A 54773-nucleotide genomic window follows, 5' to 3' on the forward strand; every position below is an offset into this window, starting at 1 on the left:
AAGACATCCAGCCAAAAAAAAAAAAAAGGTAGTTCACCAAAGCACAGAGAAATTGAAACTGCTAACATATTTTGATAAGCAATACAACATTCAGCCAAAACAACACCTTTGAAAACATAAAGTTAAAAACTGTCTATTAATTTTCACGACACCTGACATTACTTTGTAGCTATACAAACAGTGTACCTATCAATTAACAATTTGCATCAACTGACAAATTACCCTCTTTGTCACCAACATAGATCCATCTGTTTTTGCACAAATAGAATATTTACAAACTTATGGAGCAAAGGGGTTGAAATAATTCACCTCCCAGTCTCCTTTCATCTCTCTCTTGCCCTGATTTAGAATAAAGAGGTACCGTTTACTGAACTTGGATGACACAGCTACATTTGATTGGAATAGGACATGGACCCGCCCACCTGGCCATACTCAGATGGTTGGCTGAGGTCTCCATGGGCGCTGAAGCCTCCTGGTTGGTCAAAACTTCCTTGATTGTAGGGCTGCTGGTTGAAAGTGCCAGCCTGTTTCTCAGGTGCTCCGCCTGGGTACTTGGCAGCACCCTTGTGCCAACCAGTCTCCTTGAAGACAAACCAGATGTTCCCAGCCCACAGCACAAAGTTTAGAAACCCAAAGACCTGGACAGAAAGATAAGGGGGCGAAAAAGAGCAGCAGAACAATAAATAAATAGGTGGGGGAGGTTCCAAAAATCACTGAGAAATCTTTTTTGTTTTTAATCAAAGCGTCCTCGAAATTCATTCTGTGCAACCTACCACAGAGGTGTTAAGTCCGGACCAGCGTGGTCCAAGTAAAGAGCCACACTTGTTCGTCTGGACTTTGCAGGCAGAGATGAGAAGCTGGACCTCATCTGGATCGGTGGCTACCTTGACGTCGGACAGAGCTTTGGCCCAAGCAGAGGAGCTGACCAGCCACATGAAGGAGAACACTACTGTCACAATAAAGTCCTGATGGTAAGGCAGAGAGGAGACGTCGATGAAATAAATACTATTCATGTTCAGAATTGAGAATAGGACAGATTCAGTCAGTGCTCGTAAGACAGATTTTCTTACTAGCCCTGACTGAAAATGTCCTACAGAACAATGTTTAAAGGTAAAGGTAGCATGTGAAAGATGTTTGCCTAAATTTGTCTCAGATACGATGGAGGGATGATTTTTTCAAGTCACTTATTTGTATAGCCCGACAGGTTTTGATACGCATAGTGGCTATCAGCGATTTTATTCAGAACACTTTATGAGATTTAGTTGGACTCTTTCTACATCCCTACAACTATCGAGTAGGTAGATGCACTGAGAAGAAGAAAAAAAATCCAGTCTCTGTGGCTACCCTAGTAGGTGCTGTAAATGGAGAAAGAAAACGTCCACTGTACCCACTCCTTATCAGCCAATCAGGAGAATTCTTCATCAGTCGGTGTCCCCATTCGTCCCTACTTGCTGTTAATCAATTTAGGTTCAGGAGGCTCATTGACAGAAGTGAGGGGGCGGATTTTTTTGCAGTATGTTTTCAAAACGTAGCTAGCTAGCTAGCTCTTGCTAACATCTGTAGCCTTAACAAAAAAAAAGTTTATTCAAGTGTGCTATTAGTATACTTATTTTAAGCTAAAAACCAGTGAGTGTGCATTCAGTTTACTTTTTAAGTACTTATCAGAGAAGTATTGAAATAGTACACTTACAAGTATACTACTAGTACATTGATATTAGTATACTTGGGAAATATACTTGAACTTTACTTAAGTTTACTTAATAAAATTAAGTACACTTTTTTTTTGTAAGGGAAGAGATACAGAAGTAATGTAATGTAATGTAACCTAACTTCTGGCCAGGATTGCCTATCCACACTTCAAGAATCTAACCCTGCTCAAGTAAAAAAAGGAAAAGTATTTCCCGATACCGTGTAAGTCTTCAAAAGGTCTTTTGTAAGGTAGGAGGCAACTGTACTCACAATGAGGGGTCCCCGGTTGTTCTCACGGTATTTGTTCTGAAAGAAGATGTAGACAACAGTGGCCATGAGGGAGTAGAGGAAGGCAAAGACGGCAATGGTAACAAAAAATTCTGCAGAAGAAGAGTAGTCCCCAATGAGGAAAAGGTGCTCCCTCCTCATCCCCTCACACAGGGGTGCCTCAAAAGAAACCTGGTGCAACCTGACAAAGAGGGAGGTTCAGGTGTTAAAATCCAAAAGGCCTATATATTAATGTGCATGCTTTTCTGTTTTATAACTCATGTCAGGGTGTATGGCTCCACAGATTCAGTGTACCTCTACAGGTCTTCACCCCCCTGAATTTTACATATTAGCTACCATAACACATAATGCCCAAGGTACATTTGGATAGGACATTTTAAAGTCTGACCATGTTGTAAAGATGAGAGTAGCCACAATGCTGTCACTACCATCCACTAAGTTAATTTTGAACATGAATCTTGCCAACTTAGCAGAACTCCCATGTAGGATTCATAGTAAAAATGGTAAATCTAATAAATTCTCTTGTAGTTTGTGGGTAAAGGCTATCCGATAAAGCCGGAAAACATCGAAACATCAAAGGATTAAAGGAGGAAATTGATTTTTCAGAGTGTTGTTGCTGCTGTGACATATAGCAGCGCACAAAAGTGAGTTCACCCTTCACAATTTGGCGACTTTCAAAGTAGCTGCATTAGAAGCAAAAGCCTTGAGTTTATTATAGAGACATTCAGTGAGTTGTGTGCAAGTGCAAATCTATTGCTGCATGAAAATGAAAATAAGGTCTCATCCTTCAAAGATTTCTCAAAAGGGTAACAACAAAGCGAGTACACCCCTGCCACCCTTCACATCCTTTGCGCATGACTTGATCATAGAAATGTTAAAACATATGCTGAAATTATTGCTGTTTGAAGAAACATTTGCCTTAGGGATTCGGTTTCGATAACAGTCTCATGAAGGCAGAAGCCTGGACAAAAGTGCATCAAATACAGGCAGAGGAACACACAATTTTTGACTGCCTAGCTCGTAGTTCATCTCTCGTTGCCCCATCCACCTCAGGTATGTTATGTATGCTAATAGCCTCGAGCCCACACAGAGTTAAGTAAATTGTAGAAACATGGGTTGATGATCAAAAGTAATGCCCTGTCCAGACATGAGAAAATAAAGCAATATTGATTCTGTTCTTCATTTTTTTCATTTTTTTTCTTCTCTTAAGAAAATAACAAACAGAACCAATAACAGTAATGTTAAAGTACTGGATCGATAAGCAGTATTGGTAGTAGTAGTACTGTTCAAGTTTTAACAATACCGATCCCTATAGATGATAGATAAATAGATACTGTTTATAGATGGATAGATGAGTGGATGGATACAATACTGTCAATAGAGGGACAGATGTAAATGTACTGTCATGAGACTGATTGATTAATGGATAAATTGTCCCTAGGTGTGGATGTGTGTGGATGTGTGTGAATGTGTCGGCCCTTTGATGGACTGGCGGCCTGTCCAGGGTGTCTCCCCGCCTGCCACCCAATGACTGCTGGGATAGGCTCCAGCATCCCCGCGACCCTGACAGCAGGATCAGCGGTTTGGATAATGGGATGGATGGATTTGCCTTAGAAATACTGTTGAAGTAATTGGCATGGCACCTCATGGGAAAGAATGCTAAAAATAAAATTGTCTCCATTCACAAAGATGGCAAATGAGACAAAAAGATCATCCTAAAAAATAAGCTTCAAGACAGTGGCCAAGGTATTACATAAATTCTCTAAGAGCACACAACAGAGAATCAGATTCATATATATCCATCCATCCATTAGCTGAACCGCTTATCCTGTGCTCAGGGTCGCAGGGACGCTGGAGCCCATTCCAGCAGTCACTGGGCGGCAGACGGGGAGACACCCTGGACAGGCCGCCAGGCCATCACAGAGCCGACACACACACACACACACACACACACAAACATTCATACCTAGGGACAATTTAGTATGGCCAATTCACCTGACTTACATGTCTTTGGACTGTGGGAGGAAACCAGAGCTCCCAGAGGAAACCCACGCAGACACGGGGAGAACATGCAAACTCCACACAGAGGATGTCCCGGGATGACCCACCAAGCCGGGGCTCGAACCTAGGACCTTCTTGCTGTGAGGCAACTGCGCCACTGTGCCACCGTGCTGCCCCATATAGTATATATACATATATATATCAACACAGATACAGGCAAAAAGATTTTAATACATTGCAGTACAGGCCTGTTTCGTGCGTCTTGCACTCATCAGCTGCTAATGTGTTTTAGCAGCTGATGAGTGCAAGACGCGAAGAAGATGGCCAGAGGGGTCGCTGGAGAACAACAAGTCCCCAAACACTACACCGATCTACACCTACTATCCCTCGGGTAAGGGTGGCCTAATGAATGCCTTACCCCGTGGACGCGACCGGTTACGGCAAGTCTGGGATACGAACCTCCCAGCCACACTACGAGCGGATTGCAAGAACGGCAGTTTATTCCGCTCGGCCACCAGAGCGGCCTCGTGCAACTCTTGATAAATCTATGCTCAGAAGAACCGGGCTGTTATAAGAATCAATGGTGCTCACACAAAATATTGACATTTGCACATATTCTAGTTAGGTTATACTCACTTTTGTTGTGGCCCTTTTGAGAAATCTTCAAGGTATGCTGCAGTGTATTCATGCAACAGTAGTTTTGGACTCACTGAATGCCTCCTCTATAATGAACTCAGAGCTTTTGTTTCTGATGCAGCTGCTTTGGGAGTTGCACTAAAAAGTTGAAGAGTATGTTCCTTTTTTGAGCTACTGTATATGTAGGTTAAGGAAATGTATTGTTGCTCTGTTACAATAATCAATGTTTTTGTATTCAATTTTACACTTCAGAGGGCTGAGGTATTCAAATAAAACTGTGAAGTAGAGATCACATGCACACACATACACACACACATATATGCACGCACACGTGCACCACATCCATGCACAGACGCACACACATGCAAATTATCATCTTCATTTCTTGTTTTCATTCATATACTTCTCAAACAATATAACTGGATTTTATTGGGCACTAATTACCTATGCAAATCCTCTCAGATTCATTAAAATTTGTATTCGGCTGAATGTGTTTAAAAGAAGAATCAGCATTTCCTCCAACTAGTGATTTGTGTTCATGAGACTAGTGGTGTTTTTGCACCCTTCAACTATCTGTCCACATACTTCACCAGTGTGTATAAACACCATGAGTGGTTGATATGCACTCAGAAAGAATTCAGTCCTCAGACTACTGCTATTACGTGTTGGAGTTAGAGCATGCACAACACAAACAAGAGAGGCAATGTTCTTATTTTAGATATCTGGAAGTACAGAAATGGAGAAAAACAGATTTAAAGGAAGACAAATTTCAAACTGAGCAAAGATGCAATAACCGGGATTACCCTGGTAGCTCACCTGGTATAGTGCGTATCATTTTTCAAGGCTGAGTCCTTACCGCAGTGGCCTGGGTTTGAATCCAGCTTCGTCCCTTTGCTGCGCACCATCCCCTCTCTCTCCCTTGCCTTTCCTGTCGCTCTACTGTCGCTGTCAAATAAAGGGGGAAATGCCAAAAAAAGAAAGATGCGATGACTGACTTACCTAAATGGATAGGCGAAGTCAATCCCAATGCTGAGGTTGCTGCTGGCCTTCTCCATACAGTCAACACTAACCCGCAGCTGCCCAGTGTAGCCCCCACATGTTGCAAATGCAAAGATGGCAAAGAGCTGCGTAGATGCAAAAGATGGCTTTTTTTAGTATATATGTGCCTGGAATGAAATGTGTCCAGCTAGGACAAATAATTTTGATTCAGTTAAAGTGTTGGTGACACCAATTGGTATGCTCACATATATATTAATAATAATGATAATAATAAAAAAAGAATAATAATAATCATTACATTTCTATAGTGCTTTTCTAGACACCCAAAGTGCTTCACATCGAAGGGGGTAACTCACTTCAACCACCACCAATGTGCATTTTAGGCCTTGAAAATTCAAATGAAGAATACACACAGAGACATGGAAGCATCTGAAATATTAAATCCCAGAATTCCCTGCATGTAAGCATATGGATAATCCCAGTACTTTTACCCCAGTCAGGGTTTTGGGGTGCTGTTACTTATACCAAGGTCTACCAGACTGCCTGGGAACGCAGACTACCACCACTGTCCCCAGTCGGTCCCTCTGTATCTGTTTTCATTTTCAACACTGAGAAGCCTTAGATACTGATTTCACTGAGAGGGCCCGTGTGAGACAGGGGCGTCAGCTCTAATGAAATGCATTAGCAGAGCCTTCTGAAAAGAATTGGCTATTGCGCTAAGGTAAAGGCCATTGCTAGCTCGGCTGCAGGGCAGATATTGAGCAGGCTTTTCGGCAATGTGTAACAGGAGGTAAATGAGGAGATAGGATCCTAGAACATGTGGAAATTAGATTTTTTTTCCTTCTCTGAACCTGATTTTCAACCATACCATGAGGCAGGTGTCAGTGTTCTATTATGGAGAAAATAGAAGTATGGGTAATATTATTCTCAGTGCTATCTACACCATCCCATCTAGCATGGCATATAAACACAAAATGGAAAGAAATGTCAACTTAGCACGTTTTCCATCACATTATCATGTATACTGCACAGTAAATATCCACAGGCATAAGAAAGATTCATTTAACAGGTTAATATTGAAATCTGCCTGCTCTACATGGACAAATTCTCTGCAACTTTAATGTATTCTAATCAATCTTATTCAGACTTAAACGGCCCACTGTAGGAAATTTAAAAGTGGTGCTGAACTGTTGCATCATTTAGCATGGGCTTGGGACTTTGATCAGTGTCCTGACAATTCCCCCTTTTTCTCCCCAGTTGTATCCACCGGTCACTGCTCCACCCCCACTGCTGATCCGGGGAGGGCTTCAGACTACCACATGCCTCGTCCGATACATGTGGAGTCTCCAGCCGCTTCTTTTCTCCTGACAGTGAGAAGTTTCACCAGGGGGGCGTGGCACGTGGGAGGATCACGCCATTCCCCTCAATTTCCCCTCCCCCTTGAACAGGCGCCCCGACTGATCAGAGGAGGCGCTACTGCAGCGACCAGGACACATACCCAAATCCGACTTCCCACCCGCAGACACGGCCAATTGTGTCTGTAGGATCGCCCGACCAAGCCGGAGGTAACACAGGGATTCGAACTGGGGATCCCCATGTTGGTAGGCAACAGAACAGACCGCTATGTGACCCGGACAATTATTTTTGATAACTGAAAAACAAATCAATTGCTGGAATAATTGCATCCATCCATTATCTCCAATGTAATCTGTTTCTGGATTGCAGGGATCAGAGCCTATCCCAGCTGGTAGCATTGCAGAAGGCAAGGTAGATGCTGTGCCAGTCCATCACACACAAACGCTCACACCTAAGAGTAATTAGGGGGCTCCAGTTCATCTAACATGCATCTTTGGACTGAGGGAGGAACCAGTGTACCTGGACACAAACAAACACAAGGAGAACATGCAAACACCACACAGATAGGCTGGATTTGAACTCGGGACCCTCTTGGTGTGAGGGGACAGTGCAAACCACCATGCCTCTCTGCTTGAAGACATCCACTTAAAAATGCAAGGATTTGAAGTGATTTCAGTGTGCCATAGATACAAAGCTTGTATAAAAGGCATGGGAGATTCCATGAATCCAGCTCTTTAGTGCATTTTAATGCTTTTCAGAACTCATTGGAAAAAAACAAGAAGAATCAGGCTCTACATGAAGATGTTTGATGAATCTAGGAACTTGTATTTTACTTTATGTGCATCAGCGGAAAACCAGAACACTAACTGGCTGACCCTTTCATAGTCATATTGACGTTGTCAGCTCCTCAGCCGTGAAACCAAATAACAATCCAATGGCATTCTGGCCCCATTGTCATTGGGTCAAGTCAGCAATTGGGCTGCAAGAGTAGGATACTCTTTTAACCAAGACACAATAGATACTGGCTTAAACAGATGTCAGTCACCACCCCGACAGCAACGAAAGTCGTAACTAGATAATCTAATGACTTAGCGAAAGACATTTTCTCTTGCAAACAAAGCCCTTCTGTGTTGCCTACTCCAGCACCTTATGATGACCACACCACCATACTGACTCTCAGCAAAATCGCAGGACATCGTGTGGTCCATTTTAAATTGGCCTCAAAATACAACCTATGTCTCTTTCTCATGCAAGATTGGGAACACAGACAAACAGGAGAAACAGAGCACAGACAATTGTCATTTGTTCTTGCACACAAACCTTACAGACAGGGGAGGAAAGTGTGAAGAAATGAGAGCGAGAGACAGAGAGAGAGAGAGAGAGAGAGAGAGAGAGAGAGAGAGAGAGAGAGAGAGAGAGAGAGAGAGAGAGAGAGAGAGAGAGAGAGAGAGAAAGACAAAAGAGATAAAATACAATATATGTATTTTACTAGAGAGCATGGATCAGACACTAACCGTAAAGCCACTGCCTTGGTAATAGGTCAGAGAGCAACACTGACTACACCTAAGTTACATCAGAAATGAAGCTCCTCACAGGAAATATGCCAAATTAAAGGCAGAATATAATCTTAATTCATTCATAGAGTCATTAGTATTCCTTTGACTAACTCCTCGGTTGTGCACTAAAGGTCACACAAAATCAAGCATACATTCTTTCATAAAAAAAGCACACAAGCATGCGTTAAGACACAAAAAACAAAAACAAAAATGCCTCATTATTTCACATGATCATTATGGAAACTATAATTAGTGGCATACCACAACACTCAATTTCAGATTTTAAGATTAGCACAACAATTTAAACATGAGCATACTCGCACTCACCGGAGCAAATATAACCATGCACATTGAAGAAGGAAAGTTCCAGTCTAACTGCTACGAGACGGGGCTTCCAGGAGCACTCCCTGTCATGTCGTATAGGAAGTACAGCTAGAGGAGGCTGTCTGCGGGAGGCTCACAGTGGCATGTGTTGGTGTGAGTGAGTATGTGCTCCTACTTCTCTCTTGTGAGTCCCTCTCCGTCCCTTATCCCCCTGCTCCCTCTATCTCTAGTTCAGATATCACCAGGTTAGGGGCGGGGGGGGGGGGGGGGCTGAAGGAGGGTCATGTGGCCAGCCAAAGAATCAAGTGATAGACAGAGATATAGAAATAGAGGAAAACATAAGACAAACAAAAAGAAAGAAAGAACGAAACGATTTTAATAATAAGAGAGTAATTTCATTCATCGAACATCACAATGTCATAAGGTCGTTGTGTGTGTGTGTGTGTGTGTGTGTGTGTGTGTGTATATATGTATATATGAGAAACAATAACCTAATGAAGTTCCATCTAACCACCTAATCATCCCCCCCATTTAATTGGCTCAATGATTCCTCCCTCTCCACCTCAAGCTGATGTGCGGTGAGCCTTGCATCACCCAGGTGGGTGCTACACATTGGTGGTGGTTGAAGTGAGTTCCCCCCCCCCCCTTCAATGTGAAGCACTTCGGGTGTCTAGAAAAGCGCTATATAAATGTAATGATTATTATAATTACTATTAGCAATTTGCTCAAGTGCTGCCTTGCAATACAGTTTCTGAGGGAGCAGTTTGTAGTCCTTGTGCAAGGACTACAAACTGCTAATCTTTTTGCAAACCTCTTTGTAAATATAGAAAATGAACATTAATTTGCCCATTGATCTTAAACTGATGTGGCGTGCACTTTTTGTACTGAGGATTAAAGAGTGTGGCTGTGATGTTTGCTTACAAAACAGATAGGCGGCTTGATTCATTATGAGCACCAAATGAATATTTACCGTCCAAAGTCAGATGCTAACCAGATGCTCATTGCAGCCAAGGCAGCGGCTCAGAGTATCTGTTATAAAAAGTACCTGTGTTGTTTGTGAGGTTAAAAAAAAGTGTTGATTACCAAATAGTTTAGTCTCACTGACACCTGACGTGTATCCTGTGCGGTTGGGTGGTAATTAAACAGTGCGAATATGCACAAAGTCAAGGTGTAAATTCATCCGAGATATATTTAAGATCCGATCACACAAGCCCCTTCTAGAGGTGATTAATTACATTTAGTTGTGTTACCCACAAAGTGTTTCGAACCCTCACACGTAGATACTACAGGTGCTAAAAAATAAATACATCTGAATGCACAGGTTTAACCAGGAAGTGAGTGATTGGGGGAAAAAGAATGATGGGGAATAAAGAGATATGGTGTTTTGCTTTTTGCTAAGAAAATAACACCAAAGAAAGTGACACATGGGAAAATATGGATTCTGGTACAGGAAAGTCATCTGAATTTGACATGTACCGTAGAAAAATGTTCTTGTCATGTTTAAACATTACGCAACAGTAATATCTATATTTTGTATGCACACAGATATACGTATATAAGTGAAAAAAACAAGATGATTGTCTGCAGTGATACACATGCTGTGCCTATAGTGATCCCTGTGCATGTAATATATTTCTACTTTCTTTTTAATGTTATGTTCTCTTACAGCTTATGAAGGACACTATATGAACAGTGAAGGATGATTTATCAATAATAATACACTTGTCTTCAAAATTAAAAAAAAAGTTTGAAAGACTGTTTGCTATTGTGGTGAGTTAGCGACAGCGTTCCCACCCTCACTGACGCACACTGTTGTTCATTTCATTAGAAGAATGTGCAAGTTTTCCTCCACACTCCAGCGACACCTTGGCTCAGAGACATCATTATGGACCCATGTGCAGGGTATGTGCTGAAAGCTCTCTCTGCTGCATGGCGTGCCTCGTTTGACAAAGACGAGAAGAATAATTGGTTGAGTGCGGTCACCGCTCCTTCTTACTGCACATTCTCTAACTTTTCCCTTAAGCTCATTTTGAACTGCACACCTCTGTATTGACAAACAAACAAGGAGGGAGATTGGTTCTGTCCACCCCAAAATGAAATGAGTGTGGTAATCAAAGTACTTGGGTGGAGGATAGATGGAGGGAGTGAATAACGAGTTTCAGGCGAGGGACCAGGAAAAACTGATGGATTTGGCTGTTATATGATCACCTTTGGCTGCCATTTGTGCGGTATGAATGCTTGACCAAGCGAAGTGAATGAAGGGCTAACGTCCTTTGGGGTGCAGTAGTACTGTGATGGGCAGCTCAGTGACTACTGAAGGCCACTACCCAGAGGAAGATGGTCAGAGGAAGTCTTTTCTTGTGCCTTGTAGTTTTGGTTTTGATGTTCAGAGTTGCCTGTCAGAAGGGACTGCTTGCTTGGTGGTGATCTTGCCTGTGTGCTTCCTGGACCTGGAGTTGTAGAGGTCTTGGAAGGTGGGCAGCTTGCAACTGTAAATATCCCCACTGAATCAAAGATGTGTGGAAAATTGGGCCTGTCTAATATGTTAGCTAACTTGAATGATAGGGAGCAATGAAGAGGGTGAGGAATGATGGCTGTGTAGAATTGGACCATCATTGTCTATAGCAGCTTTGCATGAAGAGGAAGTGCATTCTCAGCCTTGTAGTAATGAAGTTGACAAGGTCCTGTAGGCGTGTCAAAAGACACGTCAAAAGGGAGATGACCTTGGACATCTATAGACATTTTTTAACATTTGCACCTGTGGGAGAATTTCTTCTCAGCACACTGTACAACAGAGTCAATCAATCAAGGTCCAATAGTCAATCAATCAATGTCCAATACTTACAAGTCTGATGTGAGTAGGTTTATTGTTAGTAGTACTCAATGGGTACAACAATACACCAAGCTGGTCCATGGAGCAACTGAACTGACCTCCTGATGCTCATGCCTTTATGTCATGACTTAGACCCACCTATTGTGGGGCTTAACCTTTGACCACACCTTTGATTTTAGAAAATAGGATCACCTTGAAATTCCATCCATCCATTATCTGAACTGCTTATCCTGCTCTCAGGGATGCTGGAGCCTATTACAGCAGTCATTGGGTGGCAGGCGGGGAGACACCCGGGACAGGCCACCCGGCGCCTGGCCATCACAGGGCTGACACACACAGACACGCACACACACGCACACAATTTAGTATGGCCGATTCACCTGACCTACATGTCTTTGGACTGTGGGAGGAAACCGGAGCCCCCGGAGGAAACCCACACAGACACGGGGAGAACACGCAAACTCCACACTGAGGACGACCCACCAAGATTGGATTACCCCGGGGCTCGAACCTAGGACCTTCTTGCTGTGAGGCGACCGCGCTAACCACTGCGCCACCATGCCGCCCTCACCCCAAAATTGTGTTCCATTACTTCCTTGAGTATAACTAGATTCACCCTGAATTTATATCGCATTCTATTGAAGTTTGTGCCCTTTAATGGTATTTAATGTGCACTATGGATTACCGTATACTGTACTTCTTGATACCATTATTTCCATAGGTGTTTTGTCATCAACTAGTGACTGTACTACATCCACCCTTTCTTGAGACACTATTTCCAGTTGCCACATATCTAGGATTAAAAAAAAACTGCTTACAACATATCTAAGATAAAACATGGCTGCATTTGATTGGTAATAATCATACATTCTACACAGGTAAACCTAATGATTTCATACGCTTAAACAAATTATTTCCCACACACCGCAACAGTGTCTCCTGCTGGTGTTGGGGCACCTGAAAAGCTGCAGGGGAATCTGGGGGAAATGCTGCGACCCTCCACACATGTTGCGTTCCCCCTGGAGAATACTGCAGCTGCCAGGTGAAAATAAGTGGTCGACAACTCTGAGTCTTCGCTCCCCCCAACCACTACAGGGGTCGAGCAATGGTGGGACCCAGGAGAACAATTAGACATGGCACATTGGAGATCAAGAAAAAGTGAGGGGGGGAAAGTCTCAGTGCCTCATCTTGGCGTTATTGTCTAGTGTGTCCTCTAGTCGAGGGGTTCCCAAACTTTTCCATGCCAACCCCCCCCCCAATAGCATTAGCTTCTGGCCGGAGCCCCCCTTTTTGCAGGATGTCTTTAAAAACCCATTGACAATACTATGGCAAATGTTAAAAAGAAGAAAAAAAACTCCTGAATATATTTCCTTACTTTTGTTAATGTAATAATAATGAAAATAATAATAATAATTTATACTTCAAATTTCAGTGCTTCAAATTTTAATCCTTCCATTATATTGAATATTTCTGTTTTCCATCATAAGCATTTTTTCTTATAAAATATATTTGATCATAACATGCATAATAATTCAATTTATTTTTCAAACATTTTTTTTTAGCATTTTCCCTCACCTTCCCTCCAATTTGCTGAGGCCCTCTTGGCGTCCCTTGGTGGCCCCAGCGGGGCTGCAGCTCCCACTTTGAAAACCACTGCTCTAGTCTGTTGTTAAGCGTGTGGTCCACTGTGTTTTCAACATGGGTTAGCATTTGAAAAGTCCTCTATGGCAAATGTTATGACAAATAAAGTGAAATAACTCAAAAAACTATTTGGAATTACAAAAAAAAAAGAACTTTATACAAGCACAAACAGTTCATAGTTAGTTTGGTGCTGCTGGCTTCAAAACTAATTGTGGAGACTACATTTGGCAAAAGAGAAAAGAGGACGAGAACGTAAGAAATAAAGCATGACAACAACAGTGCAATAACAATAACGTCACAGTTGTTCCAAGTACGTTTCACTTAAAGATACATGAATTAAAAACTACATGAATTCGATAAACTGGGGACCTCTGCAGAAGACGGTGGACTTTGGCAAACAAAACAATTACGATTTGCAGGAGAAAAAAAAGGAAAAAGAAGAGCTGCTCAGAGTGATCACACTGAGGTAACTTTAAAGGTCATTCTGTGTGTGTGTGTGTGTGTGTGTGTGTGTGTGTGTGTGTGTGTGTGTGTGTGTGTGTGTGTGTGTGTGTGTGTGCGTGCGTGCACACTGGAAACTGGAAACCTAGAGATGCTTTTCTGTTTATTCTCATTTGTGTGTTTGAACAGGATTATTTTGCTTTCTAAATGTCCTATCTGACTGGCGGCCTGTCCAGGGTGGTGTCCCCCCGCCTTCTGCCCAATGACTGCTGGGATAGGCTCCAGCATCCCCGCGACCCGAATTCGGATAAGCGGTCTGGATAATGGATGGATGGGTGACCTATCTGATAGCATGTGTGTCTGCATGGAAAATATGTCAGAGTGGGATCTATTTTGTCCTTTTACCAGGTGATCATGCTGACACTGTCGGCCAGCTGAGGGCTACTGTGTAGGCAGATATGTCCCAGTCGCAGTGTTGGTTATTTGCTGTGGGCTTTTCCACAACGGTGAGATACGTATCACTCGCTGATGACCAGTTCCTCAGCCTCTCCAGACATCCTTGCTAGGTAACGCTGAAATTACATTTCTGCTTTATCTCACCATGCATGAGGGAATTTGTGCGGGGGAGGAGGATGAGAGCCAGCTAAGGTATTGGTTCTGGGATGAGGTGGTGGTGGCGGTGCTGAGAGCGAATGTGAAACCGGTTGGCGAAGGAGGAAACAAATTAGACCTTGCATTTTCTGCTCAGGGAGAAGGCAGCGGCTGGCCAATTTCTGAAGTTGCTTCATATCTTAAAAGTTATGTATGAACATAGACACAAACATGAATACACACATACACTATGCATGCAGATTATATGCACACTCACAAACATGCACATAAAGTGCCACATCACACACATGCATATTCAGCCACCCAAAAGCCTAACAAACATATGTACAAAGGCACATACACACACTGACTTTCGCTATCCTTACTGTTTTCTCTCTCCAAGCTCATTTTTCTATATAGAGCTTCAATAGCCTCCAGAGTTCTCAGAAGGATGATCAGCATAATCAGAACTGACGCCTGGTTAACTTGCACCTCCCCTGCCCCATATTACAGGCAGCTGGACACACGGCTTGCCAACAGCCGGAAAATGGACAGCCCTGTGGTTTCAACAGTTCTCCGCTACTGGAGAGCCTAATTTGATGTAGATGGCCATTATCATTGTTGTTCGGCCTGACCATCATTGCTGATCAGGGGCATATAGTATTTGAACATACTGATAACTGAACATACTGTTGAACTGCAAGCAGATTAAATGTGTGTGTGTTAGGTTTCATTCACATATGTAAATGTGGTTGCATACATACAAATATATACTATATTATATGAGTAAGTGCTGAACTGAGTGGCCTTAATGTTTATGGTAGAAGAAGGAAGATGTTTATACTTCTAGTTAATGCACACAGGTGACACAGCAAAACTAATGCAATAGCATCCCAACACTGAGGGCTTTCAGCCCCAGCATTAACTCCGGCTCAGCCGTGTGTATTAGGGAACATGGTTGGCAATGTTTTTTGGGTGTAGAGCCTTAGGATACTGTCTCCGGCCATTGCAATTTGTACAGCTGCAGGGGTAATTTAGGGGGAAATAGTGTGAGCCTCTGCATATGTCATGTTCCCTCAGAGAAACCTGCAGCTTGCAGGAGAAAATAGGCTGTCATTGACTGCATATGTATCAGGAGACGTATGTTGTCATCCATATCCCCTTCAACCACTGTAGGAGGCACGCAAGGATGGGACATTAGGAGAACAGGGAGTTGGACATGGTAACTGGGGATAAGATAAGATAAAATTAAAAGAAAAAAACCCGAACCTTAGCATTGGGATGTTGACCTAATCCCATCTAGATGGAATTACAGATCGTCTGAGAGCATTCAGCTTGAAGATGTGAGAAAGGTCTTCCTGACTGAACTTCCTCTAGGAGCTTCGTTTACACCGTTTCAATGAGAAACATCATTATGAAGGAGAAATTATTTAGTCTTTTATGGTGATATTCAATTATGCACTACACAGTTCGTTGTGTCTGCTTGTGTGTGTGTGTGTGTGTGTGTGTGTGTGTGTGTGTGTGTGTGTGTGTGTGTGTGTGTGTGTGTGTGTGTGTGTGTGTGTATGTGTGCAGGATAGCGACAGAGCATGCAAAGTGTATGATACCTGCTGGTGTGACATGCGTAAGGGTCATACTCCTCAGAGATAAATCCATATACATATCCTTCTTTCTAACACAACTACAGTAAATCTATCATTAATGATTATCTATTTTATTCTATTTTGTTTCATTTCATTTTCTCACATCTTCAAGCTTAATGCTCTCAGTAGTTCTTTTATTCCATCTAGATAAAATATATAGACCAGACACTCCTAATGACAATACAAGTAGGTGGCTGTGAACACAGCAGAAGAACCTATGTGTATTATTCTATACCCATTTCATATTCTAATGAAAATCATCCAATTCTCTTTTAGCGTGTTTCTTCGCTCTTCCTACAATTATAATGGGCAATAAAAAGCTCTCTCTCCACCCAGCCACATCCATGTCAATCAGCCTCATGTGTTATTTGGCGGTCTATTTAAAGCTGCTGTCATGTTAGCGCCATGGGCATTTTTCACCCAGTCACCATCCCACCTCCACCAGCGTCATTGTCTATCTCCCACTACCCCACTGCCACTGCCGGTATGTCTAAGGGGGTTGGGGGGGGGGTCAGTATTGAATTTATAGGGTTATGCAACCCTGTAAATCAAAGTTGATCAAAGAAAGTTGAATCAGTTCATCTGGATTTAAAGTTAATTAAAGATGATTTTTTTATAGTTAATTTTAAAGTTGATTTTTTTTTTCATGATGGAGTCAATGGCAAAGTTCAAGGCAAAACAAATTCAAAGTCTTCATCAATGTTCATCAAGGCAACCAGTGTCACTTATCAGGTGAACAAGGAGGAAACATTCAGTAGAAAGCAGGTGCTCCGTTCTTTTCTTTTCTGTTTCATAACTATATATCATTATAAATCCGATCAAGCAAGCAACCCTGCTCTGACTGCTTATAGACCTGACTCGTGGTGTCAACCATGTCTTCATAAGCATCTTAAATATCTTCTTTCCCTGATCACACTTTTTTGGGGGGGAGGGGCCTTCCGATTTTTCCCCCTTTTTCTCCCCAATTGCATCTGGCCAATTACCCCACTCTTCCGAGCCGTCCCGGTCGCTGCTCCACCCCCTCTGCCGATCCGGGGAGGGCTGCAGACTACCACATGCCTCCTTCGATACATGTGGAGTCGCCAGCCGCTTCTTTTCACCTGACAGTGAGGAGTTTCACCAGGGGGACGTAGCGCATAAGAGGATCACACTATTCCCCCCAGTTCCCCCCCCCTGAACAGGCACCCCGACTGACCAGAGGAGGTGCTAGTGCAGCGACCAGGATACATACCCACATTCGGCTTCCCAGCCGCAGACACGGCCAATTGTGTCTGTAGGGACGTCCGACCAAGCAGGAGGTAACACGGGGATTTGAACCGGCGAGCCCGATGTTGGTAGGCAATGAATAGACCGCCGCGCCACCCGGATGCCTCTGATCACATCACACCATATTAATGGCCAACTGATATAATTTTAACAAACAACTCAGTGCAGAGCTAATAATAAAAAAGAAAGAACTAACTGGGAAATAGAAATTAGATGACAAACTATTTTTAAAGTTTTTTTTTCAAAGTTGTAGCTCATGAGATAAGACATTATTATTACATTTTATGAGTTTAAATACTTGGGGTCAGCTGTCCAAAGTAAAAGGGAGTGCAGTAGAGAGGTGAAGAAGCGAGTGCAGGCAGGGTGGAGTGGGTGGAGAAGAGTATCAGGAGTGATTTGCGACAGAAGGGTACCAGCAAGAGTGAAAGGGAAGGTTTACAAGATGGTTGTGAGACCAGCTATGTTGTGTGATTCAGAGACAGTGGCACTGACAAAAAGACAAGAGGCGGAGCTGGAGGTGGCAGAGTTGAAGATGCTAAGATTTTCATGGGGAGTGACGAAGAAGGACAGGATTAGGAACAATTATATTAGAGGAACAGCAGAAGTTGGGTGGTTTGGAGACAAAGGAAGAGAGACAAGATTGAGATGGTTTGGACATGTGTGGAGGAGAGATGCTGGGTATATTGGGAGAAGGATGCTGAATATGAAGCTGCCAGGGTAGAGGAAAAGAGGAAGGCCAAAGAGGAGGTTTATGGATGTGGTGAGAAAGGACATGCAGGTGACTGGTGTGACAGAGGAAGATGCAGCGGACAGGAAGAGATGGAAACAGATGATCCGCTGTGGCGACCCCTAACGGGAGCAGCCAAAAGTGGGAGTAGTAGTAGATTACACTTTTTTTTTCATATGGCATCTGCAATGTCAGAAAAATAAATCCTTTGATGGGATTCTTGTGTTTTCCCAACCTGCTTTACCATCAGCCTATAAGTCTCTCATCAAAGTCTTTGCATGTCTGAGCAGTTTGGGAAGTCAACAACTTCATGTTAAAAGCTCCGGGAACTGGGGGTCCGCGGTGGTGTAGCGGTCTAAGCATCGGCTCTGTGTCGACGCAGTTGCCCACTGGGGACTGGGGTTCCCGCCCCGGTCTCGTCAGATCCGACTATGGCCGGACTCGACGAAGCAGCGATCATTGGCAACGCTGTCTTCGGGAGGGGGGCGGAGTCGGCTTGTGTTCGTCACGTGAATGCGTCTCTGTGTGTGTCGGAAAAACAGTGGTTCGGCTTGGAGTCGCCTTGTCACGAAAGTGGCGAGGCGGTCTCCTTCGAGACTGCCGGCCGGAGAGATGCAGTTGGCGAACGCATACAGTGCGAGGGTGGGTGTTTGAATTAAAATAGGGATCGATTGGCCACTAAATTGGGAGAAAAGGGGAAAAATCAGAAATAGATTAAAAAAAAAAAAAAAAAAAGCTCCGGGAACTGAGCACTGCTGAGCCTGGCGGCCTGTCCAGGGTGTCTCCCCGCCTGCCGCCTAATGACTGCTGGGATAGGCTACAGCATCCCGGGACCCTGAGAGCATATTAAGCGGTTTGGATAATAGATGGATGGATGGTACAGTATATTGTAACAGCAGTAAAATAGTATTATTAAATTGATTAAATAATTAAAATATTATTCACCCCATGGACCCACCACCCGCGGGGATGAGCATTGGGGTAAGGTGCAACGCAGGCTGGGCGGCAGCCAAAGGCGGGAACCAGGGCGTGCCGGCGTCCGGCATCGCAGACTGGTCCAGGAGGACCAACTGGGAGGAGACCCCGGAGTAGACCCAGAACTCGCTGGAGGGACTACATGTCCATTCTGGCCTGGGAATGCATTGGGATCCCCCAGGAGGAGCTGGGGGGCGTTGCTGGGGAGAGGGACGTCTGGAGTGCCCTACTTGGCTTGCTGCCACCACGACCCGACCCCGGAGAAGCGGCTGAAGATGAGAGATGAGAACAGTAAAATGGTGCATGTATGCTGAGGCGATATACTTTAAGAATCCAGGAACTGTATGTCACAGTATGCAGTATTACAAACCACCTAATATGTTCTTGTGAACAGCTAGTTCACAGTCCTGTGAGGCTGTTTCCACAAAGCACATTTTTAAAGAACACAATTAGGTGCTTATATGCCACCCTGTGGCAGAAGTAGATCATGAGAGAAGGGGGGCTTTTCAGAAGTCTTAGCGCATTGATGCAACCACAAAGAGTTACATCAGTGTGATTCAGGTCAGTTTTAACTGGCTAATAAACACAGCAAACACCAATCACTCAGTTGCTGGGTGAAACACATGGTAGACACAGTGTGCCAGGTCAACATTAAGGTATATTCTTCAAACCAAAGCATCCACAGTGCTTTTTCACTGTGACACACACTATCAGACAGACATACAAACATATACAGTGCATCCAGAAAGTATTCACATCCCTTCACTTTCCCCATATTTTGTTATGTTACAACCTTATTCCAAAATGGATTAAATTCCTTTTTTTCTCATCAATCTACACACAATACCCCATAATGACAAAGTCAAAAAGGTTTTGTAAAATTTTTTGCAAATGTATTAAAAATAAAAAACTGAAATATTGCATGTACATAAGTATTCACACCCTTTGCTATGACACTCACAATTGAGCTCAGGTTCATCCTGTTTCCACTGATCATCCTTGAGATGTTTCTACATCTTGATTGGAGTCCACCTGTAGTAAATTCAATTGATTGGACATGATTTGGAAAGGCACACACCTGTCTATATAAGGTCCCACTGTTGACAGTGCACGTCAGAGCAGAAACCAAGCCATGAAGTCAAAAGAATTGTCTGTGGACCTCTGAGACAGGATTGTATCGAGGCACAGATATGGGGAAGGGTACAAAAAAATGTCAACAGCTTTGAAGGTCCCGAAGAGCACAGTGGTTTCCATCATTCGTAAATGGAATAAGTTTGGATCCACCAGGACTCTTCCTAGAGCTGGCTGCCCAGCCAAACTGAGCAATTGGGGGAGAAGGGCCTTGGTCAGGGAGGTGACCAAGAACCTGATGGTCACTCTGATAGAGCTCCAGCATTCCTCTGTGGAGATGGGAGAACCTTCCAGAAGGACAACCATCCCTGCAGCACTCCACCAATCAGGCCTTTATGGTAGAGTGGCCAGACGGAAGCCTCTGCTCAGTAAAAAGCACATGACAGCCTGCTTGGAGTTTGCCAGAAAGCACCTAAAGGACTCTCAGACCATGAGAAACAAGATTCTCTGGTCTGATGAAAGCGAGATTGAACTCTTTGGCCTGAATGTCAAACGTCACGTCTGGAGGAAACCAGACACCTCTCATCACCTTGCTAATACCATCCCTACAGTGAAGCATGGTGGTGGCAGTATCATGCTGTGGGGATGTTCTTCAGCGGCAGGAACTGGGAGTCTAGTCAGGATCGAGGGAAAGATGAATGGAGCAAAGTACAGAGAGATCCTTGATGAAAACCTGCTCCAGAGCGCTCCAGACCTCAGACTGGGGCGAAGGTTTACCTTTCAACATGACAACGACTCTAAGCACACAGCCAAGACAATGAAGGAGTGGCTTCGGGACAAGTCTGTGAATGTCCTTGAGTGGCCCAGCCAGAGCCCAGACTTGAACCCCATTGAACATCTCTGGAAAGACCTGAAAATAGCTGTGCAGCGACGCTCCCCATCTAACCTTACAGAGCTCGAGAGGATCTGCAGAGAAGAATAGGGGAAATACCCCAAATATAGGTGTGCCAAGCTTGTAGCTTCATAGCCAAGAAGACTTGAGGCTGTAATCGCTGCCAAGGGTGCCTCAACCAAGTACTGAGTAAAGGGTGTGAATACTTATGTACATGCAATATTTCAGTTTTTTATTTTTAATACATTTGCAAAAATTTCTACAAAACTATTTTCACTTTGTCATTATGGAGTATTGTATGTAGATTGATGAGAAAAAAAAGGAATTTAATCAATTTTGGAATAAGGCTGTAACATCACAAAATATGGGGAAAGTGAAGGGGTGTGAATACTTTCCGGATGCACTGTATATACCAAGGAATGATCTACACGAAAGTAAATTTTTTCAACTCGTCATCAGCCATGATTTTTCCAATTCTACCCATTTTATAGGCATAAAACTGAGCAGATGTACACATGCATGCTTGTCCATTGGACGCTCCCGAGCAAGCTATGATGACAGCAGAGCCTTGAACAATGCTAGACGATGCTTTGCAAGGCTCTTCTAGGTCACAATGGGCTAAGCCAGGTTTGGCTGGGATAGGACAGCCCTAATCACAGCCAAACACAATATAGGATTTCAATTCTTTTTAGGCAGCCTTTGGCCTTAGGTGTAGCTAAATGCTGCAGAACTCTGGCACACAGCTGGGTCCACTACAGGGAATTTTTCTACCAAAGTGTCTATTTGTAATTCCCACTCCTCAGCTGCTTTTGCTTTTGAGGCGAAATAGGACAAACACATAAAACACACACACTTTTTCACAATTTTACCCATTCTGTGCGAAGTCACATGTAACTTAAGCCTAACAGTCATTGTACGCAAAATACTAGCTTATCTGCACACAAGTGGGAGGAGATTGAGAAAGTGGGAGAGAGCGGGAGGACGAGCGAGAGGATACAAACCCCCTTCTCAATTATCACAAAGCCCTCCCAGACAAGCCCCCATCCCTGCTCTCGCTATCTCCCCCTCTCTCTCCCATCCTCTCTCATGCTCTCACCCTTTCTCATTCTATCTCTCTGTCTCTCTCCCCTAGCTGCCTCTTCTCCCTCTGATTTTCAGCTTCGGTTTAGCCCCCCTTTCGTTTCTGGCTGGGCCCTTTGAACAGGCAAGTGTAGCATTGTGGAGGGAGGGGTATGTTATAAGCCCTGTGCCCCCATGTGTTTATCTGTCTCTCCCAGCTGGGCTCCTCGGGGAAGGAGAGACTGAGACAAAAAGAGAAGAGAGAGAGATAGGGGTGTCAAGCAAAGGAAAGACAAAACAACACTTCAGTGTACCCTCAACTATGCTGACCAACAAGGAATTTTAGAGCAAAACACAAGCACAAGGGCACATACTAAAAAGAGCATCATCTGGAATGCTGTACAGATGGAAGGAAATTCCAGTGTTGTGGGTTAAGATTAGTTTGAGGACGTAGTAGAGAGGGGTTTGAGTCTTCGATGGAGACATTAATGAGGATTATGTGGGACTGGAGGATGACTAAGGATTATGAAACTGTCGCCAGGCTTGACCACCAGCACTGAGACCTACAGTCCAGTACATGATATCATGTTGGAATAGAGAAAACAAATTGCATGCACATGCAGGAGTGAAGGAGACAGAAAGGATGAAGAGGGAAGAGAGAATGAAGAATGGAAAACATGGGGGATGGGTCTACAGATAGTAGGCTAGATAGCTAGATAGCGATTTGGAAAATATTATTATCATGATAATCATAGGAAATTTTACACGATATTGATGTATACCACAGTATCTGCTAACATACGTAAAAATACCTTATTAAAAAATCCAAATGAAATTCATAATGTTAAACTGTTTAATAATAATTAGCATTTCAAACAAAACTAATTTTCAAATAGAACTCCCTCAAATACTTCAGATCTCATTTTGTGAGAAATTGTATATTCATGTTATCATTAATTCAGACAACAAAATTGTGCATCAAGATGGCATTGTGGTGCAGTGATTAGCGCGGTCTCCTCACAGCAACAAGGTCCTGGGTTCGAGCCCCGGGGTAGTCCAACCTTGGTGGACCATCCCAGGTTGTCCTCTGTGTGGAGTTTGCATGTTCTCCATGTTCTCCCCGTGTCTGTGTGGGTTTCCTCTGGGGGCTCCAGTTTCCTCCCACAGTCCAAATACATGTAAGTCAGGTGAATTGGCCATATTAAATTGTCCCTAGGTATGAATGTACGTGGGTGTGTGTGCGCGCGCACGTGCTGCGAAGGCCTGGCGGCCTGTCCAGGGTGTCTCCCCGCCTGCCGCACAATGACTGCTGGAATAGGCTCCACCATTCCCACGACCCTGAGAGCAGGATAAACAGTTAAGATAATGGATGGATGGATGAATGAATGGAAATTGTGCATCACAATATGGCATCATTTGAATTTCACTGTGATAAATCCATTATCCAAACCGCTTATCCTACTCAGGGTCGTGAGGTTGCTGGAGCCTATCCCAGCAATCATTGGGCGGCAGGCGGGGAGACACCCTGGACAGACCGCTAGTCCATCACAGGGCCGACAGACACACACATTCACACCTAGGCCCTAGGTGTGGTACTAGGTACTAGGTGTAGTACTAGATGTGTAGGTACTGATTCACCTGACCTACATGTCTTTGGACTGCGGGAGGAAACCGGAGCACCCAGAGGCAACCCACACAGACACTGGCAGACCATGCAAACTCCGCACAAAGGACGACCCACACAGAGGACGACCCGGGACAACCCCCAAGGTTGGACAACCCCGGGGCTCAAACCCAGGACCTTATGGCTGTGAGGCAATCAGGCTAACCACTGCGCCACCGTGCCGCTCCCATTGTGATACAATGCCATTAAAATTTATAAATGATAATATTGATTAATGCCTACTGGAGGGAGCCTATGAGATTAAAAAGAGAGTTAAAATGACAGAGGAAAGAAAATATTTAGGAATTATGGCATAATTAATAGTAATACTGTACGTAAAAGTGAGTTTCTGGAAGAAAGTAGGGCATCGATTTACATTAAGTGCATGTAATAAGTGTTAGTTAATAGGTAATAAGGGCCTTATATGTGCTTATAAAACGTGTATTAACATTATGTGTTAATAAGACTCTTAAAACTCTTTTTTATGAAAGCTTTTACAAATGTTTGATTTTTTTTAATTTATACTGTTTTTAATTTTACTCTTATTTGGTCTTACTCTTATTTTTGCCTTTTCTGGTTTTCTTTCATTGTAAAGCAATTTGTAACATTGTTTTAGAAAAGTGCTATATAAATAAAGTTATTATTATTATTATTATTATACACGTGTTAATAATCGCACCATAGGCACGTTTCCGGCCACTAGATGGCGCTTACGAAATATGCAAAACCTCCTTTTTCCACACTCGTCTTAGGTTGTAAATCAAATCTGCATAAAACTTGGCGTGTAGCATCTAAGGACCCTCATGATTAAAAGTTATTAAAAGAATTGCATAGTCCACAAAATGCAAAAGCTATGAATAATAAGGGCCTTATTACCTGTTAACTAACACTTATTTTATGTACAAAGCGTTACCGAAAATAGAAACATCTGCAAAGAGCAGAAAGCAACTTTGACGTTAGGCTTTCGTGAGAGTGACACAGGACATAAGGGAACCAGCGCTGAGTGGGGAAGAGAAGATGGCATTGAGAGGCAGGGAAGCTAAAAGGTGCATTCATTGATGAGCTGCACTTGACATTTTCACAAATCTTCCCACAGATGCCGTTCACATGCTGTTCACCCCCTCTAATAAAAAGGATAGGAATTGTCGCAGCATTAAGTGCCTGCCTCAGGAAAAGATAAAATGTCTCCACTACTCTTCCCTCTCTGTGTCTGTTTGAGAGGAAAAATCTGGGACACTCTTTATGGAGAGAGAAAGAAAGAGATAGACTGAGGGAGAGGAATTGATTGAGAGAGGGAGGGCTATCTCATTAAAATTTCTCATCCTCTGCTGTAATTACCAGGAATGAAGAAGCTATATACGCTAACAGTATTGAGACGAACAAACCGGAAAGCTTCAAGCTTCAAGCCAACCGTTTCGAGCTTTGTGGTTTGGATCGGGAGCGAACAGATATTTGTGTAGGGCTACAGTATATGACAGCCTCTCAGATAAAGCACTCTTCGGCTGTCGGATTTCCTGCGAGCATGTGGGTCTGCAGCAAATCAGTGCCACTTCAGACTCTTCACACATATGCACACACCACACACCAAAAAAAAAAAAAAAAATGAGGCAGTGTATCACAAGCATGTTTATTTCCCATTACTCCGTCCCATGTCTGATTTTTTACTCATTTTATTGCCTCTGTACACTGTCAATGTTCATTATTTCTGTACATGGGCATGTCCGTTTGCATTTGTCATGGGTATGCATGCTTGTGTAGTTGTGTGTATGCATTCACATGCATGTTTTTGTGCACGCCTGTGTACTTGATGATGTGTGTCATGTCTGTGCATTTGTGTGTATGTATGGATATGAATGTGTAACGTATATGGGTTTATATTTGTATTTATGTGTGTACAGTGTAAAAATATCCCTCTCCCTCCATCCAGGCAGAAATATTAGCCACAATCAAAACACACAGTCGCCTTTGCTCCCACAGCCATGGTCTGCCAGTGTGGTTACATGAGCAATTTTACGCTAGCTAGTTAGGTAAAAAACAAAACGCCAAGCATCAAACATTTATCACAAGCCGCAGCACAGCCAGGGCCAAAAGACTGCTGCATGCTCAAGTTGGAGGTTAGCAAAACACTTATAAAGGATATCGCCTTAAACCTTGCACCAAAAATGCTGAACAAGAATAAAATAGAATAGTATAGAATACATGTCTGTGAATGTTCTCATTCATCCATGTCATGGTTATACAAAGGAGTTGAATCAAGTGCAACTGGACTTGGTATGTATCCGTGAAGACATTTTGCCTCTCATCCAAGAGGCTTCCTCAGTTCGTGCCTTTCTGACTAGACCAACCTAGTCTGACTGGCTGGTGATGAGACTCAGAATTTATCCTCTTTGGAGTCGTTGTCAGAGCTATAGATGTCCATGGCTCTTTGTGTTCCGATGTTTACCAACGCCCGTCGCTAACAGCCATAGATATGAGTGCGTTAGTAAACATCGGAACACAAAGAGCCATGGACATCTATAGCTCTGACAACGACTCCAAAGAGGATAAATTCTGAGTCTCATCACCAGCCAGTCAGATTAGCTTGGTCTAGTCAGAAAGGCATGAACTGAGGAAGCCTTTTGGATGAGGGGCGAAACGTCTTCACGGGTATATACCATGTTCAGTTGCACTTGATTCAACTCCTTTGGAAAAGTATAGAATACAGTTTTACCAAAAAAATAGAATACAATGGGATGGTGTATAATATAATCAAATAAAAAGACAGAAACAGACATAACTAATTACAACTGCAATAACAAAAATACGGTCTCTTGACTACTTGTCATCTTTTGTAGATGTGGTCACCAGGTGTGGATATTGATCTTATTATTGGATATTGGATATTGATCTTATTATTGAGTCTTACTCAAAAATAAAATCTCAATACTAACTCCTACTCCGTTGACTAACAGGTCACACAAAAGAACAGCAGTTCCAAGTATTTACTTGGAGGCAACCTAATATTAATGACAGCACAGAGCAGAATCAGAGGCTCATTCGGAAGTAATGTATTCCTCACTCTTTGGGGAGTGCTCTGCGTCCTGCCCAGTCCAGATTCAGTCTTTCTACCTCCCTGCTCTCCTTTTTTCTGAGCTTGACTGACTACAAAAAAAAATAAAATAAAAATCTCAGTTTATTTTAGTGACACTCTCTTTTTGGTGCTCCTTTTCTCCCTTTGTGATTTCTGTGACTAGTGTGTCAGCTATATCCTAACTCCTGTGCCCTACAGGGACTATCATTGTACTCATCACTCATATAGCTGCAGCCACCTAAGAGATATGTAACTGTTTGTAATACAACCCCTCATTATGTGTGTGTACATGTGTGTGTCCCACTAATTGCATTGAAAGGTATGGCAAGCTGGAATTATGTGTCAATATGCCCGATAACTGCTTAAATGACACCTACCTATGTATTACATGAGTGGTGATTCTAAAATAGGGATAGACTTCAGTCTGAACTGTTTCTTTAAGGTTAGACATGTACAAACCCCAATTCCAATGAAGTTGGGACATTGTGTAAAACATGAATAAAAACAGAATACAATGATTTGCAAATCCTTTTCGACCTATATTCAATTGAATACACTACAAAGACAAGATATTTAATGTTCAAACTGATAAACTTTATTGTTTTTTGCCAATATTCACTCATTTTGAATTTGATGCCTGCAACACGTTCCAAAGAAGCTGGGACAGGGGCAACAGAAGACTGGGAAAGTTGAGGAATGCTCAAAAAACACCTGTTTGGAACATTCCACAGGTGAACAGGTTAATTGGAAATGGATGAGTGTCATGATTGTGTATAAAAGGAGCATCCCCGAAAGGCTCAGTCGTTCACAAGCAAAGATGGGGCGCGGTTCACCACTTTGTGAACAACTCCGTGAGCAAATAGTCCAACAGTTTAAGAACAACGTTTCTCAGTGGACAATTGCAAGGAATTTAGGGATTTCATCACCTACAGTCCATAATATCATCAAAAGATTCAGAGAATCCGGAGAAATCTCTGCACGTAAGCGGCAAGGCCAAAAACCAACACCTAATGCCTGTGACCTTGACCCCTCAGGCAGCACTGCATTAAAAACCAACATCATTCTGTAAAGGATATTACCACGTGGGCTCAGGAACACTTCGGAAAACCATCATCAGTTAACACAGTTCGTCGCTACATCTACAAGTGCAAGTTAAAACTCTACCATGCAAAGCTTCTCTGGGCCCGAGCTCATCTGAGATGGACTGACGCAAAGTGGAAAAGTGTGCTGTGGTCTGACGAGTCCACATTTCAAATTGTTTTTGGAAATCATGGACGTCGTGTCCTCCGGGCTAAAGAGGAAGAGGACCATCCAGATCATTATCAGAGCGAAGTCCAAAAGCCAGCATCTGTGATGGTATGGGAGTGTGTTAGTGCCCATGGCATCATGGGTAACTTGCACATCTGTTAAGGCACCATTAATGCTGAAAGGTACATACAGGTTTTGGAGCAACATATGCTGCCATCCAAGCGACGTCTTTTTCAGGGACGTCCCTGCTTATTTCAGCAAGACAATGCCAAGCCACATTCTGCAAGTGTTACAACAGCGTGGCTTTGTAGTAAAAGAGTGTGGGTACTAGACTGGCCTGCCTGCAGTCCAGACCTGTCTCCCATTGAAAATATGTGGCGATTTATGAAGCACAAAATACGACAACGGAGACTCCGGACTGTTGAGCAACTGAAGTCGTACATCAAGCAAGAATGGGAAAGAATCCCACCTCCAAAGCTTCAACAATTAGTGTCCTTAGTTCCCAAACGCTTATTGAGTGTTGTTAAAAGGAAAGGTGATGTAACACAGTGGTGAACATGCCCCTGTCCCAGCTTTTTTGGAACGTGTTGAAGGCATCAAACTCAAAATGAGTGAATATTTGCAAAAAAACAATAAAGTTTATCAGTTTGAACATTACATATCTTGTCTTTGTATTGTATTCAATTGAATATAGGTCGAAAAGGATTTGCAAATCATTGTATTCTGTTTTTATTTACGTTTTACACAACGTCCCAACTTCATTGGAATTGGGGTTTGTAGTTCTAATGGTTAAGGTTAATGTTACGTTGATTGTTATCAGTGAATCTACCCACAAGTATAGAAGAACAAACGTGTGTGTGTGCGCGCGTTTTGCACAAGGTGTTGTGATGCATCTAGTGCAGTAGTTAGAGGGAAGATGCATGCTTGGTTATCATCTGCTTTTCTAAACTATTGCTTACAGCTTGCTGCCACTGGCTAGCCCTTGTGGTGAGCAAGGAAGCAGCCCAGTGTGTAAGCCTTCCCCCGCCAGTGCATAGCCTCTCTTTTGCCAAGACCTTTGCCAGGCCTTCTTGTGGCCACACACAGTAACTGGGTGCCTCACGGCCTCAGGCAAACTTGGTAGGGGGTCTCGGAGCTGCAGTGGTGCCCAGAGGCTGTTCATGGCCAACCACTGCCCCACTGCCTTGTGGGACGTCTATTGAGACAAAGGCTAGGGGATCACGCCTTGAGAGAAAAGCAGCATGTTTGGTGGCACACATTAGGTGGTTCTTTGACAATCTGGAGTTTCCAGCAGCCTCCTGCAGTCATGATGGGTGACTGGTCGTCCTGGGTATAAGCCCTTGCCACCAGGACCAATCTGTCATGGCAAAGACAGTGTCACTGAGGACTGCGCACCCCCTGTGACACTCTAAAAACCTTGCGTAGGTCTCCACCTCTGACCATGATGTACAATATCTGGCCTTACACCTGGTTGAAGTCTGGTGGCGTTGGGGTGTCTGGCGATGGGAGTAGGGTAGAATGGCCTGGGAGCTCCTAGCCAGAGCCCTGCATATCAGAGGCATGGGGTATATGGTCGCTAGCAGCTGGGATTGAGTGGCAGCTGCTTTTGGCAGACCCCCGTGTGACTGAGCAGCCCTATTTAGAGACCACACTGCTCACCCCAATTGGGGAGGGGCCTCGAAACGGTGGCCTAAAAATTGTCCACTCAACCAACCTCCTGGGTAGGTTACTGCGCCTACTGTGAATTCCATCCTGCGGTAAAAACAATAAATTTATCCCATTTAAACATGGAACATGGAATGTTAGCGCTCTCCTTGATGATGGCAACCGACCACATCGAAGGACCACGCTGATTGCTGAGGAACTAAGACACTACAACGCTGACATCGCTGCTCTCAATGAAACCAGGCTCCTGGATGAAGGCTCCCTGAGAGAGGACGGAGGAGGGTACACCTTTTTCTGGAGAGGCTATCCCTCTGGTGAACAATATAAGCATGGTGTTGGACTGGCAATCAAGAACAGCATTCTACCAAGCCTCACTGAAACACCCACTGGACTCAGTGAGAGGCTAATGACCCTCCGTATTACCCTTAACAAAGGCACGCCATGTCCCTTTTTTAAGTGCATATGCGTCAACACTACCATCTGACAATGGTGTGAAGGACAGCTTCTACCAGCAACTAGATGAGGCCTTTCATCATATCCCAAAAAAGGGCAAGATCCTTCTTCTGGGAGACTTTAATGCTAGGGTAGGAAAAAACAATGGTATATGGAGTGGAGTATTGGGTAGGCATGGGGCTGATCAGGTTAATGCAAATGGTCTGAGGCTGCTAACACTCTTTGCAGAGCATGACGTCACCATTACAAACACATTGTTTCAGCAGAAGACCAAATACAAAACATACTGGATGCACCCACAATCTAAACACTGGCACCTGATTGATTATATCATAACAAGACTTATTGAAACTAGTGATGTCTTGCTGACCTGGGCCATGAGAGGCGCAGAATGCTTGATGGATCACCGCCTGATCGCGACTAAACTCCACATCAAAGTGTGTCCCCCGCAGCGTCTCAAGAAACCCATAAAAAAAAGCAATTCAACTGTGCTAAATTGAGGTCAGTCCCAGCACAGAATGAGTTCTGTTGCTCTGTAGGCATGATTGCATTAGAGTTTGATGCCATTCTGAGTTCTGACAATTCCATGGATCAGAAATGGACCTGCCTAACCTCATGCGACATCTAGCTGCAGTTGACTCTATAGGCTACAGAGCCATAAAACATCAGGACTGGTTCGACAAGAACTCTGACACTATCAGATCCCTGCTGGAAACCATGTGTAGGGCACACAGCGCTACTCTCAACAGTTCTTTATCCGCCATCTTTCGGCAGCAGTGGCAAACAGCACGTAAAGAGATACAAGCAACCTTGCACACTGCAAAATACATGGTGGATGAACAAAGCTCATGAGATTCAATCATATGCTGACAGAAATGATATGCACAACTTCTACATTTCTATAAGACCATATATGGCCCTAGGAACTGCTCTATCACACCCTTAAAATCAGCAGACAGACTGACAACCCCGAAAGACCAAAAGTGGATCCTGGCAAGGTGGGCTGGACATTTTTAAGCCCTACTTAACCAACACTCACCAACTGACCAATCCATCCTGGAAGAACTGCCAATTCGTCCACCCAACTCAGACCTAGACCACTTGCCAACTTTTCAAGAAGTACTTGCAGCCATCGACTCCCTCAAGAACAATAAGTCCCCTGGCAGTGGTGGTATCAACAGAACTTCCAAAACAAGGAGGATACTTGAGCACCAGAATGATCTATCGACACATCCTGCAGGTCTGAGACCAGGAGAGTGTCCTTCCATAATGGAGGGGTGCTGAAATTGTCAGCCTGTACAAAAACAGGGGTAACAAGTTCATCTGCGACAAAAGTCGTGGCATATCCCTGCTAGCCTTTTGCAGGCATGGTCCTAGCAAAGGCTAAGTCCTATGCAAAGTCCTATTCAGGCTGGTGAAGCACTTGACAGAACATCTGCTGCCAGAGTCACAGTGCGGTTTCAGGAAGAACAGGTGTACTGTGGATATGATTTTCATAGTAAGACAGCTACAAGAAAAGTGCCGCGAACAACATCAGGACCTTTTCATGGCTTTTGTTGACCACTCCAAAGCTATTGACACTGTGAATCGAGCGCTACTTTGGATAATACTGAGAAAGTTTGTCTGTCCAAGCAAATTTGTGAACATTCTAACATAGTTCCATGATGGGATGGTGGCACGAGTGACCATAGAAGGGCAGGAATTGACATCCTTTAATGTATGCACTGGAGTGAGGCAAGGGTGTGTGCTGTCATCGGTACTCTTCAACATTTCCCTCCTATTTGTCACAAAGCTTTTTCATAAAGATCTGGAAGGCATTAGTGGGATCACAATAAACTTTAGGCTAGAGGGAAATCTCTTCAACATTCGAAGGTTCCGGGCAACCACCAAGTTGTCAGCAGTGCAGGTCCTTGAGCTGTAGTATGCTGATGACTGCACTCTCGTAGCTCACACACCAGAAGACCTGCAAGCCATCCTTGCCACAGTTGTGAATGCCTACAGCAGGCTGGGTCTATCGGTCAACACCACCTAGCCTGAGGTGTTATGCCAATGGAGGTCCAGCCCCCCACCCACTATGCCTGTCCTCACTATAGAATACCAGCCACTCTCAGTTGTTCCATCATTCAAATACCTCAGCAGCATCCTGCAACACTGATCACAAAATTCACAATACAATTGAACAAGCCTCTGTAGTCTTCGGCAAACTCCAACGTAAGGTCTTCCAAAACAAACACCTCCATCTGCGCACCAAAATTGCCATTTACAAAGCCGTCTGCATCACACCTCTCCTATACGGCTGTGAAGCATGGGTCACATACAGTTTCCACCTAAGGTTGCTGGAGTGGTTCCACATAAGGTGTCTGCAGCGAATCATGGGGATCACATGGTGTGATCATGTTCCCCATGATGAGAGTCTTGCTAGGGCAAACTGCAAGAGCATAGAAGCCATGGTCACTGAACACCAACTACACTGGCTTCAGCATGTCATCAGGATGCCTCAAGAACACCTGCCACATCAAGTCCTGTATGGACAGCTTCATCTGGGCTGCCAGTCTGCTGGTGGTCAGAAGAAGCAATACAAATACCAGCTAAAAACATCGCTGAAGAAGTGTATCCACCCCTTGAGACTGGAGCAAGCTGCCATCAACCGTTCCAACTAGCGGGAGATCTGCCACAGAGGCAGAGAACAGCTGGAAACGGAGAGGAATGTGAAAAACAACAGAAAAGACTAAGGAAATACACAACCATGCCTGCCCGCACTAACTCAGACTGCATATGCCCAACGTACAATAAAATTGTGGATCAAGAATTGGACTCTACAGTCATCAAAGAACACACCGTTAACGCGGAAGGATGTCATCATCGGACTCAATGGACTACCAGCAAGCAAGCGTGTGTGTGTGTGTGTGTCTCATAGTGTTATGGTGTCTTTGAGTGTGTAACATAGTTTAATTCATTTGCCATTTTATGGTATCTGCTGTGCTACTGTCCCTCAGCTGGAGCTGATTGGTTGTTGACACACTTTAACAGGATGCTGTTCTTGAATTGGTTACCTGTCATTTTTATCTTTGGTATTCAAATCCTTATGGAGTGCATTCTCACTGGAGACCACAAAACTAAGTATAGAATATGGTGTGTAGTTGGAAAGGTGTTACTTTGAGACTAGCCATAAATTTTGCTTACATTTTCCTACACCCGTATGCACACTTAACAGTCGTGTGAACTGGCCTGAGTGTCGATTAAGTTTAGTATCTTAACTAAACATTTCACAAGACTAAGAAAAGCATTTCCTCAAAAAGCAATTGAGAAGAAAAAAACACACAACAGATATAGTATGAGTGTGAAATCAATTTGGCATATTTCCCTTTGATGAGAGTGTGATTCATGCCCCAAAAATCCATACTGTCATCACTGATTGTTGAAATCGCAATGAGCGCCGCATCACATCTGAGTCAGAGCAGGATCTGTATCTTCTCAGGCAAGCTGCCAACACCTATGGTGAAATTGAGTGTGCAAAACCTGACACAACCAAGTTGCCTTTCTTCTTTATGTGTCTGTGAATGTTCTCATTCATCCAGATCATGGTTATACAAAGGAGTTGAATCAAGTGCAACTGGACTTGGTATATATCCGTGAAGACGTTTTGCCTCTCATCCAAGAGGCTTCCTCAGTTCGTGCCTTTCTGACTAGACCAAGCTAGTCTGACTGGCTGGTGATGAGACTCAGAATTTATCCTCTTCTGAGTCATTGTCAGAGCTATAGATGTCCATGGCTCTTTGTGTTCCGATGTTTACCAACGCCCGTCGCTAACAGTGCCATAGATATGAGTGGCTCTTTCGTGTACTGATGTTTGGCCGCGCCCGTCGTTATCTGAGCTATTGATATGCGTGGCTCTTCTGTGCGCCGATGTTCTTCTTTATGAGTTTGTTTCTGCCTGAACCTCAAAAGGTAGGGAGATGGGTAATTGGTCAAGTACAATTGGGGAGAAAAGGGGGGGGGGGTAGGGGGGCTTAAGGAGGAGAGTTTGTGTGTAAGTCATGCAATATAAATCTGTATTTTGAGTGGTCAAAGATGGAAGAAGAACTGCATGTAACATTTCTGATTTCATACAAGTTGCAAGCGACCATCCTTAAAGTATTTCTACTTTAATAGACTATAATTCTCCCCACTGGACTGTTTTGAGAGAAGGGGTTTCAGCCAAAGATATCAGTAATAACCTACTTTGACAATTTTGTAGGGGTTGCTGGGATCAAAGGCTCATCACAGCTTTTCAGCTGGAGCACTAGTAGAGCACCCACTAAAGTTTCCAGAAGTGCTCCTCATTCAATGAGAACTGCGCTGATCCTCAAAGTTCGACAGATGCCCATGTGTCTTGCTGATCTTATCTCAGCAAAAGAGGGAAAGCAACATGGACTTTCAACTCTGCAAGCGGGTACGTTTTGAGGAACTTAATCGGAAAATAGCGTCACTGATGAAGTAAAAACAAAGTGAAAAACAGCATTGAGACACCTTATGGAGGTGTTAAGAAAGGGAAAGCGCTGTGAGTGGCTAGCATCGTTGATAATCAGCTATCAGACCGCCAAATGGGATGAATGGATTCTGGCTAAACACTGAACCTTAAACTGAGGTGTCAGAAGAGGTCTTGCATTAACATGCTCCCACTTTAATTAGATGTTCAATCAGGGAAGAGCACATGTCTTACATATTCATCTCATCTCATCATCAGGCACTTCTCCGGGGTCGGGTCGCGGTGGCAGCAAGCCTAGTACGGCACTCCAGATATTCCTCTCCTCAGCAACGCCCTCCAGCTCCTCCTGGGGGATCCAAGGCGTTCCCAGGCCAGATTGGACATGTAGTCCCCCCAGCGAGTTCTGGGTCTACGCCGGGGTCTCCTCCCAGTTGAACGTGCCCGGAAAACTTCGAAAAGAAGGCGCCCAGGAGGCATCCTAATCAGATGCCCGAACCACCTCAACTGGCTTCATTAAGGAGCAGCGGCTCTACTCCAAGGTCCCTCCGGATGTCCGAGCTGCTCACCCGTTCTCTAAGGCTGAACTCAGACACCCTATGGAGGAAACTAATTTCAGCCGCTTGTATCCACTATCTCACCTTTTCGGTCACTACCCACAGCTCATGACCATAGGTGAGGGTTGGAACGAAGATTGACTGGTAAATTGAGAACTTTGCCTTCCGGCTCACATCCCTCTTCACCGAAACGGCCCGGTACAACATCCGCATTACTGCTGATGCTGCACCAATCCGCCTGTCAATTTCCCGCTCCATCCTACCCTCACTCATGAACAAGACCCCGAGATACTTGAACTCCTTCACTTGAGGCAACAACTCATCCCCAGCCCGGATGGAGCAATCCACCATTTTCCGGTAGTGAACCATGGCCTCAGTCTTGGAGGTGCTGACTCTCATCCCGGCCATTTCACACTCTGCTGCGAACCGCTCCAGTGCGTGCTGGAAGTTGCGTTCTGATGAAGCCAACAAAACCACATCATCTGTGAAGAATATATATATATATATAATATATGACTCAAGTAAATTCTTTATGAGACAATACAAGCCTGTTTCATGCCATAAGCAATCATCAGCTGCCATTAAAACTACTCAAGGAAAAGACATACCATTTACTGCGTCGTTATGCACATCACGTGCACAGTGTCCAATGGGGAAGGGAGAGATGCAACATTCAAAAATTCAAAAACACGTGATCGCTAACGGAGGTGCGACATTCAAAAATTATATATTTCTATTCTATTGTAGCAGAAGATATCTGTCTGTGTGTGTGTGTGTGTGTGTATTCTATTGTAGCAGAAGATATCTGTCCACCCTTGGGCAAACTAGGTGGGAGTACAGTAGAGCACCGAGTAGGACATAATCAGGCAGTGAGGCCAGTCCTTAGACATTGAATGAGGGAGAGACTCTTACTCATAATTGGGATGCATGAGGAACTCATTCTTTGTGACTCAACAGCTTTAGCTTTGATATGGTAGAGGGCGATTCGGTCAATGGTGCAGTCCAAATCTTAGATCTTGTGTAATGAAACCATGGATATGTTGATGCTTTATCTCTCTCTCTCTCTCTCTCTCTCTCTCTCTCTCTCTCTCTCTCTCTCTCTCTCTCTCTCTCTCTCTCTCTCTCTCTCTCTCTCTCTCTCTCTCTCTCTCTCTCTCTCTCTCTCTCTCAATTCAATTCAATTCAAACGGCTTTATTGGCATGACGTAACAATGTACATATTGCCAAAACAAGTGTCCAAACATTGAAAAAAAAAGCTAAACATCAATTGGAAAACAACATTGAAAACAAACACTACAACAAAGAAACAGCACAAGACAAAAGAACATGATGTTATCGAATATGGCAGCAACAAATTGTTATGTGACTGTCACTCACTGTCCCTCACTTTATGGCAAGCAGCAACATAGACTGCTACTAACTTACAGCTCTTTGGGTCTTCCCCTAGTAGGACTGGTAGTTTTTCTTCATCTGATAGGTTAAGAAAACCTTTTGTTATTAGTTTGAATTGTTTAAAATGTGCTTCTCTAATATGTTTACATTTTTCGCATTTATGTTTCATGCTCACTGAGGGTGCAGTGACAGCACAGCCTTTGCTCTGCAGGGAGCCAGGTTTTCTTGCGTCTCCCCTTTTCAATAACAAGACTTTGCTCACTCAGTCTGTATTTTGTCAAGCTTCTTTTTAGTTGTTGATCGGTCACCATGCTCAAATAATCTGCTATGGTGTACTGTCCATTTAGAGCCAGATAGAACTGCATTTTGCTCTGTGTTTTTGTTTGTGTTTGCCAATGTGTGATGTAGTTTTGTTTTAACTGTTTCGTAATTTGATTGAGTCTGATTGGTGATGTGTTCTGTTCCTGAGGTGTGTTAATAGAGCAGGTTTGTGCTCTCAGCCTCATGCCCAGTTGGGTAAGGGTCATATTACTATTCAGCTCTTGGCATTGCAGGGCTTGTTGATGATACAAGAGGGGGTCACTTAGTTTTAGATATGTCCAAAAGTTAATTGCTCTATTTTGTATTGAGTGAGTATTGGCCTAATTCTGCCCTGCATGCATTGTTTGTAGCTTTCCTCTGGACGCGTAGCAGAATCTTACAGAACTCTGCATGCAAGGTCTCAATGAGGCGTTTCTCCCACTGAGTAAAGTTTTTTTTTTTTTGTAAGTGGACGCCACACCTCACTGCCATAGAGTGCCATTGGTTCAGTAACACACTTAATTTTAACCAAATTCTAACTGGTATTTCTGTTTGTATATTTTTTTATGGCATAGAAAGCCCAGCGTGCTTTCCCTCTCATCTCATGAACTGCTTCATTAAAATGTCCAGTTGAACTTAGTTTTAATCCTAGATAGGTGTAGTGTGTGCAGTACTCTACATGTTTTGTACCAATTGAGAACTTAGGTAGAATGTCCTGAGATCTGCCTCTTTTTTGGAATATCATTATTTTGGTCTTTTTGGGGTTTACTGTCGGGGCCTAGGTCTGGCAGTAATGTTCTAGCAGATCCAAGCTCTGCTGTAGGCCATCTGCTGTGGGGGACAGCAGAACCAGGTCATCTGCAAAGAGTAGGCATTTCACCTCCTGATTGTGGAGACTTGCCCTGGGGACAGAGGACTTTTCTAGTATAGTAGCCAGTTCATTCATGTAGATATTGAAGACTGCAGGGCTGAGGTTACAGCCCTGACGGACACCTCGCCCTTGGGTAAAGAATTCGGTAACACTTTAGTATGGGGAACGTAGTCACCATTAATTAGGTGCTTATTAGCATGCAAATTAGCAACATATTGGCTCTTAATTGGTCATTATTACGTATTCATTAATGCCTTATTCTGCATGGCCTTATTATACAACCAGTAAGCCATTAACTATGAGTTTTCCCTCTATAACCTCAGAATTATTTCTTATTAGTAGTACCATCTCAATATGCTTTGCTTAGTATGGACTTTATAAGGTGGTAGTGCCACAAGAAGAGTTATTCTCCCTTACTAACACTTAATGAATATGGTCTGTTCTTACATAACAAAACACAAAACTACAAGTGTTAATAGTGTTAAATTACTGTAAATTAAGTTTTTGTTACTTAGAATATGTTCCCCATACTAAAGTGACATCTTGATCATTACTAATTCAGTAGTAATTAAGTTTTTTTATGTTCCCCATACTAAAGTGTTGCCAAGAATTCTGTTCTTCTTTTTTTTGCCAATTTTTTATGCTGCACATATTGCCAGAATATATTGATTTAATAATATCATATGTTTTACCCCCTACACCACTCTAAATAACTTTGTAGAACAGTCCTGCATGCCAAATAGAATCAAAATAATTTTAGAAGTCAATAAAACAGGCATACCTTTTTGTTTTGTTTTGTGTTATATGTTTATCAATTGGGGTATGTAGGGTGTAAATATGATCAGTTGTGCGGGTTTCGGTATAAATCCATTTTGGTTTTTGCTCAAGACATTGTGCTTGGTAAGGATGTTCAGAAGTCTGGCATTCATAATACTACAGAAAACCTTCCCTAGATTACTGTTCACACAGATGCCTCGGGAATTATTAGGGTCAAGTTTGTCGCCATTTTTATAGATTGAGGTTATAAGGCCATGATTCCAAATGTCAGGAAAATAGCCTACACTCGGAACCAAATTGAATAGTTTTAGTATAGCCAATTGGAATTTCTTGTTCGTATTTTTTAGCATTTCGTTCAAGATGCCATCAGGTCCATAAACTTTCAGATTTGAGAGCCTGCATTTGCTTAAGGAGTTCCTGCTCAATAATTGGGGAGTCTAATAGATTCTGATTGTCTTTTATAGCTAGCTCCAATTAAGTCAACTTCTCATGAATTTGGGATTGCTCTGTGTTTACATCAATTTGAACAGTGTGGTATAGTATTTTAAAATGAGTTGTCCATATATCACTGCTTTGTATAGCTAATTCCTGGTGTTGGGGTTTGTTTGGGTGTTTCCAACTCTCTCTCTCTCTCTCTCTCTCTCTCTCTCTCTCTCTCTCTCTCTCTCTCTCTCTCTCTCTCTTTCGCTCTCTCTCTCTCACACACACACACACACATATATGCGCGCACACACATGCACACACAAACAAAAAACCTGCATACACATGAACTAAATCATGTGCTAAATCGGCCGTAACATCTCTCTCTCTCTCTCTCTCTCTCTCTCTCTCTCTCTCTCTCTCTCTCTCTCTCTCTCTCTCTCTCTCTCTCTCTCTCTCTCTCTCTCTCTCTCTCTCGCTCTCTTTCTCTTTACAGCTCCCTCTCTCCCTCTCTTTCTGCCTCTCAAGAGCACATACACATCACACAGGAACACAAAAACTCACACACACATAGTCACATAACCGCACACAGTGAAGAGTTTGGGCACATCTCAGAGGACAGCCTTTGCATGAGTTGGTCGCTGGGGTAGTGGAGGGGACCTTAAAGCTGTTTGGAGTGTAATACGCCAGCCAGTGACAGCGTGCCAAACATACATATTCACACACGCACACACACACACACACACACACACGTGCACGCACGCATATGCACAAACACATACAGACTTGATCTGCAAACCATTTGACTGTTGTTTTTTTTTCTTCTTTTGGTTATCAGTTTTCATATCCAAGAAAAAACATCTCTGATAAAAGAAAAGCGATCTGTCCACTGGAACTGCCTTAATTAAATTCAGTATAACCTTTAAAGAACCTTCTTCGCCATATGTCCCCGTGACAATTCAATCATATTTCGAAAGCTTCATTAGCAAAGTAAATGTCATTTGCTATGTAAACAAATGCATTTAATGCCCGGGGCGTGTAAGCATACCAGAGTCAACATCCTTATGTTTCTGTTGGTGTCATAATCTGGGTAGAAATATACAGCAAACCTCTCTAGGGCTTTTGGTACTGCAGCAGCAAAGCTCTATGTACACTAGAAAAATGTATGGATACTAATGTTATGATTAATATTACATTAACGCCAATCCATTAAACTCCAAGCGAATTCATTCGTTCAGATAACTTGAAACATTTACAAAAAAACAACAAACAAACAAAAAACAAAACACGTTAAGCAGTCTGAACAGGAAAGAATTTAAAAAAAAATCTTTACTGTCAGAAACAATGTATCAGATCCTACATTTGTGCCCATCGTGGCTTCCTGGGGCGGAAACAGACCTGTACTGGTCAAAATAAGGGCAGATGCACAGTAGGTACATTATTTATGTTGTGGACTTATGTGTTACTGTAGACTAACACAAAATCCCCCCCCCTTTTTTCTCCCCAATTGTACCTGACCAATCCCCCCACTCTTCCGAGGCGTCCCGTTCGCCGCTCCACCCCCTCTGCCGATCCGGGGAGGGCTGCAGACTACCACATGCCTCCTCCGATACATGTGGAGTTGCCAGCTGTTTCTTTTCACCTGACAATGAGGAGTTTCACCAGGGGGACGTAGCGCGTGGAAGGATCACGCTACCCCCCCCCCGAGCAAGTGCCCCGACCGACCAGAGGAGGCGCTAGTGCAGTGAGCAGGACACATACCCACATCCGGCTTCCCACCCGCAGACACGGCCAATTGTGTTCGTAGGGACGCCTGACCAAGCCGGAGGCAACACGGGGATTCGAACTGGTGATCCCTGTGTTGGTAGGCAACAGAACAGATCGCTACACTACCCAGACGCCCCAATACACAAAACCTTTCTATGTAGAAACATGGTGGCCACGAGTACTGTTGGCAACATTTCAAGACACGGATGAGAAGAAAAGGCACATACATTTTGCAGGATTATTTTGGACACTTGGTGGCGGTTATTAGATGCACAGGGTTGTATATGTAGGGGCATAGGTGACAGGAAATGGTAGGCACAGGTAGGGGGAGCGCACACTTTTCTCAGCAGACCAGGAAGAGACCAACACACGGCAACATGCAACAGTAGAACTGGAAACAAACCGGGTACGTTCATCTATTTGTGCAACTGGTTGCTACCTCAATAAACAACAAACTAACTGCAAATAGCAACTGCAAAATCTATTGTATTGGGTCTGCGTGAGATTTGACTCCTACCTGTGTACTAATGGTAACTGGGGGGGAAATGACATTGGAAAAATTGAACAACCGCCATTACAACGTTACAATAGTGTTATAACCAATACTGTGGTCAGCTGGCCAAACGTTGCTGGCAGCAAAACCGGGAGGTCAGTGGACAAATGGAGCACGCACACACACACACACACACACACACACACACACACACACACACACACACACACACACACACACACACCTGTGTGCTCCTTTACAATATCACTGCAAATCTAATTAACTAATAAGGTGGCCCCCTTATTCATGTCGAAACATCTTCGTTATTGTATGTTCAGCAGACTTGTGCTGCCAGTGTAAAACCGCACTGTTGATGGCATTTGGAAATGTGAGGGGGGAAAAATCAAGCGCCCGAACATGCAGATACACACACACACACACACACACACACACACACACACACACACACACACACACACACACACGTAGACAAATCATATTTGTGCATAAGCTGAATAGACGCGTGGCAAAAGTAATTTCTGTAAACTCACATCAAAGAAACCCCCTTATCTCCTTTCCCTGGAGGCCTTTCTACACAGGACACAGGAAAAGGGAAACACGAGCCATGTGAGACTGCCAAAGTGTAAGCAGCAACCAGAGACATCTAGGTGATATGGGTAGTATGCGATCAGAGCTGGGACCCTCCGGTCCTTATTATATCATCTCATTTGGCTTTGCTGAAAATGGGGCAATTTGAGCTCTGCAATAATATGCGCAGTAATGGCAAAACATCTCCAAGATGTGTAAGCTAATTCAGTAACACACAATGGCTCTGGCACATATATTCTAATGGAGCAAACAAGGCGTCATATAGACGAGCCATTTGGTCGCCCGCGCATTACCTGATCATGCACCGGGACGGTCCCTCACCGCGTGGAGGTGAAACGAGATCATCATTAAAAAAAAAAGAAAAAAAAAAAAAAAGAATGCAACTGAAACCAAAGGTGAAATTTACAGAATTTATTGAGGCAAAAGAAGACGCTTGGAAGTGCTTTCTAGTTGTTTCTGTGCCACCCGAGTGCCACTGACCGTAGTCTCCAAAGGCACAGTCGCGCTGAGGTCTCGGCGGTTTGTAAACAACGTGCACTGCATTGCACACGCATCGTGAAGTTAATTGGTGCAAAGGAAACTTCCGACTCACCCATTCCAAAACCCGGATAAATCCCAGGGGCAGTTTGAGCACTTGGAAGGTCCCCACAGATGCAAGCTGAACGCAGGAAAAAATATAAAGGCATTAATTTCTATTATAATATCATGAAATGTATCCCATTCAAAAGACATTACATACACACACACACACACACACACACACACACACACACACACACACACACACACACACACACACACACACACACACACACACACACACACACACACACCTCGAAAACTCAAAAAGCCCCCTATTAGTCAAATACGAACCTGACTGGTGGCGTCCATTTCGAGATAACTCTCTTACAGTAGTTTGATTGAATGTGGCCAATTTGCCGACGCGAGCCAAAGCGGCGGACGTGTGGCGCGTTAACGGCTCTCGCGGCTCTGACGGCCAGCCTGGCGGAAAAGCCCGAGTCCCCCGTCGGTTTGTCGGGAAATGCCAAGTGTCATAGATACAGCCAGGGATTGGCTTCACGATTGGAACACGACGTCTTCGTTCTTTTTGTGATTGGATGAAACGATTTATTTTCTCCACGCTGGTAATTTGTCAGTATCTTTTGGCGTGCCCTCCCCTTCCAATTAAGCCATTAGAGGGCAAATGGCTCTATTGATAGACCCAAAAAAAGATAATTTTACAAGAAATGTGCTCTCTACTCGTGGGCTAATGCAAAAAAACAAAAACAAAAAAACAACAATCAAAAATAAATTACAATAGAACAGAACCCCGCGTCCCTGGGAGCAGGATACGCGGTTTGGCTAATGGATGGACAGATAACAGAACAGAATATGAGTTTTTACCACCGCTTTCATGACATTACTTTTACAGAAACCTGCTGAAATGGACTGGCGTCTCTTTTAAGTCCGGTTTTATTTCGGGTTCTGCCTACCCCCCGAGAATTTCACGCGCCTCGCGGGAGCGCACGCAGCCAAAGGGAAACTACCAGACATGATAACCATTTTAAGTACTGTTTAAACACGATATAATCTTCTTTGTCAGGTTCATCAATGGTGAAAACTGATGTGAAGTCTTTAGCTTTTAAACGTTTAGAGCCACCAGTGTGAATGTCATTCATCTAAAAATTACTCGGCAGCAACAGTCGGTTCTGCAGAATAATAATTGATGCACCCCGTAAAACACGTCACACCAAAGGCGCCGACCCCGGAAAGGTTGAGCACCCACGGGGGAGGCCGATCAAAAATAAAGGAATAAAAAATCAAAACTATATCTTTAAAAAAAAACGCATCTATTTATCACTATGTAAATGACCCATATAATTTTGTCATAATATTTTTTATTATTAATGATTTGTATGGTGCTCATTATTGATTTGTATTTGGTGCCTAAAGTACAGTCCCGATTGATATATTAACAGCGAATTACACTTCCTTTTGTTATGTGACCTTTATTTTGAAAAACTCTGGTCTCCCATGATGCTGTGCGCTGCTGCGAGAAAACGGCAGAACAAAACTGAAAGTTGAAGACGATGGTCATGTTCGCTATGCACAGAACGAATTCACAACTTATAATTCATTGATCTTCATCATTTATTTAGCACCTAGCTGGAAGGCGAACAGCTCTTAAGGTGGTTCTATGGCGTGTCTACGGTGTGACTAGTAAAATGCTGCAATAAATGGTCTGATACCGCACCATGGACCCATCAGTCGTTATTGGAGTGCATCGTCTGAATGAAGTCCGGCTGGCATGCTACAGTAAGAGCTAGCCTCTTCATCAACCCTGCCGCCACGCTGCACCGAGAGGTCTACGACGACGAATCACGGGGCCAAGTTGCTTCTACGTCTGGTGTTGCTGACAACGGACACTTCGTCGAGCAACTCGGCGCCATTCTATGGGTCTTCTAGACAAAGGAACTCTACTCTCATCAGGCAGCTGGCTTGAAGGTTTGGTGTGACGGTCAGACTGTAAAGGTATGGAACATTTCATTGATTGATAAGGAACAATTCATCTTCACTGAGAACATTGATAAACATATGGTTTGAGAAGAAAGGGTTTAAGAAGAAAAAGACATCAACAACAATGGACATTTATTGAATTTGATGTTTCTCAGTGTGCAGCTGATGGGACTTTATAGAACAAATAAGTTCACACAAAGTAAGAAGTGAATCAAGTGACTTTGTTTATTGACTGTTATTATTATTACTATCCATTTACTGATCATCCTTCCTGTTGACTGAAAAAAAGGGGGAAAATGTTTAATGCATGATTTATACAGTCTGAATGGTAACTGAATGTTGTATTCAGTGGAGAGATTGATATTATAACCTTGCAGTCAGTAATATAACAGTCAGCCTACAGTAATAGGCTCTAGTCCTCTAAGCAGTCTGTAGCTATACCAGGTTCTCTGCTCCTCTCTTCGGGTAGTCTATGGGCTATAGTAAAGGCAAACAATTCATTGCATCACATTTATCATGGCAGAATTGAATATGACCGAAACAGAGAATCCTGCCCCACAGTCAGAGCTAAAGAATCAGATAAATAGACTACAGCTTAAAATTAGTAAGCTACAAGAGGCTCTCAACGAAACGCTAGAGACTACCGAGATAGAACACTTAGAGAAGGAAATTCAAACTAAGGAAGAAACACTAAGTAGCCTCCAAAGTCAACTTGAAGAACAAAATGGGGATAGCCTCCGACGCTCGACTCGAGTGAAGATCTCGACTCCTAAAATGCTTGAACTGCAACAAGAGGAGGTTAGGAAGAAGGAGAGAAAGCTCCTCTCAGCGTACGAAAAATGGAAGAGTCGAGCTCGTGAGTCAAGAGAGCGGCTAAAGAAAGACCTCAAGGAAACTGAGCTGGCATCTCTGCTTGATACTTTGGAGAAGGATAAAGAGGCTGTGTTGAACACCTATAATGACATACGAGGTCACTTCACACCCTCAGCCGAAATGAGAAGCCGTGTTGATGCATGTGAGGCAGCTACAACAGAGATTAAGAAAATCGCCTACGAGAGGATTGTAGACATCGATTTAGATTTTGATGCAGAACAAGCACAACGACGTCTCAAGGAGCTACTCAAGGGCGGCTATGCGCGCTCAATCTATGGATCCACTGTCTCAAGAGTGTCAAAGTCAGTCCACAGCCACGAAGGCAGCACTTTAACAGTCAAACGTGTGGACGCGGCAGCAGAGCTTGCAGCAAAAGAAGCGGAGTTCGAAGGGTTGCTTGAAGAAGATAAGCAAAGGGAGAAGATACAACGTTTGGAGGAGCAACAAAGGACACTAGAGGAGCAACGAAGGACGCTAGAGGAGCAACAAAGGTGGCAGCTTGAAGTTGAAAAACGCGCTCTTGAACGTCTACAGGCAGAAAAGGACTTAAGGGCTGCACGGGCCAGACTTCAAGTCTATAACCAGGGAACATCACAGGGCGGCAGTATCCACTCTAATGATCCTGAAAGAAATCTTCACGGCTCCCCAACTACCAGCAACCAAACCTTCAATATAACGGCATCGTCACCTGACGTAAACGTGTCGTCCCTCGCCCGGGCCCTCCAAGATAGTATAGCCCTGAATAGACTTCCAGTGCCAGAGCCATCGGTATTTAATGGCGACCCCATTCAGTTCATTGAGTGGAGAACTTCATTCATGTCACTCATTGACTCAAAGGCCATCTCCTCAGCAGACAAGCTTTACTACTTGAGGAAATATGTAGGCGGCCCAGCTCGTAAGACACTGGAAGGGACCTTCTACAGAAACGACGGCGAGTCTTACAAGGACGCATGGAGCAAACTGAATCACCGATACGGACAGGCCTTTGTCATACAGAGCCTTCAGAGACAGGCTCACAAAGTGGCCAAAAATCCAACCAAGGGATGCAGAGGGACTTAGAGACTTTTCCGACTTCTTGAACGCCTGCCAAGACGCAATGTCTCATGTGAAGAGCCTCGAAATATTGAACGACTGTGAAGAGAACATGAAGCTGGTCCACAAACTGCCAGACTGGGCAGCATCTCGATGGAACAGGAAGGCTACGGAAGCCTTGGACAGGAATCAAGAATTCCCCAGCTTCAAGGACTTCACCACCTTCATGGCAAAGGAGGCAGCGATCGCATGCAATCCGATCACCTCACCTTATGCCTTACGCAACTCCGAGTCTAGCACAGCAAAACTGAATAACAGGGACCCTAAGAGGAACAAGGCGAGTGTTCTGAGTACACAAACTGAAACGGACAGTGACAAGCAAAAGCCAGCCAGCGGAAAGGAAAAACCCCCCTGTGCATTCTGCCAAGACAGTCAACACGGGCTACATGCATGTCCCAAGTTCATCGCCAAGACTCTGGAGGAGAGAAGAGAATTCGTGAAAGAGAACAAGCTCTGCTATGGCTGCACCAAACCCGGCCATAGCGCGAAGGACTGTCGACATAGACATACCTGCAACACCTGCAAAGGCAAACACCCCACCTGTCTTCACAATGACAACCACGTGAAAAGGGAACCGTCTGCAGCTCGGGAAAACACTCCCCCAAGCAACGCTAATGAACCAGAAGCTGCCGCGACTGCAATGTCACATGCCGTCACGGCTGGACAGTCTACCAACACATCGATGATTGTGCCCGTATGGGTGTCGTCCAAGAACAACTCAGGGACAGAAAAACTTGTCTACACCCTGCTGGATACACAGAGTGACACCACATTCGTCGACCAGGAAGTGAGCAGCGCTCTAAAGGCAGAGTCCAGTCCAGTGAAACCGAAGTTAACGACAATGATAGGACGTGACACCATCGTGAAAAGCCAACGAGTCTCGGGGCTTCGTGTGCGCGGTTACAGATCTTCCCTCCACATCGACCTTCCTCCTGCCTACGCTAAGGACGGTATACCGGTGAACCGCGCCCACATTCCTACAAGTGAAACAGCCAGACAATGGAATCATCTCTCCGCAGTCATAGACGAGATTCCACCGCTGCAAGATTGTGATATTGGTCTTTTAATAGGATACAACTGTGCGAGGGAAATGGCACCAAGAGACGTAATAGCAGGAGGAAATGAAGAGCCTTACGCAATCCGAACCGACCTTGGATGGAGCATCGTAGGTTGCTCTTCCCCGTGCCTTGACACTCCAACCGTGGCGAGACAGTGTTTCCGGGTAGCTGTGAAGGAGCTCCCGCCAGTCACCCCTGCAGATGCTATTCGCATTCTGGAGTCCGACTTCAAAGATGCCAAGGAGGATGAAAAGACGGTGTCCCAAGAAGATATCTTGTTCCTGGACAAACTCAAAAACGGCATCCAGAAGAACAGCCAAGGTCACTACGAAATGCCCTTACCTTTTAAGGAGAGACCCAACCTACCTGACAACAAACAGCTTGCCATCGTTCGTCTCAGCCATCTGAAGAGGAAGCTGTCAAAGGATGAAAGATACAAAGAACAGTACATCAAGTTCATGGAGGATGTCATAGAAAAGGGTGACGCAGAGGAAGTACATGATGATGGGAAGGAAGGAGAAAAATGGTACATACCTCATCATGGTGTCTACCACGCCAAGAAGCCAGACAAACTGCGCGTGGTATTCGACTGCTCTGCCAAATACAAGGGAACCAGTCTAAACGATCATCTGCTCACCGGACCCGACTTGATGAACAATCTCAATGGTGTTCTCCTTCGCTTCCAACTGCATTCTACTGCGTTGATGTGCGACATAGAAAAGATGTTTCACCAGTTCCACGTGAGCGAGACGGATCAGGATTACCTGAGCTTCCTGTTGTGGAAGAAAGGAGATCTCAGCACGCAACTTCAAGAGTATCGAATGAGGGTGCATATCTTCGGTGCTGCCTCATCGTCTGGTTGCGCAAACTACGGCTTGAAGTACCTGGCTACTGAGAACAGAGACCTATACCCCCTAGGTTCACAGTTCATTCTGAGAGACTTTTATATCGATGACGGTGTCGCAAGTATGGACAGTACAGAGAAGGCTATTCAGCTCGCTCGAGAAGCCAGAGAACTTTGTGCCCTGGATGGCCTTAGATTCCACAAATTTGTGTCCAACGACAGAGCTGTAATAGAAAGCATACCGTCATCTGAACGTGCATCAGAAATCAAAGATCTTAACCTTACCTTGGATGACCTACCTTCAGAAAGAGCGTTGGGGATCCAATGGCACATCGAGTTAGACTGCTTGAAGTTCAACGTCAATCTCAAGGATCAACCTGCAACACGCCGAGGTATACTGTCTACGGTTGCCTCCTTGTATGACCCCCTAGGATTTGTCGCCCCATTCTTGCTCATTGGAAAGGGAGTACTGCAGGAAATGTGCAGACATGGAACGGGTTGGGATGATCCTCTGACTGATGAACTTCGCCCACGGTGGGAGAGATGGAAAAATGACCTTACCAACATGGAGAAGATAGACATTCCCCGGAGATATGCACCTGCAAACTTTGGGAGGGTCACCAGACAGGAGTTACACCACTTCTCCGATGCAAGCACGACTGGCTACGGACAGTGTTCATATCTGAGACTCAGAAATTAATGGAGGTTGGGTAGAGTTTTAGAGACTGTAGTAGATAGAGATGGACTGGTTAGGAGGGTGAAGATCTGTCTAGGGGATAGAAACCTAGGCAAAAAAGGTGAACAGCTCACCAAGCAGACAGTGCTTGAACGGCCAGTTCAAAAACTGGTCTTGTTACTAGATAGTGACTAGTTAGTTACTAACTAACACATGCCTTGCATCTCTTGAAATGCGTTTTTTATTTTGTTTTAAAATACTTGACGCTCCTTTCCCACGATACTTATGGTTTATGGTCATTTTGAGTTGATAAATCATTTGTTTTTGCTTATGCTTGATTTTCTATATTCAAAACATTAATGATTTGGTGGGAGTGTAAATGACCCATATAATTTTGTCATAATATTTTTTATTATTATTGATTTGTATGGTGCTCATTATTGATTTGTATTTGGTGCCTAAAGTACAGTCCTGATTGATATATTAACAGCGAATGACACTTCCTTTTGTTATGTGACCTTTATTTTGAAAAACTCTGGTCTCCCATGATGCTGTGCGCTGCTGCGAGAAAACGGCAGAACAAAACTGAAAGTTGAACACGATGGTCATGTTCGCTATGCACAGAACGATTTCACAACTTATAATTCATTGATCATCATCATTTATTTAGCACCTAGCTGGAATGCGAACAGCTCTTATGGTGGTTCTATGGTGTGTCTACGGTGTGACTAGTAAAATGCTGCAATAAATGGTCTGATACCGCACCATGGACCCATCAGTCGTTATTGGAGTGCATCGTCTGAATAAAGTCCGGCTGGAATGCTACACACTACACACCCAGCGTTGTGTTGTGAATGTGGCCAGTGTCTATGTAAATGCTGCATGATGAATAACAAATCATATGTGTAATTATATTGCAGCGAATTCAGGGGGCAGCCCCATCACAGCCCGGCCCGAACTCGTGTATTCGACCCGTTAGCCAAAGGCTACCGAGCCTATTCATCCGTGATCGTTACATTGCCCCCTTCCTTCGGGATTCCGCGAATCGCCACAGCCAGGACGCGAACCTGGGGCTCCCGACCCGCGGGCGACTACGTTAACCAGTCAACTAAAGGGTACGACCCGGTAGCCAAGGGCTAACGTGTCTACTTATCCGTGCACGTTACAGTACCCCCCTCCTTCGGGAAACGCGTCCGCGCGCATCCCACTTCTGACACCAATGCAGCGAATACGGGGGCAGGGGGGGCAGCCCGGGTACTGCCGCAGCCGGGAAGCGAACCCGTATTTCCCGCACCGCGGGCGACAACGTTAACCAGTCGACTTAAGGGTCATTGTCTACTTATTCGTGCACGCTACAATATTTATTTATTTATTGCTATCGGTTGTACTTTTACACACGCGGGCGAGGGAGTGTTATGTTATGGCAAATGTGCCCACTTCTGCATTCTACTCGTTGGTGTGCCCGTGACTTTGTTGCGCGCCGTCTGGCCTCTCCATAAACTTCATTACCCAGGGGGACCTGGGGGCACCACGTGACGCTCAACCGTTCCCCTTCTCGCTCGCCTGAGTTTCGCTGTCGGTAGCTAGTCTAGTCACGTTACGTTAATCTTGTAGCCTGAATGACAGCTGGACATAGAGCATGGCGATGAGGAGGTGCTTAGTTTGATGACTTCATTGCACATTAAAGCTAGTGTATTAGTCAAATATTTGTTTGCTCTTTTTGCGAACATCACCAATGTCTGTCTTGTAGTCACTGTAGAAATTCAAAAAGTCATAAGGATTTGTCTTGATGCACACTCAATGATTATTTGCAGCTAGAAAAGCGCTATATAAAATGAAACTTGATTGTGTAGAGCCGAAGGAACGGAGAAGACCGTAGGTTCACACTTTAGCCGTGTAGGCAACTTTCTTTAATCCACGGTAAATCAGAGAGACAACCAAACCACAGCTCGACTGAGCGGAGGTGGCAAGAATCACCAGAAAACTGGCTGGACAACCATAACTTAACCCTGCGTTAACCTGCCAGGGCAACCATGACTTAACCCTTAGTTCCTGGGTTGAATTCTGTCCCCAATACGTGTCCACCACATGAGCCCCCCCAGAATTCGCCCTAGTAATCGAAGTCAGGCAGGCGCGGGGGGACGACAGGCCGTCCGCGGCGGCTCCGGATAACAGGGGCCGGAGTGTCTCTGGGAGGCACTGACGCGGGCCTGTGGAGGTCGGCCTGAGGAGCAGAAGAGGCAGCTCGGGCCTCCACGGGGGGAGGAGGCGGAGCCGGGGGACGACCGCGACGAGGAGGTTGGGCTAACTCCAACGGCTGTGTCAAGTCCAGGTGTGCGGGTTTAACTCGGTCCACTGAAACATGCTCGGCCGTGCCCCCATAATCCACCAACAGGTGCTTAGTTCCCCGTTCCAGGACGCGGAAGGGGCCGTCATAAGGGGGTTGCAGAGGGGGGCGGTGTGCGTCGTGACGGATGAACACGTAGTCCGCTGACTGCAGACCTGGGGGCACCTGGGACACCGGCGCGCCGTGTTGGGGGGTAGGGACGGGTGTGAAAGCTCTGACCCCGTCCAGCAAGGAGGCTCGTTGGTCCACAGCTGACCAGGGACGCGTTGCATTGGGCATGAAATCGCCTGGGACTCGCAGCGGCGTGCCGTACACCAGCCCCGCAGAGGAGGCTTGTAGGTCTTCCTTCGGGGCGGTCCGCAGGCCCAGCATGACCCATGGGAGCTTGTCGACCCAGTTGCAGTCCTTGAGAGTAGCCCGAAGCGCAGCCTTCATGGACCGGTGGAAGCGCTCACATAGGCCGTTCGCCTGAGGGTGGTAGGCGGTAGTGCGATGAAGCTTGACGCCCAGAGCCTCACCCACAGCATTCCATAGCTCTGAGGTAAACTGTGGCCCGCGGTCAGATGAAAGGTCGGAAGGCGTACCGAAACGTGAGACCCACGACCCAATAAAAGCCCGGGCCACATCAGCAGACGTCGTGGATGCCAGGGGAACAGCTTCAGGCCAGCGCGTAGTCCTGTCCACCACAGTGAAGAGGTAGGTGAACCCCTGGGAGGGGGGTAGGGGACCAACCAGGTTGACGTGGACATGGTCAAATCGTCTCTCCGGCACTGCGAAGCGTTTCAGGGGCGCCTTAATGTGGCGGTGTATCTTAGCCCGCTGACAGGCAACACACGAGTCGGCCCACGCTTTCACGTCTCTCTTAAGTCCCTCCCACACAAACTTAGCAGAGGTCAGGCGCATGGATGGCTTACCGCCTGGATGAGAGAGGCCGTGCACAGCTTCAAATACGGGGCGTCTCCAGCTGTGCGGGACGATGGGCCTGGGCCGTCCTGTGGAGACGTCACACAGGAGGGTGACACCTGTGTCGCTGAAAGGAACGTCCTGCAGGCGGAGCCCCGTGTCGGAGGCCCGGAGACGGAGGATGCTCGGGTCCGTGGCCTGGTCAGCGGCCATCTGTGCATAGTCAAGGCCTAGGTGGACCGCTCCAATCACTGCCCTAGAGAGGCAGTCAGCTACCTGGTTAGACTTACCAGCGACGTGCTGGATGTCGGTAGTGAATTCTGAAATGTAGGAGAGTTGTCGCTGCTGGCGAGCGGACCATGGCTCGGCCGTCTTGGACATGGCAAACGTGAGGGGCTTGTGGTCCACGTACGCAGTAAACTCGCGGCCCTCTAGCAGGAAACGGAAATGCCGGACGGCGAGCCAGAGACCGAGGAGTTCCCTGTCAAAAGTACTATACTTGCGCTCTCGGGGTGTAAGCTGGCGACTGAAAAAGGCCAAAGGCTGCCAAGCCCCCCCCACCCACTGTTCGTGAACCGCACCAACAGCATAGTCCGATGCATCCGTGGTTATGGAAATAGGCGCTGTAGGTGAAGGATGCGCTAGCAGGGTAGCCTGGGAGAGCGCAGCTTTAGTCTCGGTGAACGCACGGTCCCGCTCTGCTGTCCAGTCGACCGCCTGGTTGGGGGACATACCATTCAGCGCCTCGTGATGTGGCCGGATGATAAAGGCGGCTCGGGGAATGAAGCGGTGGTAGAATGTCACCATCCCGATGAACTCCCTGAGCGCACGAGCTGTTTGGGGGCGCGGAAAGGCCGCCACCGCTTCCACCTTTGAGGGCAGGGGGACTGCCCCGTCCCCAGTGATGCGGTGCCCGAGAAAATCAATGGCTGTCAGCCCGAACCGGCACTTCGCCGGGTTGACGATCAGCCCATGCTGGCTGAGGCGTGTGAAGAGGGCATGAAGATGGGACAGGTGTTCTTCCTCGGAGGCGCTGGCGATGAGTATGTCGTCCAAATAGACAAAGATGAAAGGAAGGCCACGGAGCACTGAATCCATCAGCCGCTGAAAGGACTGGGTCGCGTTTTTGAGTCCAAATGGCATTCGTAGGAATTCAAATAGGCCGAATGGGGTTGTCACCGCTGTCTTGGGGATGTCTGAGGGGTGCACGGGAACTTGATGATAACCACGGACCAGGTCGACTTTTGAGAAGACGCATTTGCCAGACAGGTTTGCAGAAAAGTCCTGGATATGCGGGACAGGATAGCGGTCGGGCGTGGTGGCGTCATTTAGTCGGCGGTAGTCCCCGCATGGGCGCCAACCTCCATCAGGCTTAGCGACGATGTGGAGTGGGGACGCCCACGGGCTGTCAGAGCGGGGGGGATTACAGCCCATACCACATGGTCACACGGTCGCAACGTCTGCGTGTAATAGCCCCCCGCTGTCTCTCCCATTTCCAGTCTACCTCTCCACTGCCACTGTCTAAACGACGGTGAAAATACGCTAAAAAAACAAAGAAACAAACAAAATGTGACTAGGGGGAGTACTAGCACTTGTTTCCCCCCGACTTCTGTCACTGCGTGGTCCTTCGGCTCACTTCGAGCACTCGCTCCATGTTCCCAGAATGATTACAGGTTAATTAGCAAAGCTGCCGACTAACTCAGAGTCACCGTGACCCTTTAGTCGCATTTATGCCACACCTACAGAAATGGATGCCAGGAGCAGAACGCACAAGACCAGCACACGAGCCACGTGCGTAAAGAGGAGCGTGCGTAAAGAGGAGCGTGCGTAAAGTACGCATATTGTGTTGACTTGTCTTTTTGCTTTTTGGGGTTTTTTTGGCTGACCGTGATCTAATACTGCCGAAGGACATCCGCGTATTTACCCGCAAATTCGCTTGCAGATAGAGGAAGGTGCTAAAGCATCACGCAATTAAGGGACAAATTGTCCCGCAGCTGTGAGCTGCCACGAAGCTTTGTGGGGTCGTTTTAGTTTGAGCTCAACTCCTATCTAAAGCTCTAACATCATTCGGGTTTTTTGTTACGTGAACGTTTTATTCATTTGACAGGCGTCTTTAAACGTGATCGTTTACACCTCATTTCCGAATTTAAAGTATTGCACATTTATGTTCATCACACAAGCTTTAATTGTAAGGAATGAAATCGTTTAAAAATAGGGCTAGTGGTTGTTCAGTCGCTCCATATGCAGTCTAAAACCTGTCAATTTTTTATGTAAAGCAAGTCCTTCGTCACAAAACTTTTGTACTATCTTGTGGCCATGCTGTTCATCTTGCCCTTAGATACACTGGCAAGAACTGGTTTCTACGGGGACTGATGGACCAGAGGGCCACCAAGTCAGTTTGTTGCCCTGCTGAAAACGTGACTCACTTTAGACATTGAGTAATGTTATGCAATCTGGGACAACAGTTTCTAAGCCATGTGCGCGCGCGCGCGCACACACACACACACACACACACACACACACACACACACACACACACACACACACACACACTATGCTTGAGGAGTCACACTGAGCTAGGACTTAGTGGTCTTTCCTCATTAGTATGCCAAAGTTATTGGTCTATTGTTTATCATATATTTAGCCTGTCTTATCATGGGGCACTTTACCTCTTGTTCTATTTCATTGACTTGATGACATTCTATTGTCAGATTACTGTTCTTGT

At 44.8% G+C, this 54773-nt stretch overlaps 1 protein-coding gene across 1 annotated transcript; it reads right to left on the reverse strand.

The window, feature by feature from the left end:
• Window positions 1-386: 386 nt before the first annotated feature.
• On the reverse strand, window positions 387-42408 carry synpra (synaptoporin a; the record flags this gene model as incomplete). The annotated part of the gene is made up of 5 exons (XM_056274638.1): window positions 387-638; window positions 774-965; window positions 1960-2158; window positions 5614-5738; window positions 42331-42408. Coding segments are annotated over 5 exons (846 nt in total), but the record flags the coding sequence as incomplete, so codon positions are not given.
• Window positions 42409-54773: the final 12365 nt, after the last annotated feature.

The sequence above is a fragment of the Lampris incognitus genome, chromosome 2 (assembly GCF_029633865.1).
Source record: "Lampris incognitus isolate fLamInc1 chromosome 2, fLamInc1.hap2, whole genome shotgun sequence".
Lineage (NCBI taxonomy): Eukaryota > Metazoa > Chordata > Actinopteri > Lampriformes > Lampridae > Lampris > Lampris incognitus.